We start from the raw sequence: 71553 nt of genomic DNA on the forward strand, positions 1-71553 counted from the left end.
CCACTCCATTAAAAATTCTGGTACAAGTGAAACAGAATATATGTTGCTTGATTACTGCTGGTGGCTTTTATTGGCTTTGAAACACATTATTGATTTCAATGAATGTTTGCCATATTCTCCAGATTTGATACGAAGATGGGGTCAGATTGTGCTATATTATGGGTGAGTTTAATATGCATCTTTTCAAACCACTATGTGTTTTATAAACAGGCCAAATGACAGCTATCTTTTCACCCTCATTCATAAACATACAAGAGTTACAAGCTCTACAGTCAAAGAATGTGTTGGTTCCTGATAGCCATTGCCATTGCCATGTTATAGGCTACCAAGCTTCAAGTTAAATGCTTTAAATAAAGGAATATTCTATAACTTTTTTGAATCATAACTAAAACAATATCCAAGGGAAAGAGATGGTATATGAGATGGTTAAAAAGAGACAGAACTGATATGGTGAGAAGGAAGAGCAGAAACAGGATCTGCAAGTTTGCCTGTGGTTTTCACACATGCTAACTAGCAGCATATCTGAAGAGTCAGATATACCAGCCTACCCTGGTAAGAGAGCAGCTGTGAAGAGCTTCTCTGTGATCTTGTGTCTCAGGATGGAGCTGTTTGCCGATGATTCAGCCTATGACTACTACTATGAGAATTTTACTGCCAATGAAACATATTACTTGGACGGCTTGGATTGTCCCAGCTCCTATCTTCAAGGCGCTGACATCTATCTGCCCATACTGTATTTCCTCATATTTTTCACCGGCTTTTTGGGCAACCTCTTTGTAATTGCAGTCGTGGGCAGCCAAGGTAAGAGGGGAGGCCGTCTGGTAGACACATTTGTGGTCAACCTAGCGCTGGCTGATCTCGTGTTTGTCCTCACTCTGCCGCTGTGGGCTGTCTCTGCCAGTCAGAGTGGCTACTGGAACTTTGGCCTGTTTGGGGATGCGTTGTGCAAGCTGAGCAGCTACGTTATCGCCGTCAACCGATTCTCCAACATTTTCTTCCTTACCTGCATGAGTGTTGATCGCTACCTGGCCGTGGTGAAACTGATGGACTCCAGATTCCTCCGGAGTACTCAGTGCATCCGTGTCACCTGTGCAGTGGTCTGGTTGGCCTCCCTGGTGCTGGGCATCCCGTCCCTGGTGTACCGCAGCGTGAAGAAGTCCAACAACGGGCTCTCCTGTCTGGAGGACGAACAGTCACCTTTCTTCCTTGGCCTGAGCTTGACCACAGTGTTGCTAACTTTTGTTCTTCCAGTGTTAATCATCGTCCTCTGCTATGGCACCATTCTTATGCACCTACACAAGCACTGTGTCACTGCAGCTAATCCCCGTGCCGAGGCCCGGCGCCGACACTCCCTGAAGATGGTGCTTTTCATCATTGTGGCCTTTGTGGTGTCCTGGCTCCCCTTCAACATATTCAAGACCATTATAATTGGCTCGCAGCTCTCAAATGCTGATCTGAGTTGTTCTACTCTGTCCTGGCAGAGGGATGGCCTCCTCATCTCATGCTGCCTGGCTTTCCTCAACAGTTGCGTGAATCCAGCCATTTACTTTTTCCTGGACCATCACTTCAGACGACAGGCTGAGAATCTGTGTTTGGCCTGCTTGGGAAAGCCAAAGCTGCTTCACAGCCACAACTCTTCAGCTTCATTCACCAATATCGGCACTTCAGAGAGCTTTGGGACAACTAGTGTGAGAAGCCGCCTTCAGTCGTTTGATTACAAAATCTGATGGGGTACAGACTCCACACTTATCTTTAGCTGTGAAGGCATTCATCTGACTGTTCTATCATTTTTTGAGCTCTGTGATCTGTGACAAATTGTTAAGCTTATCTTGGTAATGACAGACTTTTGTGATTGTGAGGTGATTGTGCATCTTGCCCTTTTTGAGTATTTTTCTCTCTGCATAGAGAGGGGAAAAACAGAGATAGATGCAGGTACATATGTATGGTAATGTGTATGGAAAGATCACAAAACACAATGCTATAACTTTGAATTGATTCTTTGTTTATGTGGAAAATTGTATTATCTAAGGAATTTTTAGAGTCAGTACAGTAATGCTGATATATGATTGAGTATCCATTGATATCTTTCAAGCATTAATTATTTAACCTAGATATATGTGAAAAGGTTTATGCGGCTACTGTATGAAAATCTCAAATTTTGATGAGCTTTATAGAATTGGTAAGATTGAGTAAGATTGCATTAATTTAGTAATAGTTTTGCGGTTACCTAATGAGTAGAATTTTGACATTTATAACTGATTAGTTGAATATTTTTGCTGTTGTTTTCTTTTTGATAGATTGAGGAAAAGCATTACTGTTAAGTTTTATGTTATTAATGTTATATGAATAAAAATCTTTACTTATGAAATATATTCATTGGTATGATATATTCATTTCTAAAATAAACACATTTTTTTTACTGTATACATAACCTATCTTAACTTGTTGTTTTCCACACTTATCAATAGCTGACAGCTGTCAGCTGGCACACATAACAGAATACACTGTTATGAATACACACTGTTACACATAACAGAATAAAGTTTCCACAGGCCAGTCCCAGATTTTGGGGAGCCCCAACAAGATTTTGAAAAGAGCCACAACTCTCACTGTACAGATGGTCGTTGAAGCAGTACATCTGGGGAACCAGGAATTCAATTTGGAATCTAACATCATGATTACATTATATTATAATTTAAAAGTTAAATCCACCCACACAAGAGAATTATTATATGTTATTCCATTTTTTTTTGGGACTGTTCAATGATCATACGCTACTCCCCTTTTAAAGTTGGAATCCAGCAACCTGAGACTCAAGTGACAGTTACTTTATTGCACTTATAGAATGTGAGCTTTTGAGCTTTTGGATCTAAATGGGCTTTCATGGCTGTGCTAACACTCCTGAACTACTAAATGTACCCATATCCCGAGAAAATCCTGCTAAGTACTGAAGTACTGCCACAATGCCCACAGTCGGTCTGGTGTCCTAAAATGGTGGCCACTTTAAATGGTGGCCATTTTAGGACATCCTCTGCCGCCTTTGTCATTCCTAGATGTACTTTGTCAGATTTAGGTGGAATTGTATCAGGTTTAAATGTCTTTTGTCAGACTTAGATGGACTTGTGTCAGGTTTAGTTGTACTTTGTCAAACCTGATACAACTCCAAAAGACAGCTAAACCTGACTCAAGTCCACCTAAATCTGACAAAACACAGCTAAGACTGATGAAAGTCCATCTAAATCTGACAAAGTATAACCACGAATGACAAAGGCGGCTGAGGAGCTGAGGATGTCCTAAAATGGCCACCATGCTCCCATTCATCGTCAGTGGAGCAGCTCCAAATCGTGTCACCACAGAGTCTTGTTTTCAGCTTTGGGAGAGACTTGTACTCACACCTAGAATAAATTGTCCACAGTCATAAGAATAAGAAGAATAAGAAGAATATTTATGAAATTTGTGTTTTGCTGGGATGTAGCGTTAAGAACTTGATCCGATATGATGTGATCTGCAATAACCAAAATTGACATTTGAATCTTCAAACAATACTCAAGACCTCCAAAAGATCAATGAAGTTTATATACGCTGGTGGAGAAATATTATTACCTCCACCAATGGAGTTGGATCGTTATCACCCCGTTTGTCTGTCTGTCAGTTAGCAGGATAACTCTATAAGTTATGGATTTGCATGAAATTTAACGGAATGTTTGGACACGGGGCAAGGAAGAACTGATTAACATTTCACACCGACTGGCCAAAGGGGGTCGGGGCAGTGGGCATGGCTTCTTATAAAAACGCATATACCTTCCAAACGGATTCACGTAACACCATCAAACTTTGTGGCCTATCAGAGATAGAGCTGAACACAGCTTTTCTTACACAGATCCATTTTGGTGAATTAGCAGGAAGCAAAAATACCCATGTTTATGCAATAATGGCCAGTGTTGATGCAATGATGCCCTGTATTGATGCAATAATGACCAAGTTGATGCAATAATGACCAGAGCAATAATGGTCAATATTTTGCTGAATTAGCTTCCTGGAAATCAGTGGGATCATGAGCGTCATAGCGGAAATTAGTTATTCGAAAGTTCAAATGTTCATTCATGCCCACATGTTTTTCTGTAACATTTGCATTATGAATCACCCAGTTTCTAAAGCCCTGAAACAGCTAGTCTGTGGTAAACTAATACAACACAGGGCACAGGTTCAGGAAGATCCCTTTTCATACCTGGCAAATAGTTTTACAGAAACACTGACCATCTTTTCTACACAGCACAGTTTGAAGTCACAAGTAATCCAGCAGTGTTTGATATTTTCAGCCAAAAAGGAAATTTCAGTGAAATAAACATTTCACCAATTGATTATAAAAATTAACAATAGCAGTGTGAAAGAACTACGTTTCATTGTTTTTAACGTGATTGGCAGTATCATATTTAAGGCATGCAAGACAGTAGAAAGAACAGTATCGCAGCTGAACTAACTCAGCAGGAAAGTAAGCATTACTTTTAGTTACTGTGACCAAATACCTGCAGTAAACTTAAAAGACCAATATTTGTCTTTTTAATATTTGTTTATTGTGAGCTTTTCCATCAGTTGTATTTTATTAAGTATTAAGTAAGAATGTCTTCCTAACCATGTTTCATATTTATGAGTAAAGCACATTGTAATCTCACTGATTAAGTATTTACATTTTTTATAGAGGTCTAACTGACTGGCAAGCCCAATTATGTTAGTAAAGATAGGAAAGGATCTATGTAGCTATCAAATATATCAACAGTTATGACATTTTTTTTTGTCTTACAATTAGCAAATGGAATGAAACGACGCATCCAAAGGTCATTAGAAGAAAACGTCTATCATTTGCATTAATTGAATAGATAGAGAAATGCTATGTAGAGATTAAGTAAATATGCAGATAAGATACATTTACTCATTGTACTTCAATTATTTATGCAAATTTTACAGGGGTTGACTTGGTCTATGATTTAAAGATTGAAGTAAGCTGTTGTGGTTTGAGTGTGTTATGGTTATGTCAGCTAATTTCTTCGATGTTAATGTAATGATTTTCAAAGTCATGTTAAAATAATTGGAAAAAAATTTAGTTAGTAACTCAAACAACCTTTATACAGTAAGTGATTTAATACTAAAATAAAGTTATTTCAAATTGATCAGTCACTTATAATTCACTGAACACTCTTACTTGAAATAAAGCAATAAATCAAAAATAGGGATTGTAATTTCAACAACAAAAAAATAATTGACAGGACTATTTTACATTATTGGTTTTGATGTATATTATCTGTGTACTTTAAAATACCTACTGTGACACATATTTTTGCATTGCTTACTGTAATAGCATATAATATTATAGTTTACATATAGCTTTTGTCTTCGATTATCCTCATCTTGTGCCATTTCTGTAGAGTGGAAATGGCAGAACACAGAGAAATTACTGTAATGACTCATATCAATAGAATTAACTGGATATTTATTTCAGAAATGCATTTATTCAGGAAGAATTTAGGATGGGGTGCAAGTATTTTGAGATGGTAAACTATTTCCTAATTTTTATGGCAAAATTTTGTGGCTTCCTATTGAATGTGAAGTTGGAATTTACTAATAAGTTGCCTCATTAATGAGGAAAATCTACGATTAAACTTCAAACTTCATGAATATTTATATCAGAATTTGTAAAAGTACATTTTCAATAAAAACTAAAAAACCTATGACAGTTGTTAAGAATTGATCAAAAATCCTTCACATCTTGATGACTTGAAACTTCTCTGTCAAAGAACACACAAAGTGAACGGTGTGACCTCCGCCTTTGATCTGTCAGGCATCGCTCTGGGTGAGAGATATCAGTCATTTTCCGTTGGTGCCAACGGTGAGAAGACAGCCTTGTAATGTTCTCACGGCCCTGTAGGAGCTCTGCTGTGGTTGGGAGCCTGTCTCATTACAAAACATTGAATTTTAGAACCAGATTAGTAAAACATGCTGACAAGTGACCCTTTAACCTGTAAGATGAGCAAATTCTAAACTGCATGGTGACGAACAATGATAAACGCAAATAACACTAAAATAACATAAATGCAAATAACACTAAAGTAACATAAGAAATGTTACAATAACAAGCTACAGTGAACTGAAAAGTTAATTAGCATTGCATGATGGTGGAAATATTAACTATGGAAAGGGACTGACAAAACTGTGTAAACAAACACACAGAGCGTTCCAGGAGCGCTCATACCAGGCCTGTGGCCCTGAAGAGATCAGATGATTGGCTGTGGTTTCCTTGCTTCTTATAAACCTCCACCACAACTGCACAAAAAGTTTCTTACTGTATGTTTGTCTGATAACTCAGATACTAGGAGATGATGAATGGATCCATCAATTTATATGTAAAACACTTCTGGGTCCTGAGCTTCTGGGTCCTGCTTTGATTTAGGCAAAATTGACACACTGAAAAAAGGCAAGATCATATTTTGACAATGAAGTTACAATTCTGTCTTTCCTGTCAGCAAATCTGGCATCAGGTCCCTTCAAAGCTTAATCTTAATGGCACTTTGATGCGTACGGTGGACTTTGTTTCAGAATATGTGAGCAAAGTGTTGCAGTACAGTTTCAAAGTAAAAATAAATCATTACCCTCTTGATACGTAATATGAAAACAGAAAGCTCTATGCAGTATTTTTTTCCATATACTGACAAGAAAAGGTGATGACCTGACTTTTGAAACCTCAGAAACTGGTAGACTGGTTGAAAGATGTGTTAAGAGGGCTTGGTTTCAGCTTGGTTTCAACTATTATGAAAGGTAGTTATTGTTCAAAAAGGATGTGATATGATGATGTTGATTTCATAGAAGGCATTTCAGCCCAAATGAAACAAGGGAGTGAATAGACTTTTTACATTGTTTAATTGGTAAACTTTCAAAAAAATGTTTACAAACTACACTTTAGTTCAGTACCTGATCCTCTATCAATCAGAAATTAAAAGCATGTTTCAAATGAGATATCTGGTGCATATTTATAAATGGAGGTCAATGTGACACCTCCACTGTAACAGAGAGGAATAAAAGGCAACGGTCTTCAGACTATTTTGACAGCACATCAAATAGAAGAACAGTAGAAAAACTACTTGTGATGACTGAAACTATTTTGCATGTTATGCACACAATGCAGAGTGGAAAGAGGTTGGATTATATAATTCCAATATCGCCAAACTATAGGGTAAGGGTTAATGTGCTGTCAAATGTTTGAAAAACCACTTCAGCTGATGAAATGCATCACATGAAGTAAAACACATTTCACCACCATTTGTCACTGTTAACTATATAGGCTAGAGTCAAGAATATATGTTCTCTACTGTGGATGCATTGTGATTAAAAAAAATTATGACAAACTATAAAAACTTAGTTTTAGTTACACAAATGACATGTTGGCAGACTAATGAGCCTGTGTGTCACATGAAGAAAACACACTGGACCTGATCGAATCCATCACTTCACACATAAAGTCAGACACTTTTAACCACCATATGTCATCAAATCATCAAATGTTGACTCACTTGGTGACACTGTACAATGGCTGAATGGCTACAGGTTGCTGGCTTGTCATGCACAGAAGGTGTGAATAATTAATAAGTTATTAAGTTTTTATTGTCATATCAAGTCTATTTAACTAATATCTGGTGCATTTTATACTGTCATATTGGATACACCCATCCACCTGAACTCATCCATTAAGAAATGCTGATTCACATATAGTACAATTCATTATGACTGAACAGCTAAAGGTTGTTGGCTTGTGCTATGAATAATGAATTGGTTATTGGATTTTAGTGTCATATCAGGTCTGTATATATATCAAAGTGACCCAGATTTGTGCATACTTTAAATTGGCAAGCTAAATGGCTCATTGAATGGGGAGTTTTCCATCAACCTCGCGATGATTTATGGCACAGTGAGTAGGTGATGTGTTTTATTTTAGCATTCTGAATTGGTTTTGTTGTGTTGGGCCATACAATCTCAGCAATATGCATTGTTAACTTGGCCAACCCAGACCAAAGCATTGGGCATCTTTTAGGGGAGAACGGGGATGGTTGTAACACGGGATAGTTGTAACACTTTCAATTTCTCCAATCAGGAACAAGCTACGAATCACCTGATTCACTCTGCACATGCTCAGTTTAGTCTTTATTCCTCATGTGAGGAAGTAGCACCCTGTGGCAGACACAGCCAAGTTTATAAGGAAAAAAACAATTTTGAGGTAAGAAAGTATTTTTTTACACACACACACACACACACACACACACACACACACAAGAGTGCAGAACAGACAAGCACAAACACACATAGACGGATAAGCAAGCAAACATACACACACAAGAGTGCAAAACAAACAAGCACAAACACACATAAACAGACAAACACAGACACACACACGTATTAATATTCAGTTGTTGAAGATGGTGCACATTTGCACATTTTGTTCAATTTTATTATTATGTTCAAATGTCTGTCATTACTATGACTGACAGTAACTAACATACTTGGCTCACACACACACACACACACACCAATTATGTTAAAAAGTCATTTAAGTGTTGAATAAAAAGCTTTCAATATCTTAAGTTTTTGTCATAATCCTTATTTCATAATGTTACATTTCACCCCAGGCTATGTTACAACTAACCCGGACTATGGGGTGAATTGTAACATTTCACTCCTTGTGTTTGAGACTAAACCATGCATTTTCTGTTTGTGTTACAGAGATAACAGCTACACCATTTAATAGCAGACACATGTAACTAGTTTGTATCACATTTTGAACGCACTGGCTTAAAAGAGCTCCAAGATACAGACAGAAATGTCAAAAATGTTACAACCATCCCAGGTCTCCCCTACACAGTTTTTACCATATAATGAGACACACCCAGATAGATGAGGTGAAGCAGCAGAATCACTAGAATCTCTACTTCTATTATCTAGCTTGATTTGTTACTCCAGCAGAGAAATCTACCTAAAATCCTTTATAACCTTTATAATTATACTATATCTGATCATTTTGTAAATGATGTTACTTCTCTAAATCATGAGAAATATAACTTTGTCAGAGACTTGGCTGACTGATAACTGTAACTGGCATTGTGAATTGCCTAAATACAATTCCTTCACTCCATAAGAAACAGGTTAGTGGTGTCTTCTTATCTTTCGTGATGATTATGATTACAAAATCATATTTCTCATTTTGAATTCAGATATGATTGAAATGCAGGGCAATGCCCCGAACAGGTTGCCAGTCCTTCACAGTTCATTAATACCTGCAGGCTACTCCAGTTATTTTCTTCCATCGTCATTTACAATCATACACGAGTTACCAGTTAGCTGGTTCACTGTGAACCAGAGCAGAAGATCGCGGTGGCTCCTGATAGCCATGATGCAGCCCATCCTACTAGTATGATGTTACATCCACATGGCACAGGTCGGTGGTTCCTAAAGTGGGGTCCGGGAACCACCAGGGGTCCTTGATAGGGTTCCCAGCAATATTCCCAGCTTAATGTAACTTTTATTTCGCTCTTAGACGTTAGCCTAATAAGAAAATATATAAGGAGGATGGCTATTTTGATTATATGTTTCACTGTCATCATTCCACCGACAGTGTAGATAGTTATGCAATGCTATACTAAATCATAACTAACTACAAACATCTTCTTTGCTGTGGTTCCTTCAGTTAAAATCTCGTCAAGTTGAAGATGAGTCTGCCACATTATGGTGGCAGGTTTTCAGGCGTCCTGCATACTACGCAAAGCACTGCTGACCTCTAGCGACTGAGATTAAAAAGGACCCAAAACATTCCCAACACATGCTGTCCTCGGTCAATACCATCAGAAAAGGCAACTGTTCTCGTCTATGCAATAAATAAAACGAGTTGTGACGAACGAGTTAAACTTACTTACAAGAGACCCAGTAAGAAAAGACACGCCATACCTGCAGCCCCTCCACACCTCAAAGCCCACAGAGCAGCAGAGATGAAGCGGACCACTCGACCTATCCGTGGATGGCAAAAAGCGACCTTCAAGTGCCCTCCGTAAACTCCTACTTTCAACATCTACTGTAGTAAAGACGACTTGTCTCACTTTACAGTGCCACTTGATGAAAATAGCTAAGTGACAAAATGGACCCTGTATCAAAAGTAGATTTTTGGTGGCTGTTGATTTATTTAGAAATCATTTATAGAAATCAAGTGGCATATCGCCACTTTGTCTTGCATTGGCAGAATGAAGAGGAGAAAATATGCATCAGACATGTAACAGATATGATAATTAATTGTTTTATTGGCCAATATGTGTTGTATAGATCACATTTACCATCACCTGAGGGTAAAACTGTCCTATACAACACGGCTTCCATGCTCCCTGCCCCTTCAACGTCGGATGTCGCCAACTCGGTTACCGTAGAAGAAATATAAATTGTTAGGTCGTTTATATTTTCGACAGCACATGAAGGTAGCATAGTATTACTTTTACTGATTTCACTCAACAGACGTGAACTAGCCTCTAAAAGTTGGGCTTGGGGGTGTAGCAGACCTTTAATGTTGACTCATTAACGTTTCCACGAATTTACACCATTGAAGTACAACGGAGGGACAGGTTATTGTTTTCTTCAGCCTATTTTCTTCATGTAAAGAAAAGAAACTCCAGCTCCAATCTGGGATAATGCAAGCCAGTGAAGCAGAGGGTGCATGGATACAGATGGAGCACGATGCTAGCTAACTAACTAGCTAACGTTACTTAGGTAAGAGTAAAACACTTAAACGATGTTTTGCACATTATTACATTTTTAAATCTCTTGGTGTACGTTTGCACATCGTCTTATTTAACTAATGCTATTGAACTGTTATACATTTGGAAATAAGTAATTATTAGCAGGCAAGAGTTTGAAATAAGCTGCTAACCGTTAGCAAGCTAGTGAGTTTCTAAAGTTTGTTAAACACTTTACAGCTGAGGCCAGTTAGCTTTATTATGAAGCAGAGCTGAGTGACTGTATGGATGAAATGGATGAATACAAGAAATAAAAGAATCTTCCTTTTTTCCCCCCAAAGAGACTTGAAACTCGACACAAGTTTGCATGTTAACCCAGAGCAGTGTCCTGTCTTAACTTTTGGACCACTGGAAAAATAGAGGGGCGTGCATGCACAGATTAGTGAACTTTACATTAAATGATTATTTAATTGTTCCTTCTGGACTATTTTACTTGTATGGTTGTTGTGGAATCATAAAGGGTGCATATTCATTGTTTCATTATTGATTATTTTACATTCATTCTACATTTAAATTTAACACTATGTTAAACTACTCAAACAGAAGAATTTTTCAGTCTACATCGGATAACTAAAATGAAATTATTAGGCACTTAGACACAATTTGTGCATAGTGTGCACCAATCATACAAATGTATCAGTGGAACAAATCAAATATCAAGAGTAGCTAAAATAGCCTATTATTTTTGTGCCTTTTTTATTGCCTTGTGATAAAAGCCTACTGCCAGTGGTGTGTTAGTGTGTGGGCAACATGATGCTCTATCCACTGAGCACGTAGGACACTCAGAGTATCTGGTTATTGTTATGCCTCCTTTTTTTTTTTGGTAAGCCTGGGTTTATACTCAGAGGCACTCGCTGGCTCTTTTTTGCAGATGCTTTAGTCCTTTTAAAAGTGAACCAAACTTTAAAGGTGTACCGAAAACTATAATACTGTAAGAGATCTTCTGGGTGTACTGACCAGCAGGGAAGTAATGAGCTGGCAACATCCTCTTTCAACAGAAAAACAAAGCGTTTAAAAAAGATCTTATGGGAGAGGAACAATGAAATCGATTTACAGGGGCTTTTGACACTGTCTTGCATGCACTCCCATTCAATAAATCATGCCAGTATAACACTATGTCTACTTTAAAGATGCAGTTTACACATAATCTCCAAAATGTTGTCTTGAATAGAGAGGGATCACACACCTCCTGTGTGAAAAGCCTGACACCATACAGCAGTGATTTATTCAGCTACAGTGGTTTCAAAATCTAGTGTCGAGGTTGGACACCTTCTAAAGAATGCAACTTGAAGCTCATAAATCTCTTTCCCACAGGGACATTGGTTGCTAGCAATGATATTGGATACATGCCTGAATCCTCACCAGAGGCGGGGCTTACCAAGTTGCCATAAGCATTTAAAAAAAAGTGCAGACTTTGGCTTTAATCTCTGAATAGGCCTGCTTTAATGCTACAGTAGTCCCATTAGTTGGTTAGTTGATTTCCTGCGCTGGGATGGAAATGTTTCCCCGATCTATACATTCCTAAGTATAGAGCAGGGGGCAAGAGGCCACGAGTGGTTTTAAGGTCTCTGTGAAATGGTGTTGGTGGGTTTTCACTCTCAGCGTTAAACTAGGGATTGGTCACAGCTCAGAGGCGTCTACGGTTCACATGGTGGTGCACAAGCTCTAATTTAGTAGTCCACATCAGACATATCCCTTCTGTGCACTTGCTCATTTGAGATGCATATCCATTTCCCATCGACATTATGCGCAATTAGTACCTCTAGTTTAGGCAATTGAATGCTTAAAGTTGGCTGCAGGCAACAGGGATACCAGTCAGAGGGATGAGAGAGCCCAGTAGCTTGGAGAGTTGCTTTTCAGTCCTTTTTAAGCCTTAAGAATTTGATGTTTTTTCAAGCATCAATTATAGTCAAATTATCAAGTGTAAATTATTAGATGCTGAAGTAAGAAGCAGTAAAGTTGTAAAGTGTTGGGTTCTGGCCACATGAGGAAATAGCTTGATTGTTGACAAACCTGCCTCCTGGCAGCTGACTGCACTACACAGTGGCTGCAGTAGGTTAGCAGTTCACTTATGTTATAAAAGGACTCAAGAATATTTAAAGAATTTTGTTTTGCCAGCTGCTGTGTTGCCTACACAAAGCCCCTTCTCTGTCTCTCTGGGGTTTCTGGTTTATATAAACCACCCATGACATCCACCAACTGGCTACTTTTATACTGGACCGGTGCCTGTTTTGTACAGCGGTGTAGTGGAACTGTGTTTATCCAAACTGACTAGTCTTACTAATGGGCATAATGGACTTGGAAACTGCAACTGCACAGTTGTTGGAAGTTCATTATTGATAGAGCAAATCAACTTCACATCATGACAAAATATATCTCCTGTGTGGTCGCCGTTCTGTCTCTTCCAACTCTTCAGCTTCCCCCCTGCCTTTCCAGTGTCACAATTCAACCGCAGCTGCTTGCTCAGTGTGTCTAAGCTTCTTCCTTTCATATGCATGTGCACAGCATCGTCAGAACTATACAAAGTATACAGCCTCCTGAATATTGGACCACAATATCAGGGGAGGTTTTAGGCCAGCGCTGGGTCTAGCTGGATTTTAAAATGTTGGCCTGTTTCTTCTAGCATTTCCCACTCCCTAACGTCCCTCTAGTAGGAAAGGCAGCCTGCCTCAATATTGTTGTCATATTCTTCATTTGCTTGGCTTCACTTCCATTTTGATATTAGGTTATCACTCTGCCTGGCTTGCAGCCTTTTTCTACAAGGCGCTGCTGTAGTCATGCTTATTTTATTATCCATATGGATGCTAATAGGCAGGATGCAAATCCCTCTCTGCAGCCTTTACCCACCCACAACTCAATCTGATGTCTGAATGGTTACGTCCATCATCATAGTGAATGCTAAAGGCGAGATTGCTCACCTGGCCATGAAACCAATCTCCAGGCACTGCAGTGTTGTAGTAAATTCTAGAGTTGTTGAGCATATTTGTTTGTCTTGGATATAGGCTTTGACCAGATAATGTTTGTTGCGCTAAGAAATCAAATGCTATGCATGAATGGCTTTTAGCCAATACACTTATTAAAATATCAATTACAAAACCGATGCAAATATTCTCCTCTTCATTCTGCCATTGCAGCACAGTTGGTTTCTAAAATAGTCACCAAAACAGCTACTTTTGTTTCAGGGTCCATTTTGTTATTTCTGACTAAAATATACTTGAATATATGACAAGTTGTACAACTTGGTGTTGGGCCAAATATGGCATAGCGCCACAGTTCACTCATGTAATTTTTTAAATTCTTGGTAAGGGCACATAGTAAGCACATACTCCTCACTCTTGTGTCTGTCACAAAAGGAAGTTAATGTAGTCAAATTCAACATGATTTTAGTCTCTTATGTTGTCACTCACTGCTAACCTAGTGAAGGGTTATCCAAGAAGTTAGATATCTCTAAGTTTTACTATATTGCTAGAGCCAAACATATTTTAAGATATTTATCTGCCATGGATGGTATTTGTGAAATGGGCCCAATTGTGCTTACACTGTGAAGCCTAAATGTAGAAAGGACTGAATCAAATATCCGCCTATTTCGTGCTGTTGCTGCTGCTATGTTGGTGCCATGTCATTTGAGATCTGATACTCAAGTGTCTGGGAATTGCTGGACTTTGTTCAGAGTGTCTAAGCACAGACATTCTTGGAAAGTCTAAATGAATATTGGGATTCTGAGTGAATGTGAGCCATGCAGTCGCAGAGCAGGTGCTGCCTCTGGGTCTCTGTAAATCACGCAGACTATCCCACCGCCATGTGGTTCCCGCTTTTCAGGGGAAACAAAAGTGGCGAGCCTCAGATCAGAAGGCCTTAGAATTGTCAATCTGCATGGAGGTGGATAAATGGTGAAGAGGGTTGCACAGGCTACACATGAATGATACAGGATTTATTTGCAAGTCTCGGCTAGTAACTTCCAAAGTTTTTGGTTAATCCAAGAACAGACAGTTTTGATGGCCTCTTAAACAACCAGGAGATGGCAGTAGATATGCACTGACCAGATTTCTGACCTTCGATGTGCGGAGCAGCTCTCACAAGAGTTAACAATCATTTCAAGCCGTCATTGTTACGAGAACAGAACAGTCCAAGGCTGTTCACACTCGCTCTGGTTTGCTCTGTATTGTATGGATCTATAAAAGACTTCATGAAAGAGCTATCATAGCGTGTGGTTTTTTTTTGTTTCTGCCACAAGATTGTCTTTGAATGTTTTAAAGATAGACACCTTGCAAATTGTCCCTTATATTTGGGCCCAAAAAATGAATGTCTGATTTCAACAATGAACATCCTTTGACTGCTAAAATTTGATGTTTAATACCAACATAATTCTGGTATTGGTGCCCAAATATTTCTAATATTTCTTTAATTGTTTGTACTGCTGTGTTTTTGACTGCAATGGTGCTGTGGTAATGGTACACAAGTTTCAGCCTATTCATGGGTTACCTCCCAGTTTTCAAGACACTGATAAGAGAGAAATGTATTTTGTCTTTATCTTTGTTATTGTCGACACTGCTTCAAACTCAAATACAAGAGTTGAGTCATATGATACTGACTCCAATGTTCAGCCCTCTGTTTGTGGCCACTCCTTTTCAGTAGGCGAGCCTTCCTGAGTGGGTGAGATTCTCATTCCTGTCCAGACTCTACTCCCTAAGCAGTTTAGCTTTTGCTAGTTTCCATTCAAGTCAGGAATTCTGGGTTTCCAGTTTTTTGGAGTTTGACATTTTTTCTGTCTTACGTTTCTCATAAAGTAAGTACATTTTGTTTTATATGTTGTGCTAGTGAAAATGTTTTCCTGTGTCTTTTTTTTAATTGATCCATGTGTCCATTTCTACAATAGCTTCACCGGCTACTGGCTCACTGTGTAGTGTCTCATTCATTGTATTAATTGTGAAATAGTATATAATATTAGTTTTATGTTTCATAACAAGACATTCACATGTTTTGATTTCACTCTTCAAAGACAGACTATAAGTCAGAAGTTTTGTTTCTATCTGTAAAAATGACATTTTTGCTGCTGTTGCGGCAACAAGGTATTTTATTTGATATATTCTGTGTAGAGATAAACCTGATTTGATCACAAATTAAGTCAGGGTTGATTTCACTGTTTCATCTGCAGTTCTTACAGAAATGACTGACACTTGACTAAAAGTTATGAAGAGTGGTACAACATGCAACAGTGTTGAGTGGTGTACTACTCTTCATAACTAACGGTACAGTATCTCAGTACCTTAGTACCTTTAGGAACTGGTCCATAATTCTTCTTTTTTAACCCTAACCCAGAATTGAAAAATACCCCTACCGCAGTCTTTCATGTCTTTATATACTGTATCTTCGTGTCATTCAAAAATGAACAATTGTATAAAAATGTGTTATAGTAGAGACATACTGTATTTATTCACACATAGATCAATTTTGCCGAACATTTTGCACGAAAATGATTTTACAGACGATTTAATATAACATCAGTCCATGCGGTGCGTTTTGACAACAAAATACATTCTACAGTGTGACACCTCTTGTAGTATCAGTTTCCCTTTAAAACTTTAAACGAGTCCAATCATGTGCCATGGAGGTTCAAGAGTATGCAGGTTCATGCAGGGGATTTCACTGATTAGAACACCTTCGACCAGAGAGGAGGAACCTGCACACTCTCGGGCCTCCGTGGCACATGATTGGAGACCCCTGCTTTAAAAGTTCAGTGTGTGTATATGTGTGTGTTTGTGTATACTATTGGGGGTGGGGGGGGTGGGGGTATTGTGGTGCTAGTTTATTTCATTTCTTTTTGCTGGTATCATATTGATTCAAAACTGTGATCCTTTGCCTGGTTTTGATACCAGGTAAAAATCTTCTGTACTGTGACAACACTAGCTGCTGCATATAGTTTCATAGTGTGTAGACATAATTAATCTTGTCATTGAGTAAGATTTCTGTAGACCTGTTGACCAGAATGCTAATCATTGATCATTATTCCCTGTCCGATCTACTGTGGGAAAATGCCACTTTGGCTAATTGATATTTGTATTCCAAAAGTGCCGATGGATACCCAAGATCATTGATTCTAACATTTCTGCAAAACCTAGCTTGTGGGTAATTCATGTCTCAAAAAGAAGTGGTTTATTTTGGTGAAAAGAATGCAGTATGATGTTTTTGTTGGCCGTTGTTAAATTGTGAATTAGCCAATCACATCTATGTGAGCACATGCATTCAATTGCGTGGAGGAAGGATCATTTCGGACAATCAGCTATCCTCTGTTGCAGGCCTCAACAAGCCAGTGTGATGGAATTCAACTCGATCCTCATTTCCTGTATTCACATAGTTAATAATCAAACCAGCAGTTTCACATATATGGCTCATATGTTTTGAGTCAGTCATTACCAGCGCTGAGATAATGGTGATCAGGTGACGTCAGAGACTCGCAAACAGGCAGTCACAGGAAACTCCCTAGACTTAGTATAGCAACATGTGTGTACTCATGTTTTGTGAGACTATGACTCCACTAGACCGGGATCAAGGTGTCTCAGAATAGCCTGTCACACCTGAATCATTCAAGCAACAGGTCACCATCTAAGTAACCTGCAATCTTTCTTTATGTTATTAGAGTGTGTTGCCATTTGGCTTCACATTTTGACCTTTTTGGATTTTGACCACCTAGCAACTATTAGTCCTCATTTTATTTTTAGCCTAATTACTAGTCGCTTATACTCACAGAAGTATTATTGTACTAGTTTACATTCAGGCATTTTTTAACATCTTCCTGAAAATGGCAGGCTAAACACTTACTCTGTGCTTTCTGGGCTAGATGGTCACAGTTTAAATCTGTTCTGGTTTGGTGTTTTGGAGCTTTGCTAACAGGACATAATGATAGTTTCATGAAACAACAATAAAATAATGTGGAAGGGAGGCCATGTTAAACATCATTGAGTCTTGGGCAAATTGGTTTGGTATTTTCCTTGGATATCTCATTGCACTGTATTTAGGATTCACTACTACAGACCCACTCAGCTCATTGTTCAGTGTTTGTGGCTTGCCGTGACATCTAATTCTAATTCAAATTCACATTGCCTTCAGCTGCAAATATGATCTGATTCAGTTTGAAACCCTGTTAAATATTCAATGACAGATATTCCATGCACTTAGCAGGAACAATATTTGGCATTGGATGCAGTAAAGGTTTGTTTTCCATGTAATAATAATATCAGAGAGACAACTCTTACCACAAATGCACATGGCCTTTCAAAAATATGTGAATTTAAGAGATCTTGCCTCAACTCATCAGTTTTAACAAAGACATTCTATATAGGTGCAATGAATGAAATAAGCCAATGAGTGAACAGTATTACCCCTTGTGTTTGTGAAACTCTGGTTACTGTAGATTTGGAAAAGGTTGAAAATAGTCATGGCTGCTATAAAGCTGTAATTGTACTCCACAGGGCATGGTGAACCTCGACATTATCCTTTGCCTCCACCACTGAAGAACAACAGCAAGAAGCTGACCTACTGACATGGAAGGCAACGGGGAGATCAGTGACACCGACAGCGGCATCATCCTTCATTCTGGTAAGACGGTTCTCTGTGTTAATTTCCAGGGAAACTAGTAGCACAACTATCTTTAAAAGTCATTTATAGACATGGTTCTGTTTAGTGGGGAAATGCACATTCACATTGCCTATTTTTTCAGGCACTGAAGTCTCTCAATTTAGTATATGCTAATGGCATTGCAACATTAGCGGACTATTATACTTCTATGTTTTAAACTGTTCCTCCATTCAGTTTGTGTCGGCACAGACACACCGTGACTCAAAGGAGCACAGATGTGCTGCGTCTTAGGAGCAATGAATTATGGTCATTGTAGTTCACTTTCGGCGCTGGCAGCATTAAATCTTGATTGTTTGAAAACTACACTGGTGAGAACCGCCAGCTTCATGCATCACGGCACCAAGACAAAAATTTACTAGGCGGGCTATTAATTTACCTCGGTGGGCCACCCAAATATTAACATTTTATGAAACACTAGCAGCTTTATTGAATTGCTATAGCTGTTGATAAAACATATGAATTTGAGTGGGATTGCTTCATTTCAGAAGATTGTGTCAAAATGTTCTGTTATTGTTCAGACTCCATATATTGGATTTAGACCTTTGCATACCTAATACATGGATTTAAATTATACAATAACTATAACTATTAATAATAATAATAATAATAATAATTATAACTACTATACTATATTACTACTAATAAAAATAACTATAACAATGCGCAAACCTTGCCTGAGGCCTAAATCAATGTTCACACCCTATTCCAACCCAACCCTTGATAATCTTATCTAAGTACCTGCTTTTCAAATGACCTTAACCAGAAGAAACCAAATAACAAACTACTGATTGAATTTGATCAAAACTTATTCTTATTGTATTTGACTGAAGAAAGTAAGTGGCTACCGGCCCTTCTTTGGACAAAATGTAGTGGTCCGAATAATCCTTCAGTTTAACACCTTCCTACATATACGGTCATAAATAATATGGCATATTGACTTCATTAGGTTCACTTCTCTGCTAGTTGAAAGAGCTGTTAATCCTTCCTCTAATTAATCAACATTACTATTTCAACCTTGAGTTTACAATTATGGCTTTTGAAGCCTGGAATTATGAAACGGTAGGTAGAGCAGTTATTCCTGGACATGTGTTCATGTCCAGAAGTTTTAATGCTTTTTGAGCACAAATGAGTAAACCTTTATTTTCAGTGGGTTTGTTAAAAGAAATCCTGACGTTATACATCTATTCATATCATACTCAAATAAAATGTAGCTGCGCTTTACTGATGCTGGTTCTTTGCTTTAGTTGTGAATCAGAATCACTGTATTCCACTGGTACAATAAAGGCACAGTGAGACTGGTACAGGGACTTATCAACAACTAATGTAACATATGTAAATACTGGCACACATGGTACAGACAAAGCAGCATATTGGTTGGAAAAGCATGTGACATGATGGGAGTACTATGAATAGGTTGACTGTACAAATCATTCTACATATGTACATTCATCACTGTGTACATTCAAGCAGCATTGTATACCATGTGGTTACAGGGATTGTAAATGGTGGTAGTGGATGAGAGAACATCCAGATTAGTTAAGAACAGCAGAGAAACAAGAGGAAAAGTTTGCAGAAGTTTAGACTCGACCGCTTTGTGTAGAGCCAACGTAGCAGGCAGCCAATCAGAAGCCTGATTGATACAGATTAATTGTTTTGCTTTTGATTGATTCACGGTCAGAGAGAGTGTACAGTGGTCAGCAAGGAGAATAAGCAAAGACCAAATACTGTATATGACTGAGCCATTCAAATGTTATCATCAAATAGTTATCAGCCAGTGTGGTGGGTGAACCTTACTGATTTACCCGATAAAGACAGCTTTTACTGGCATTTAGCGCTTGACAGGTGTTCATTTCAGATCCTGTTCCTAACATAGAGCCACCTCTGCCAAAATTCACCTCTTTTATTGCAAAATACAAAATGAGAGTGGGTATTTCACTAGCTAGGCCTAAGTGCTGGTATATTTTGGCTTTGGCTGGTAAGTTTGTTTAGCATCTCTTGTCTGGAGGTCCTACTCTACTCTAAAAATCATGTGGCTGCTAAAATAGATATAGTGGCTGGTGAATTCTGGGAGTTAAAGGCCTGCAGACAAAAAGTGAGTTTCCTGCCCTGCACACAGTTGTAATACTTAACCACTCCATTTCAAATAGCCTGTGCTACTCTGTCTATGCATTAAATTTGGTAATGGTGGTAGAGGAATTGTAACTATATACAAAGTACTGTGACTTAATATGTAACCTCTGTAATAAACAGGTTCTGAGGGAATTTAGAGACAAAGTACTGATCATTTATATTGAGTAGCTCTCTGTCCATTTTAGTTTTGCATGGAGAAATATCTCGTCATTTATAGTGCACTAGTTTGTCAAATGTAAAAGAGAGGAATCCAAGTTTTCTAATGACCCCAAAATCATTGCTCTTCTGCACCCTGTATTTAGCAAAATGACACCCTGTCAGAGCACAACACAATCACAGAAGATTATATATCGTTAGCTATTATTGCTATAATCCTCTTGGCAGCACAGTACATATATATTTCGTTCTCAATAAAATAATCTACATTCTCTAACCCAACTCTCCATTCCGGCCTATACCGTGTTTGATCTATATTAAGGTAGTAATTCTAGGCATTGGAAAACAAGGGATCATCTGCTTGGTGGAAGAAAACAAGTTATCATGTGAAAGCTTAGATTAGACAAAGTAAAGATGCATGCGGTCCATTGTGACCTATTGCCAAATCGCAGTCACTATATCCTGCACAACATGCAAGATATATCCAAAAGTGTATAACTGATAATTATGTTGGTGACATAATTCCCACATGTGTTTCATTGCAAATGACCAAGCACATGCTAACAGGACCATGAATGATCTAGATTAAAGATGGAGCAACAACTCATTGTATTTCATGGTGTTTCACTGGGGGGAAATCAGTCATGATTGATTTCACTAGTTTGTGGTTAGGGTTTGAAAGCATTTTCTCAAATCTGAATCCAGTATCGAATCTGCTTATCGAATCTGAATCCTTTCAACTCTCTTTTTATGTTATTTGTTGGGGAAAAGGAGACAAAGAATATTTAAAAAACACAGCACTCGTTAACTTTTACGTGATGCTGCGTTGAGTGCTTATTCATCGTGCTTCAATATTGTGCTTTGGAAGTATTTTGAAATGTATTTGTATTCATAAGCCAGACGATATTTTGTGTGTGTCTAGACTCAACTTTGTGAATGGCAGTCACAACATTAGGTTGTCCTGGTTTTCCTCCCAATCCCGTAGGCCTACATTAACCTGGAATTAAGTGAAAGGTCAGGAAATATTTTTTTGCTGCACCCAGTAACGCCTACTGATATGCTCTTTCCATGCTTACATTCCTTGCACCATATGTAATTGAGCCACATGATGTTTTTGCTCTCTACAATGAGAAATTGTCAATCTGGAAAGAATAGGGGGGTTGTCACTACTGACACTACGGTTTTTGGCTGCCATTCTCGGAAGAGGTTTTCTTTGCCCCTTTTGTATTCCTGTCGCACCTCCTTCCTGTCACACCTCTGTTTGTCAGTACCTGCAGGGACTCTGTTAATGATCTCTGAAGGCATGTGACAGTCAGTGCATTTTACCCGAAGCCATTCCCACAGCCCTAAGAATGATCCTAAAGTCATTAGTCACCTTGACAGCTCTAGCTGAACAACCACATGTTGTTTATAGTTAAGAAATTCCTACCACGCATTTACGGCAGTTTCAGTATCACTCTGTATCAGTGAAAACAAGGACTGCCAAAAAAGATACATTTTTCTGGGGAAATTAATTGGGATGGGACGATCATTTGAATCCACTTTACCTATTGTGTCACATATTGGGTATCTGTTAGTTAGCTAACCATACTAAGTAAGTAAGTAGAAATTGCAACGACTTATAGTGAAAAATATTGAGTTATAACAGTCTAAGTCTATTAACATAATTGGCTATCCTATATTATATTGATCTCTAGGGAAAATGGTTGGAAAATGTGCATGTTCAGCTTTTAATTAGCTCACCAGTCTTTTTTGCGATCGGAATGGAATTGTAGAAATGTAGTGTGAAAAATGATTTACAAATTAAGTGGAAGTTTAGACATGATACTAATTAGTTAGAAATAAAAACATTGTAATAACTAAGTAAGAGTTTGTAATGTCAAATTAGAAAACACTCCCATAGATGAGTCTTAAAAAGCGGTTTATAATTCAAAAAGTAAAAGTAGGATCAAACAGTGAAGAAGACTGATAGCGTAACAGCATTCATGTAACATTACCCGTCAAGGATGACGGGTTAATAGCCGTGCAATTTTATACTGTCATATTTCAGTCATATAGTCTCAGGTGGGAACATTTGCTTCTTTGCACACAGGTTCTGACAGTCCCACAACCCATACGAAGGATGTGACCACTCACACGCGGGCCATGAAGCTCAAACACCAGGCGCTCCAAGACCGACTGGAGCTCTGCATGCTGGAGCTGAAGAAACTCTGCATCCGAGAAGCTGTGAGTAACAGTGATCTACAGATTAACAGGCCAACAGACTGAAAATGAATGAAGCATTACATAGTATAGGTTCAGAGACTGCATTACATGTCACAGAACAAAAGATTTACATACATTTTCGTGATAATCTAAGGTAAGTTTATAAAGGTGTAAAAAAAATACTTCAAAAACAAAAAGTTGGACAAGTCTTACGTCATCAGGCATGTTGTTACAAAGTCTACTCGCTGTGTTTCAAAGGCTCACGTACCGTTTGTTGTGGACTAAGTAGGTTGGGCAGTTCAGTGGAGGTGGTTTGATGACACATTTAACCATCGGACAACTGTGTTGCTGCAAACTAAGCTGGATCGGAAGACATTTATGAGACATGTTAATCTCAGAAGGGTTCTGCTTGGACAGGCACTCTACTGAGGGGAAGCGAAAGGACTTTAATCTGTCCTCTGTAACTCCAGTTTACTTTGGTTCTAAACACTGAGAAGAACACAATAACAACACGTTTCTTTCAGATACATTGTATAGTGAAATTGGACCGCACAATATGGCTTCAGTGGAATTTTGGAATTTGAAAGTATCTGTCAAAAGTCATTTTTAAGGGGCGTCCTGGTTGCTCAGTTGGCTATAAAGTTATCACGCTGTACTTCAAATTCAAATCTGGCCTGGGACCTTTGTTGCATGTCACCCCCCCTCTCTCTCTCTCTCCCAATTTTTCCTGTATCTCTCCACTGTGAATTATCTAATAAAGGCTACAAAATGCCACAATAAATAAATAAGTCATTTCCAAAACTAGACATACATACTCAGCCTTGGGACGGTCTATCATGTGTTGTAGCTGCTGCTGCAGGGTAAAATCTCAGGCCTGATCATTCTTTCCTGTTGACACTCGGGCTGGGCATTCCTGTTGGGACTTGCTCAGGTGTACTAATAGGAGGCTTTTAGGACACCTCTCCCTTCTTTCAGTGACAAAAGAACAAGTAAGATTGTGGGCAACACTTATGTCGTCGTCTGTCTGTGAAGTTGGCTGACTCAAAGTTAACAGGGTGTGTTATGACTGTTCTCAAATGAAATTAGTAATAGTGCGTTCTCAGGCCATTGAGACGGGATTCAGTAAGTGAGATCCAAAGAATGTGTCGTGAAAGGGAATCTATGCAAAAGCAGAATTGTGCAACAGACTCCCTGAACTTATATGCCTCAACATGCAAGGAGGACAGATATTTGTACATTATTTCAAAACGAGGACAATATTATCTCACGATTTTGGTTTCGGCAGGTAGAATAAAATGATTCATTACTACTCAGAGAGATATGTCCTTATTTGAAGCATAGGGTAGAATTTCACCAAGGCTATAACTGTGTACAGAAATGTAAACTTTTACTCTTGTTCAAATGTTGCTTTGGTGACAGTTGCATTTGTGCTATTTTCTGTGCCATTCAGGAGCTGACAGGCCGGCTGTCAGAAGATTACCCGCTTTTCCCAGGAGAGAAGCCTCCTCACGTTCGAAGACGTATTGGAGCTGCATTCAGACTGGATGAACAAAGTATCCCTCAAGGAGCAGAGGTAGAAGCAGCAGGGCATATTTTACAGAATGCAAGAATGAAGCATGTCACTGCATAGACCTCTGTGACACTAGATATATAAACTTCTCTAAGAGACAGGAAGAGATGCTTCATTTGCAGTCACACATGTTGTCTTCCTCTCTCCCCCGACGTAACCTTACAGGAGTCAGAGCTGAATTTGGTGGATGCCGAGTTAGCGCTTCAGACGAAGATATTTGAGGCGGCACGCAAACTCTGCCGAGAGGATCACCTGAATAAGGCTATTAAGAGGAGCCGGTTACAGCAATGCAAGCGCGAGGAGAAGAAACTCAAAGAGCTGCAAGAGACGGCCTTTCAGCTTCGACTGGAGCACGGCCGATCCTCGCCACGCCCTGCTTATAATATTACACAGCAAGGTGAGAGGCGTCCTGCCAGGCAACAAGAACATTGTTGAGATCAAATCCCTTTCAAGATGGACTGATAAATCTTTTCACAATGTTGTAATGATTAAACTGACCAGGATCTCATACTAATGTATGATGTAATACTGTATATGATGTAATACTTTACATATGAATTAATATACATATGAATTTTTATTTTTCAGATCTGGGTACTTCTGATGACAGTTCTCTGTCCGATTCAGCTGTTCACGACGAAGGTATGATTTCAGAGATATACTTTGGCCTGATTTATACTACTGGAAGAACTGTGGTTTTTAGTCTAGCATTGATGAGAGGAAGATCAAGACCAATTAATTTTTTGGTGTAAATAGGTGGATAATGTTTGCATATTAGATGGTCAACTGGTTATGTGGCAGAGTCCAGTATACATACAAAAAGATAGTTTTCCAGCAGTAATGCTGCCCAGCCCCCTAATGACAAGTATTTATCTGACAGTAGGCTGATACCACACTCCATGTTTTTTCTGTTGTTAAAAGATACTTCCTCATTAATTATAGAAATAATCTATAGAGAAGGTGAAGCAGTCATTTGTAAACATGTATTTGACGCTTGTCAAAATAACTTTAAGCATGTACCATACACTGAATCATTTTGATTTTTCTCTAGAAGTGGCCAGCCAGTCATCACAACCATCCTCTGGACTTCCTTATCCAGCAGAGACAGATTCTCCCCAGCCGTTCCCCATGTCCTCACAGTCCTCCATAGACGGCTCCTACATGTCTCCATCTGTGACCTCACAGGCCCTGGCACTGACCCCGAGCCAGTCTCCCCATCCGAGTCTTGAGCCCATGCTGAGTCTTGACTCTAGCCTTGTATATGACGCCCCTCCCATTGAGCACTCCCCCTGGACAGAGTCTAGTCTCGACCAACCTTATCAGAAGACCAAGAAGTCACGCTCCTCCAGTAAGAGCAAGTCAAGGTAAATGAGAACATCAACTTCCTATGAATCATGTTTTTGGTGTAGGAAAAGAAAAGAATTGTCAGTTAAATCCTATTATGTTTATTAAACTTTCTTAGTCCTTCAGTTATTACAGACTGTAGTAATTGTCTCTGTGAAATCCAAATTTTCTGGGCACTGGTAGCCTCAAAGTGAGAAAGCCAAACTCTGTGGCTGTCTGAAGCTGATGCTTCACTGCACTCTAAGTCTTACAGTGAAGTGCTCCTTTGTGCTTTATCATGTAGCATGAGAGAGGGTTTGTGATGTTTGATCCTTTGGAAAGGCTGGGAAAACCTGGGCAACGAAAGTAACTGAGTAACACCTTCCCTTAAAAACAATATTGTGCAACTCCAAACTGTGAATGTGAGTGACTGGTTTAAGTAGCATCAAGCAGTGAGTATTTGAAAAAAGATGAAGTGTGCTCAGTGTGGGTCAGTGTTATGCACATATACAATCACTGCTGATACACCAATGCAAATTGATACCCACATTTCTGTGAGCTAGCTTCATATTTTTTTATATCATTTGAAACCTTGGAATTTCTACTTTTATTTAAAATTACATGACAGTTTCCTTTTATATTTGTCAAATGTAAAGGATTACACATTTCTTAAGCTACCATGTTGTTTATTCAGCAGTCCAGCCACTACTGAAGTGTTGCCACCGTTGGAGGCTTGCTTAGGACACTCTCCCCTGCCACTGCAACTTTCCCATCTCAGGCTGTGCCACTCCCAGTCGAACAGCACCCCCTCTACACCAGAGATGCGTCTGCACCGACAACTCTCCCTCAGGTAGCCTTCCCCCCCAAGCACACTTATGTCAGCACACCTATGTTGAGCACGCAATTAACTGCAAAGCACACTGATATTCTATTAAAGTGATTCATATTGAATGTGTAAAGGCAAATGTTACAGGTTTACAGATTAAAATACTTAACAAACAAAACACAGATACTGCATAAATAAAATGTATCCATTTTAAAAGGTGAATTTGTGCACTGCCTTTGCTGAGTAACATTCTTGTCATACTTGCCATGTAACATTCTCTCATGATTTACGCAGGTTATCCAACACTGAATCTCCATTTGGCCCAGAAAAGGATCGTGGTCGCACCAGATGTCCGAGGAGACGACTGACGGATTACACAGTGACTTTACCAGAGGCTCCTGCCCCTAGGGTGAACTACAGAAGCCATGCTAGCTCTGACGATAGTAACTCTGAACAGTCATCTACTTCTTACACCAGCTCCCCATGTCAAGAAATGCCCTGTGATCTGCCGAAACAAAGTCCGTCTGCATTCCAGCACCAGCACTATGGCCCAGTTGGCAGCCCTGGACCACTAGCCTTCCCAAGCACTGGCTTTTACCAGAATACCAGGCACCAATCCAGCCCCAGCATTCACAAAGGCTACTACAGCGAGGAAGTGGGTTACCCATTGGATGTGGATATGGCACGGAGCTATTATGTCCAGCAGGCTCCCCGTCCTTCCAACAGATACGACTACTGGTATAAAGAGGCTGCTGTGCACCCTCAGAGAGCGCAGAGGCCCTTGCCTCCTGATGTCAGACTCACCCACTCACCCTCCCTATGGGAACATCCACACTCCCGCTCTAGTGGTCTTCCACGACAAGTGGTCAACGAAGAGCTGAAGTCATGGCACTGGCGTAACCAGTTCAAAGGACCCAGGCCCCGCTCCCTTGACAGACAGGGAGCAGTCAGAGTTAAGAACACACCAGACCGGGGGTCACCCCTCTCCCAAAATCAGAAGTACCATGAACAGGTAAACAGACTATAAGATCTGTCAGTCAGAATTACTGCAGTAAGTGGGCTTAATGGTTAGGACAGGAAATTCATTTTTACTTCTCCACTAGCCACAGTAGCTGATGGATCCCAAAATTCACTAGTCACTTTCTCAATTTCCCCAAATGATTTTTAGAATGGAATAGGACCTTGAAATCAATGGCTTGTTACCTGCCAAAGTAAGTGCCCAGCCACACTCAGGATTTACTGGCATTCAGCAGTTGGCCTGCTTGACAGGAAAGTTCATGCTAACCTGGTTTCCTTACCTGATTGTGATTGATGTTTTTTTTTTAATTTCCTGTAATTTCAAAGGGCAAAGGCTCCAGACTGTATTACTTTTTTGAGTTCTCCCCACACCATTGTTATAGTCTGAAATGAGCTAGCTTATGGTTGATGCTGCCTGCAATCTTCATAGCCTCTAAGTAGTTTGGTCAAGTGGGGCCTTCTGACTACTTTACCATATAAAGTAGAAATTATGAAATGATTGCATCATTGATGCCGACAGGAGCAGAGCCCTGGATGAAAGTAAGAAAATGGCACCTGCCCTTGGTGTAATATCAGTATGATGTGCAGAATTGATTCAGTTCTGAATCAAGAACAATAAAATGCCAATATCCTGAATATGTTGTATCTTTTTTTACCCAGGCCTAATCAGCAAACTGACTTGCAAAAAGAACAAAAGAGCTACAGACAGAGGTGTGTTTGACTAGTAAAATGGATGATATAGATTATATAGAGAGAGAGATAAGTAAACTAATATACTCTAATTTGTTATTTGAAAGCAGTTATTTGTATTTAGAATACAGAGGTTACATTTACATGCACACTGATAATCTGATCTTGAACTGATCAAGGCAATACAGCTTTTGCAAATGTCATGTAAAAATCATTAACCCAGTTAACACACCTAGATTTCTGCTCAGTGTTTTGATTTATTCAGACATGAATAAACACCTCAGCCCGATTTCATTTAATTTTTTTATTGTGAGCATGTATAAAAAAGGTCGTAGAGGAAAATGAACTGGATGCAGTGACAATGTTTGTTTATGCAAATGACAGCAAAATGCTGAATTTACCAGTGAACCTGAATAGATGGATAGATTATATTAAGTCATGTAGAAAGTATACAAACAACAAACAAACAAAGTGGCCATGAGTTGCCACAGAACATGAAGGACAGGCGCAGGCTGCTACAGCAAACAGGAGTTATAAAACTGGCCACCAATACTCCAGTTTAATGTGACAATGAGATCATTAGCAATAAATTAAGAACTTAATCTGATGTTACTTGGCTCAAAGTAACGTAATTGCAGTATTCATGTACGGGCCTTAGCCACATTATTGGAGCGTTTTCAGACTTGCCCAACATACTTTCAATTTATTGAATCGTTAATGTTACTACCAACCTTCATGCCCCTCATACCAGAATATTAAATGGGTTCATGGAATGCTATGCATCTGCAATGTGGTAAGCAGCTGCAGTGTGACTGTAGTTTATGACAGGAGAGAAATAATTGACGTTGGGTGTAGCCCATATGAGAGGGGGCGATTCAACAATCGGCATGCAAAATTGTGTAAAAAAAATTAGAATAGTGAAGGATTTTTACTCTACGTTTGTTAACATCTCATCAAATTATTATTTTGGTTAATGTGTGCCTGTAAACATAATCAGTGACTCAACAAAAAAAAAAATACTAGTACTATTTGGCAACTTGCATAATAATGGTTTAGGTATGTGTAGTTGTACATCATCATATCTATTCTGTACTGCACAGTAAATTTTGTAATTTTTTTTTACTTGAGGTTTGAACCATGGTTCTGAATGCACTGTTCTTGTTTCTGCCTGCAGATTATCCAAAGACGGGGTCTCCAGAGGGCTGCTGATGACGCTCCGGTTCATTGGGTTGTGGAAGACAACTCTAAGATTGTAAGTCAAGTCTGAGGAGACTAAACATGGCCCACTTACTGAAAAATGTTTACGTAGAGGCTGCAACTGGATTATTTCTTCACAACCCAGCTGAAGTAGTCAGAAAATCGTTACACGTTTGATTAACTGTCCATATCCATATGGGATTACCCTCTTCTTGACAGTGTACATCAGATGTTTACATGCCTGCTTGTATTTGGACATATGTTGTCTTGTATTATGCATTACAAATTAAAGCTGTAATATGCCATGTTTTAAGCACTGAAATGAGGCTTCTAGGTCCTAGACCAAAAATCAGCTACCAGCTTGATGCTAGTTGCTAAATTTCCCAGGGGAACAGATCTTATTATGATCACTCAGCTTAAATGTAGCTTGTACATTGTTTAGAACATATACTGTATATTGTTGTGCCATTGTAAAACTATGTTTAACATTGAATACAGATATGAATTTTCATATGTGAAGCAATCAAAAATTATATGGTAATTAGCAGCAAAGTCGTAGACAATATGCTCAAACAAACACAGCAATTTCCAGAAATGTTACTTACTGTAGCTCAAATAATGAGAAATGTGGATGTTTGAAAAATTGCTTTTCTCATGTAACTAAAATTGAGGCCACTGTTAAAGTTTATTTTATTTGAATGACTTAGTTCTCTTTCAAACAAATCAGTTATAAAATCTTCAAGTAAATTGTTTGAATTGCTAATCTTGTTCATACAACTTAGCAGTGCCATGACTCTTTCTGTAGCCTAAAACACACGTCCAAAGAGTCCAGAGTTTGTGGGGCGATGTTTCTAGCTGCTGGCACAAGGAGGTGTGACAGGGAAGTTGCCTGTCCACAGTTTGGTAGTAGGGAAAAAGTGCAAGATGGATGCTGTTACTACTGCTCAACTAACTATTTTGAAGGAAATAAATACATAGTAAAAGAATGTAAAATAGATGGCATATTCCCTTTAATGCTTTTTAGAATAAAGTACATTTGTGTTTTAATGTTGCGCTCATTGAGACGCCATGTTATTGCACTTTTTGAGCTGCTCTACTTAAATTTAAGATCCCAGTTTTATCTCCTGTTTACTGAGTATAATGGATACTGAATCCACAGCAGTACAGATTAGTTTGAATGACTTGAGGACTTAATCAACACATAGAAACTAGATACTAAGTTATTCAAATGAGATACAACTGAAATGATGGCATTCCATATTACATTGATATTATATTATCATTAGCAAATTAATGTGGGAGCTAGAATGTTATTGTTTGGCAGTTAATAGAAGTGTTGTTGCCAATTTACATGTTACATTTAAATTTAAATGGCATAAGGCACTTATGGCACTTGTGTGTTTGCACACAAAAGGGCGTTGAGACAGCAGATCATCCTGATCTAACGTCCCTTTTGAAGCCAATACAATTTAATTCCTTGAGGTGCCAGCTCCTCCATGCAGGTTGGCCAACGCTGTTCTGAGTTCTTTCAACCAAATTTAAATTTAAATTGAGTTTTGGCCAGTTGACTTACTACTTCCTACATACTAGATCATTTCATTCAGATGAGAGTAAAGAATTCTATTGGCATTATGTGACTGCCTACAAATCTAGTCACTGCTACACACTGACCCGTCTCTCAGTCCTATTTATTCAATAATTTATTATGATTTGCACCACTGGACCCATGGCAAATTTGGAGAAAGCATTAAATGTACAATCAAAGAAGAGATGGAGCTGAGTATGCTAATTCCAGCAACAGAGAAGATTGTAAATAGTTGTACAAAATAACAGACCAGTTTTATATGAATTTGTGTGCCTCTCTTTTCACTGTCTTTTTATTTATCATTTTGTGATAGTTACAGTAGTTTTATAAGTGGACTAATGTGTAATGTTGCTATAAAAAAAGAAAGATCTGTGAAAATATTTTCCCTGTGGAGGTAAATAAAGAATAATTGCCCATTGTTGACTTTTATTTACACTCACTGAATTCATGCTGTAGGAGCAAGCATTCCAAAGTAAAAAGCCTTGTCACTCTATTGTTCAGTTTAGGTTCATGTTAATCTCATCCTAGTTATGCAATGCATGTGAGCTGTTGACAGTGGAAAAACAAATCAGAAGTATTGGGTGCAACCTGCAAACCTGAATTGTATTTACTTAAAGGAGGAAGTAATTGGATGAATGAAAAGAATGAAAAGAATCTATGGCATCAAGAGCTAGAAACTGAGGCAAGAATGAAGTCATTTTATGGATTGTTTTGAGTAGGCTTTCTCCACAGAGATTGAGGAAAGACTGACATGTTGATGCTGTTAAGTGACATGGACACTTCAGATGTACTGAAATTAAAACATTTTTTTTATTTCAAATGGTATATTTCTCTTATTGATCAGTAATGAATGGTTAGGTACTCTTTAAAACATAAAAAAAAATTGCTTTTGCGAGCACAGTTCATTAAAGAGGAATACCACTAAATTAGAGCTTTGAAGTGCTGTATATGTCACTCCTTTCCCTTGAGACAGGACATCAAAACATGTATGTGATATCAAATGAAACGTTACACCTCTCTATCCAGGGGGCCCGAAATAATTGCAGGCCCAATTAAAGCAATTAAAGTGCAATGGCATAAAACAGTAGGTTCTTTGCACACCTGAGCAGTGTTGGTGACAGGCACACGGAATACTTGGTAGCCTAAAAAATGTGCAAAGATTATTCTTTACACACAGGAAGGTCAAGAATGAAGCATGTTTTCTTTTTCTCAAAATGTTTTAAGTGCAAGTGAAATAGTGTGCTGGAGGTTCTTCGCATGATCAGAAGCACGTTCTAGTGTTTTCCAGGACAAAGATTTTAAAATATATTTAGAACCACTAAAATACTAAGCCCCCTCACCTATTAAGTACATTAAAAATATACGAATGTATGCTTTTATTTTGAAAATAGGGAACTTGAAGTGGCTGCTTGGTTGGTGGTAGCTTCACGGACGGGAACTTCCGGAAGGGATTGTATTTCACGTATCGATAATTCATCTACCTGGTTAGTGAGCTACCTTGTCAGGTAACTTGTGTCCATTTAATTAAATTACCGCCGCAAATGTTAACAACATATCTAGCTAGAAGTTGGTGCCGCCGTAAAGACTGTTGGACTTACAACTAGCGAGCTACTTTGCAAAACAGTCGCCTACTCGATTCGTCAGCGACGGATACAGCGCTAGCTAGTGTAGGTAACGCTAGCAAGCTGGCATAAGCTAACCGCTATCAGTTAGCAATGCTACATACAGTTTTAATCAAATAACAAGTTATGTAGTGTACGTAACCATATAGTCACATTGATTTTATATTTCCTTGTTGTCAACGTCTTGCGCCTGTTTACATTTTGTAATTCATGTTCCTCCTCTCGCCGTGCTAATCAACATTCACCCGACCAGCTTTGCTAAGCGGTAAGTTGGCTAAACGTTTGTTTGTGTTGTCAGCTTCAGCTCGGTATCATATGTCAGTATCCCTGCTTGTTTAGGACATATTGTCCAGATAACGTTAGGTAATGTTAACCAGTTATTTTAGCCATTGACAGTAACCATTTTAGCCGCTCTATTGTTCTCTTGTAGTGAATGTCAGATCAATCAAAACATATGGGATGTTTAGATAACGTAAGCGATGTAGATCAAAGCGAGTCAACGCATCACCAGCCATTGTGTAGCAGGAGTTAAATGTTTAAACATAAATTAGCTGGCAAATCTGTTTCCAATTTATAAATCCGTCGTAACCACTGATCTCTGCTTGCCAAGGCAGAAATTACAGTATACCAGGCTCCAGCAGCACACAGAGACAGTGAGTAGGTCATCAGGCAGTCTCCCTATGTCAGGCCGAAACGGGTCTGCAAGTGATGCAGACTGCCGGATCTCTGAGGACTGCCATGTCCCAGATGTGGAGCTGATGGAGCTGGGACCACTGCTAGAGGAGGGGGGGCGACAGCCGGTTCCTATAGGCCTCCATCCAGAGGTAGGACTGTTTCTGCAAATACCCAGACAAAAGCGTTTCCACTCAGTAGTTTCAATAGTGTCTCGTTATCTGTTCAAAGGGAGCCTCAATGCTGGCTGATGATGAGGAGGATGATGATGAGGTGGGAGAGGTGCTGACCTTACCACTTCAGGCTCACCATGCTATGGAGAAGATGGAGGAGTTTGTACACAAAGTAATGACTTCTCAGACTTAATAAATACCAATAAATACCATTTTGTTATCAATATTTAAGTATCCATTGGGTTTACAGCACCAATCCATATTTTGTTTAGCCATATAAATTGTAAGTGTATTTTTAAAGATTCTTGACTGCTATGACTGGAACATGGAGAATACGTGTTTTGCAGCTTTTATAATTAAGTAAAATACAGGTCTGTCTTACTTAATGTCCACAAATATTACCAATGTTAACAAACATTTTTCAAGCTTCAACATACATTTAAAGTCCTATCTGACTGTCACAAAATGTTAGTCCTTGAATCAACGCCTCAGTCTTTCAGTTTGTGAGTGAAAAATGACCTCATTACAATGTATCAAAACATAAACAAAGCCAGCGGGGGGGATGTCACACAGCTATTGTGTATTTGGACCTATGGGGATAAAAGCTACTCTTACTTTTCAGGTTTGGGAGGGGCGCTGGAGGGTCATCCCTTTCCATGTCCTGCCAGAGTGGCTGAAGGACAATGACTACCTCCTGCATGGACATCGACCCCCCATGCCCTCCTTCCGGGCCTGCTTCGGAAGCATCTTTAGAATTCATACTGAGACAGGAAACATTTGGACTCACCTTTTAGGTGAGAAAGAAATGGTTCACAAAAAAACTGTACATTTTTAGCTGCAAATTCTAACTTTGTTCACGTTCTATTCGGGCTGAATGATATTGACAAAAAATCGAGTTGCGATTATTTGACAGAATAATACTCTTGCGATTTAAACTGTGATTCATATCACAATTTTTTCTTGTCATACATTTTTTAGAACATAAAAATTGTTTAAAGAAAAGTTATTTTGTTTAAAAAAAAATGTCAGTGTGCAGGATTTACTGAGTTTGAGTATGATGAAAGGTTCTGATTCATGTAGCACTAAAACACCTTTTTTAGAAATCCATTTTAGGCCCCCCTCTCTCTTAAGCAATTATTAATTGCAGTAGTTCATATTGCGATTTCAATTTTTTTCAATTAATTGTTCAGCTCTACATTCTATCATGTCAATGTAATGTTTTTCTAAACTTTGGGTAATGCCTTTATTCAAAACTCTATGTGGTGAGCTATTAATAAAGCTAGCCTGGTTCATTCAAAGTGGTGAAAGTGTTGTGTCTTCCCCAGGGCTGATCTTATTCCTGTGTCTGGGCACGCTAACCATGCTGCGGCCCAACATGTACTTCATGGCCCCGCTGCAAGAGAAAGTGGTGTTTGGAATGTTCTTCCTGGGAGCCGTGCTCTGCCTCAGCTTCTCCTGGCTTTTTCACACCGTCTACTGCCACTCTGAGAAAGTGTCTCGCACCTTCTCCAAGTAAGACCACATATCATAAAACCAGTTTGTGCAGTACTGGTCTGGCGGGTCTTATGTCAGCTTACCTGTGAAAATGTCATTAACAGAGATGTCACAATAGAGACTTTTCACTGTTGTTGGAAGTGTGTGTTTGTTTTGAAACCTGAAGTTCATTTCTGTGCATCCAGCAGATCCCCACAACCAAACACCCACTGTCTCTGTCACTTCTTGTCCTCAGGCTTGACTACTCGGGCATTGCCCTACTGATCATGGGCTCCTTTGTGCCCTGGCTGTACTACTCCTTCTACTGTTCCCCTCAGCCTCGACTTATCTACCTCACCATTGTATGTGTGCTGGGGATTGCCGCCATTATAGTGGCCCAGTGGGACCGGTTCTCTACGCCTCGTCACAGGCCTACAAGAGCAGGTGCTCCGCAATTAATCACACTTGGCAATTGATGATGCACAATATGATGGGCACATTACATAGAGCATATGCTGGGGTTATATGGATAATTGTTATGCTTTGTTTGTTTGTCTAAAATTATTTAATATTAAGTGTTATTTTGCTTTTTGCTATAATGAAATGTACATGAGACTGTTTCAAAATTATGCCAAGAAAATTAAGTCCATGTTTCTTGTAGGCGTGTTTATGGGTCTGGGACTAAGCGGCATTGTTCCCACAATGCACTTCACCATTGAAGAGGGCTTTGTCAAGGCCACCACCGTTGGCCAGATGGGTTGGTTCTACCTGATGGGTGCCATGTACATCACTGGTGCTGGGCTGTATGCTGCCAGGATCCCTGAGCGCTATTTCCCTGGCAAGTGCGACATCTGGGTGAGTATTAAATGTGTAATGCAACACTGCCTTTTAGAGTTCCGTGTTTAATTGCACAAACATCTTAAGTTTTTGTGATATGGATTTCACTTAAGGTTTTATGTTTTTGCCAAGTTAAGAAAATTGGCCAAGAGAGTTGCCACAAACATATCTGATCATGACTGATTCTTTTGGCATGAAAATATAAAAAGCCAATTGCCACAGTCCAGTTCAAATACGGTATGAATATTCCACAGTTGCCTCTGTAGCTCAAAACAGATCTTTTTGAGGCTAAAACTAACCTCATTAACTAGATAACCAACTTACTAACATGACAGTTAGCAAGTCACAGCAATAATGTCTGAAAATCAAAGGAACAATGGGCCAAACTGGACAGAGGAAGAAAAGCTCATCCTACTTGATGAGCGTGTGAGAGGGAAACATGGTTGGTTGCGCAAAACATCATATGTGGGGTTTTTTTTGACAAGGTTTATTATTATAGGATTATTATAGATTAACTTGACTCGACTTCATTCTCCTCAATGGGGAGGAATAAATTAGCCATGTCAAGACTTTAATATGTTAAATGGCTGTTTATGGTTTCATAAGTTTGTTTTAACTGTTTTGTTGCTATGATTGTGCAATGCCTTACTGTAAGTAATTATTTAGGATTAAAAAAAACGACAATAATTATTTGTTAATGTAGAAGTGAAGATGGACAAAGGATAGTTAAAAATGAAAGAGAAATGCAAAAGATTAAATGTCAAATTGAAAATGCACATTTTAATTGGAAAAAGCCAAATACAGTGTACTGGGAAAAAGAAAATGGCCACCAGCTAGTGTAGGTCGGTCTGTTAGTTTGTTGGTCCATCCGTTCCTTATTGGCTGTATTGATCCTAAAGTTGGATTGAGATGTATGATCGTCTATATGTAATGGATTCACATGCTAGGGAGGCATTTTGGGGTCCTTGAAACCTATTGGGAAATTTTTATTTATTGACTCAACTTATTTACTGAAGCGGACCTTGAGGTTTACAGACAGTCACATTGGTTATTGTTACATTCCCAGATGTTTATTTTGCTTGAACAAACACATGCAAATAGTAGTGAATGTTACTGAAAACAAATATGTCTCTTTCTTTGTCTTTCCAGTTCCATTCTCATCAGATTTTTCATGTGCTGGTGGTGGCAGCGGCCTTCATCCATTTCTACGGGGTTTCCAACCTGCAGGAGTTCCGCTACGGCCTGGAGGGCGGATGCACAGACGACACTCTGCTCTGAGAGGCCTGACTGTGACTTGATCATCGTTTTCTTTATAGCCCCCAACCCCACACACACACACACACACACACACACACTTTAAAAAAGGCTGCTGGAATTTAATATGTTCACTTACTGCTCCCTCTGTACTTCTGATTTGCTCACATCCTATTTGGGTTTCTGGTGGTCTTTCTGCTTTGGCTCCTTTTTGCTCCAATTAAGTAGCATTAAATAGCCAATGAACTATGGAGGGAAATCTCAATGGGGCAGTACTTTTTTTTAATCATTATGGAGCTTGAAATTTCCATTTTCGCTTAAGAACAACATAGGGGTTTAACCAAGAAGAAATGTTCCTATAATTGATGGTCACTTCTTAGAAGCTTACTATACTTGTACCCAACTTCTCTATAGGCTGTTATTATTGCACATGGGTACAAAGAGTATGATTTGTGCTGGAACAGAGTGCACATACTGTAAATCATTCCTTTTTTTTTCTCCTCATAATTTCCATGTGGGATAGAGGATGGATATGCTGTCCAGGCTGTAGACAATTGCAAGGACCATTCAGGCCAAAAGGATCAGGATCACAGACATTTGTTTTAGGAGGATGGAAGCATACACATGTATTGTACAGACATACCAGATTTGATTAACTCTGCTGACACTGATTGTGCAGCTCTCCATTAAAACCCAGAGGAGCCCCACCAACCATCCACACACTCTGCCACACAGTATGAGCTAGACTCTGATGAGTGCCGGCCTGCACCCTAAAATCCCATTGAGATTTGTTGAAAGACCTAGTTTTGTCTTTGCTCACAAGAGAGACAGAGTTAAAACAATTGTGAAAGGAAAATATTGTTCAAGCCCCATAAATACAATTTAAATATGTCGTCTGAGTAACATGAGATGTTAAACATTTTTGCCTGTGTGGCATTTTAACCAAAATGAATCAAGGGGTTGAATACTTTTACAAACCATATTTCTCAGTTATTCGAATTTTATACTTAAATTTCTAGAATTTCCTTCCATTTTGATATAATGGAGTATTTTAATTGACAAAAGCCCAAATCAATGATTTTGAAATTACTTTACGGCACAACAAACTGCAAAAAGTTTATAGCAACTGTGTAAAAATACATTGGGTCAATTCAAGTTTGACAAGATAGGATGAGCCCCGTGTTGTGACACTAAGGTGCATAAACTGTTGAAGTGATTAGACCTTTTTTGCCATCATCAGACACTATCATTGATTCATTTCTGGAATAAAAGTTACTACGCACAATGTACAAATCTGGATAGGTCAACTTGTGTTTTTTCAGCTAGAGATCCTTTTTTCATGCTAGATTTCAGATGCAATGAGAGGTGTAAATATCAAATGCACCTTTAATATATATTATTAAAATAAAAAACTTTAAATCACTGTATGGGATTCACCATGTGGTATGTATGATATAATCTTTTAGTATTCCTGTGCCTTAGGCCAATGGAAATGTTTTTAAATAAAATGGCCTATCTTAACAGTCAAGGGAGCTTCAAGGATTTCCAGATGTTGACTTTACTTGTTTTCCTTGCCATATATACAATCAAATCATTATTGAACTTAGAACTCCATTGATAGGTTGTATCAACTGCTGTTTAAGACTCCTTTTTTTTAGGTCAACTTATTCAAGCTTTATTACAAAGACTAAAACAATGTGTATTCTTGACTTTGTGTAATGTCCTGTGTAGAAAGTGATACATCATACATTTCACTGAAATGTAAACAAGTATTTATTAATGGTAAACTTGGAAAATTATTGTAATAAATTTCTTTTTTCCACATGTACAAACATGACTTTCAATTGCCTTTGGGTCCCAAATGCATAAATTCAACAAATAGTAAGAGTGTTAAGCAAATGTAAGACCATGACATTTGCAAATGTCACATGTTTGTCTCTAATGTTTGTCGGTAGTATGAAACCCTGAGGTCCACAGAGTATATATGGTCAAGGGGCATCACCCCTTTGCAGACCTGCCAACACATACGCATTTACCGTAGCAGCGCTGCATTTTGACATCAAATTACGCTGCTACGAGTTATTACTCAAAACTACGCCAAAGCATTTTTTTTAACTGCTGTAGACCTACCAACACGCACGCATTTTGTGTACCATTATGAAAATGTGACATGCAGCTACGCAAAAATGATCCTTTGATCCGTCCCGCTGTGTCAAACTCGCAGCAGACTAGTCTTGATTCCATGCAGGCAGTTGTCTTGTGCCTTAGCAGCCTGTGGGGATTCACCAAGGAGCGACAGGTAACTGGCTAGGTGAGCTAGTGTGTTCTGTGTTGGTTTTTTTATTGCTAGGTTCATCTGGCCTGTATGTAAAACAGAGAGGTTGAGGGAATGACTTATGCACACTCTAATATGATATGTGAACTCAAATAAAATAGACAACAGCAATATCTGCTTGAAAATTGAAAATACATGGATAAGTACTTAGTACACAATGAGGAGTACAAACCACTGTATGGCATTGGATTGGGCAAGGCCCAGGTCAGAGGTCAGCTGATGTTGGTCTCCACAAGTATAACGTCTTTATACTGTAGGTATATGCATAGCTCACTCTATTGCTTTTCTTGATAACACATTTTATTCAGTCTGGCTGGAGTCATGATGTAAGTTGTGACAATGTGCTACTCAAAAATATTTTCCAGTGTTGGCAAGTCTGATAGATAGTACATGACTGCACCCAATTGCAGAGAAAGTGGCAGCAATCAGAGAGGCACCTATCCCCAAGAATGTCAGTGAGCTGAAAGCTTACCTGGGGTTGTTGAATTATTATCCAATTCAGGGAAGATCAGCTGTATTACAGCAACTACATCAGTCACACCCAGGTATCACCAGGATGAAAGGACTTGCCAGGAGCGTATGGTGGCCCAACGTGGATGCTGAAGTGGAGGGGCTAGTCAACACCTGCTTGAAATGCCAGGAAAATGGGAAGCTACAAGCTGCTGCTCCTTTGCATCCATGACAGTGGCCTGCCAAGCCTTGGAGACGGTTGCATGTGGACTATGCTGGTCCCTTCATGGGCCGTATGTTCTTGGTTATTGTGGATGCCCATTCTAAATTGATGCCAATCCTCTCACCAATTCCACATCTGCGGTCACCATAGACTGTTTGAGGAAGAGCTTCAGTCAGTTTGGATTACCAGAAATGGTGGTCTCAGACAATATAACCAATTTCACCAGTGGTGCATTTAAGAACTTCATGACTAGAAATGGTATCATCCATGTTACCACCGCACCATGGCACCCAGCTTCCAATGGACTCGCTGAGCATTGGGTCCAGACCTTGAAGACCTTACTCAAGAAGAGCTCAGGGGATTCTGTGGAGACTAAACTTTCCCGAGCTCTTTTCAGTTACAGGATTACCCCCCAGTCAACAACCGAGAAATCTCCAGCTGAGCTGTTAATGGGCCGCAAGCTGAGATCAACATGCCAAGGAAAGAAGCTTCCAAGAGGGGGACTCCATCCTCACTAAAAACTTCATCCACAGGCCTACCTGGATCCCTGGAACAGTAGACAAAATAACTGGACCAGTCTCATGCACTGTTCTGTTTGGAAATGGCCAAAAAGTAAGGCGGCACATCGATCATGTTCATCGCAGACAGACTCCACTTTCTCCTGTAAAGGAGAACTGTGAAGATGCAGTCGTCAATCCTCCTGTTGAGCCTTTCAACTCGGGAAGCTCTGTGAGAACTCCAACATGTCCAGAGCCTGCTGAGTCCATAGACTCACCAGAATCTAATGTTATCACTCCTTCTCCCGAAAAATAACTTTTGGGCTGTTATTATCAGAGGGAGGGAAGTGTATTATGGTCATGTATTTCCTTGTTAGACCAGCAGGGCCCGCCGACCATACCTCCTACCATAAAGGTAGTCTACTGTTCTCAGTCAGCAGCCATGCCATGCCAGCCAGGCCATGATTGTTTGTAATCTGTCTAGACTCTTCTGAGTAAATGGTCAACTGTGGCTACTGTCTGTTGCCTGATTATTTCTGATATACCAAGACACCACAGCCTACTTCACTTACTATCAATGATTTGGATAGTCCAGTATTAATACTCAACTTCCTATCAATTGATTATAAAGTGTCACTAAGGAGTCTTCTGAGTTTCAAGTGATACTCATAATTGTGTGACAAGTAGTCTATGGATTTTTAATGTCTGGGCAAGGGTTCATTTTAGGGTTAGAGTTAGGCTAACGTCAGGGTTACATCGTCTGTGGAGACGCATCAAAAAGGCAAGTGACACCCTGTTGAACATCTACTTGGTGTCACCTGATAGTTGAGTAACATTAGAGCATTCGATCCATCCATTTTTACACACAATACAAGGCATGTCAAAGCAGACTTAATATGTACAATTGAGAATAAACTCTAAATAAAACTGTCTACATGTATACATTCAGTAGGTATATAAAATTTAGTACTTACAAAGTTAATTTAAACAAATTAAAATAACTCAAAAAATAGTACAGGAAATTACAAGTGTATAGTAAACAAGGATACGTTTACACAAGGGAAGTCAGGTCATGTAATATGATACAAGAGAGTGCAGTTGTCTTGTATATTACAGGCTCTACATCATGTTTTGTACTGCGACAGTAAGAAAGAGTGTTTAACCTCCGTCCTGTCAGCGGCCCGCGGCGCCCGGCAGCGCCTCGCTCTGGACAGCTTGCTGTCGCTCCTTCAGTAGCAGTGGTGCAGCACGTGGCGGCTGCTGCTCTTCTGTAACAACACCACATACAGACATTTCATAACGAGTCCAGTCATTAGTGAAATAACCAACAGGAATTTTGACACAGCTTCGTGACACTTCATGGAGCAATTTGAAAACAAACAGCCTACATTAATTTTTTAACCCCCCCAAAATTGGCCTAAAATTTCTCTCTGCCTCACTTGGTCAATGAGAAAAGGTGAAAATTTAAGACAACTGAAGAAAGACAAACGTCAAACAAAACGTTGAAAATCGTCGAAAAAAGTCAAAAAAAAAAATAATAAGAAGAAAACTGAAGAAAGTTGAAATAACCGTTGAAAAAATGTAGGTTTCCTTCTCAGTCTCAGAACCAAATGACTGATGTTTTGGATGCGGTTGCCAGGGATTCAGAACTTTGATGATGTCTGACAGTTAGGCTACTTGGAAAACATTCTATGATGTAATAATTGAGGATTCCATTAACATATCAACTTCAAATGAATGTGTAGTATCTTCGCATATTCGCTAATATATGCCACAGACACAACCTTCCTTATGTCAACTTTATTAGCAACGTAACATGAGGGACATTTTCATCATGGCCTACTGGCTTCGAACCAAGCTCTATCTGACTGTCTAAAGGCATGGTTATCTATTAGTACTGGAGTCCCCCTATAGGTCAAGGCATGTAGTAGCACTTCATAACAGAATGAATGAAAAAAGTAGCCTATTTATTACCAGATAATACCAAATCTCTATCATGGAATAAACGTGAAGATGCGTTGAAAAGCAACGAGTTACTAAGGTTTGTGAATATGATCTGTAGACTCAGTAAATTGTATATTTTATATCCTAACTGTAAGAAATACAACAAAACAATTCAGTGGTGGTTATGCTTCTTCTAGGACTGCTTAAAAGATTGTCATTAGGCCATAGGAAGTTCAGTAAACGATGCCACAAAGTGCCACAAACCCATGCTACAAAAGTCAAATCTCTCTGCCTTAGTGTGTGTTGAGGCAGAATCACTCACAACACGTGGTTAGGCTACAATCTAGTAAAGACATCCAGTTGTTTTCCTATTTTACTTTGCATTTGTGCGCAATTACGCACGGGTGTGTGTGCCCGCGAAGGACTGATTAATTATGGCTAATAAGAATTTTATAAGCAAGTGTCGATCTATTAACACATATTCCATCATAATTAATATGATTTTAGACATATTTACCGTCTATTGACATGTAGTCACATTTTCTTGTGCTCTCTGGTTGTGCGTCCCTCTCATACAGCCTGTCTACTTCTCCGACTCATACTAGGTGTTATCTTGCTCCAACTCCAAACTATGGCTAGCAGGGGAACAGTATAAATATCTAGAACTTTAAAAGACTCGACCTTAATTGATCTCCTCTGAATCTAGTGCTTTTTGCGTCTCTAAAGTGTCCGGACAGTCAAGGTTGGTGTCTGCTCACTAGGTGTAAAGAAGCTTCAAAACCGACTGTCATTACCGGAGGACATTAGCAGGACAATTTTCAATACAGTTTACATTTCAGTCTGGTAAGAATATAATTTTATCAAAACTCGTCCAATTGACTGTAATAACAGCTGATGACAAATAAAAAGATGGATAAAATAGTCTGTGATCTTCAAGCATTCATTTGTGTTTTATCCCTTAAAGGACCTTATCCTCATAATTTGCATCAGTTTGATTCTATTTCTTCCTATTATGTATCATATCAGTTTAGGTCACGGATATTTATATCACCCTAAACATTTGGGTAAAGTCTCTAAAAGGTGCAACCTGGATTACCCTCCAGTACATCCCTGTTGGTATTAGCATGTGTTGTGCTGAAAAGTAACATCTGTGGTCTAGTAACTAGTAATAAGGATATGGAGTTAAATGCAATGTACATCTCATAAAATGATCATCTATGTACCCAGAAGTGGGTACACAGAAGTGCAGTGATCCTGTGATGAATTTTATAAAGGATACAATAGGAATATCAAAACAAAACTGTAAGGAATATTATAGTGATACCATATGAGATAAAAAAAACAAAAAAACAAAAAAACAAAAAAAACACCATTAAGTATTATAAGGTCACTATAGACTCACTGTAGACACTATACTGTAAGTCCTTGTAGGACTTTCTGGTTGGGGTGGCCATGAAATAACCAATGCAATATTAACTGCAGGCAATCCCAAATCCTTTGCCTTTTGATACATATTCAGATGCTGAGGGTTTAGTGTTTTGACACATGTGCAATTAACAGACCAGACCAATTTATCCGGAACCAAAACTTACTCAGAGGAACACACAGAACTGTGACTCTAAAGGGTATTTATTGACAATTAAGGCACAATGGTACATCAGCTGATCTTTTACTCACAACAAACAGTAAACAAGAGTTATTCATGGCTTCTCAGGGAGGGCAGTAGTGTGGTGGAGGACGAACTCTGGTATATGGAGTACACCTTTCTCTTTTTGTCAGGCATAGAGAGTACAGCTGCTGGGAACTCTAGCGCATATCCTTGTTAAGGTCATATTCAGTGTAAGTTTTCTTTGTATGGATCATCATATCCGGATCACAAATCCATGCATACATGAATTATAAAGTATTCCAAATGTTACTATGAAAACTGAACTTTCACAGGCCATAAAAACAGAAAAAGGTGTTTACTATCCTGGCTACTATCCTCATTAGGGGTCCAAGCACCGCAGGTGCATTTCTGCTTGTTGACGTTGTAGCGAGATCCCCCACTGGTATCTCCAGGACCCTTGGAAAGGACCATAGTAAGGGTTCTTGAACATTTTAGACAAAGTTTGAAACATATAGTCTCACCCTGGGTCCAAATCTGATGATTAAATCATGAAAAATTCAAATAAAAACTGTTAGCTATATGCTTGCGTGTTGATGAGACATAACAGGACTTCTTACCCCTGGCCCCCAGTGTGGCCCTCTGGACACCCAGCAGATCTCAGTGTGACAGACAGTGCAGCGCAGCCAGTCGCATCCCTCCTTCTGCACAATGATGCCACATTAGGGACAGTGCATTGCCTCCCTGACTGCACCAGAGTCTATTTGTGTGTGTGTGTGTGTGTGTGTGTGTGTGTGTGTGTGTGTGTGTGTGTGTGTGTGTGAAAGAGAGAGACAAAGAAAGTGAGTGTGGGATAGACAAAGAACAAGACAAAGAAAGAAAGGGTTGGATATTCTTGTTCTTGATTTTGGTGACACCTTTGCTGATAAGCAGTCACTGCTTTGGTGTAGACTGCTGCTTCTTATATTTCTTCTACCATCTTATATTTATTCCATACAAACTGCTGTTGTTGCTTCCATAAATGTAAAACAAATCACTTCCTGTGTAGCAGAGGATTTTTCCCAGGAAACTTGATATGAGCAATGCCTACCTTCAGATTGTCCTGGATGATCCCTCAAAGCCCCATGTCACTGTGAACACACATAGAGGACTGTATACCTACACACAATTGCCTTTTGGTGTATCTTCTAGTCCTGCTATCTTTCAGAGAACCATGGAAGGGATTCTTCCTGGTATACCCCATGTGATGATTTACCTGGATGACCAAGTGAGGTTGAGCATCAAGACCCAAGAGATGATATGGTGTTGCAGCATCTGGAGGACCATGGACTGAGACTCAGGAGGAGTAAGTGCACTTTTCTTGAAAAAGAAGTGGTCTACCTAGGACATAAGATAGTCAGGTGACCTACTGTAAATGCATTAACTAATAAAGAACATATCATTTCCTATCTGCACTAAGTTTCATCCACAGTTGGACTGAATATAGACATTTTTTATCCTCTGGAAAGAATCCTCTATTCAACTATTCCAAGTTACATCCTGGTTGGAAATGAGTGGTAGTGAGAAAAGGGAGCAAAGGAACAGAAAGTTAGTTGTTTAGAATGAGCCCACAGCTGTAATGGTGGTCACTAGAAAATACTCCCTCTTGTGTTCTTTTGCTGCAATAAACATTAACAAATAATGTACACTTTATTTGACAATGAACACAGACGGTAAAGCAATAAATAAAAGCCAAAAAAAACAGAACAAGGTTACAGGAAAAAAAAAGACAAAATGGGAATAAAATAGGTCAACAAATATGTTGTAAAGCCTAAGCTCATCAGACAGGGTGTATTTTACCTGGCAGTTGAATACATTCACCTCGTCAATTAATTAATTAGCAGGACTCTGGTTCATTATATGCATAACGTGGTTACTTTCCTAATCACCAAATGGTAGAATTACCAGAAATATGAATGTTGACTACTGGTGACATTTCCCTGTCTTGCCTAGGACCCTTTTGTATTAGGAACCTATTCATAGTTTTATGTTTCCGAACGAGACCATTTACTGGCTGCTAAACCTGGCAAGCTAGCCTTGCCTACGATTTCTAGTCTTATTCAGCTTTGTTTACACTAAGTTCAAGATTGAGGTACATTCTATTCGATTTTATTCATATGTGCTTACCTTTTAACGGCTTTTGTTGTATGTGTGTTGAATGTTTTGTTCGTTTTTCTAACCAGTTGACTTAAGTATTAACGAGGGGCAACACTTACAACTTGATGGCAATGTTGCAGTATTATTTATAACGTTCCTTATCCATATATATGTATTACCGTAAATATTAAAGCCAGGGGTCGGTGTACGGGTTTGCGTTGTCATAATATGCATAAAGCTTATGATGAAAATGATAAACATTCATAATAAGTTTGCTTGGCATTGGCCCTGACGTGTAGCCGCACTTCCGCACTACAAACGCCCCCAAGGCTCTCAATTCTTGTCGACTCTCTACTCCTTGTTCTCCGTATCCTGGCCGTATTTTGTCGAGAAGACAGCAGGCTAGCCGGCTAATTGAGCTAATTTAACGTTAGCTAGTTGGACGTTAGGTTTGACACCTCATTTCTGGCCTATGTGGTTCAGTGCAGTTCGGTTGATGAAGGATATCATCATCAGCTAGCCGCCGTTGTGCATGTGTATCGAAGTTAATTTGCCGTTTGTCAGGGTTCGAGATGGACAGCGATCAACAGTCCAAAGAAAGCACTGACCGGTCCAACCTGGTGTCCGAGGATGGAAGAACGTGAAGTCCGTCTTGTGCCAACGCTGCGGATCCAAGGTGCTTTGCCCAGGGATGGCGGTATTTGCAGAAAAAGAGGTATGATGCATGGCATCAGGCCGCTTTCTTTAGGATCATATCGGTAAGGTGGGCTGGCGGTCAGACAGTGCCATGAGTCGAACGTCACAGGTTCGATCCCCGCGACAGCTCGTGCCTGTGCGACTGACTGGTTCATGGGCATTTAATGCCAATACATAAATCCTAATTGCACTGTATGTGTGACAGTCGTTTCCTCAAGCCCCTCCATCAGCCCAGTGTAGCCTAAGTACAAAACCCCAATGCATTGTATTACTGATTTGTGTTCAGCAGGAATAAGTGTTGCTGGCAAGATATCTTATGGTCTGTTTTTCCTCAACAGCTGTTCCTGCCATCGATGCGGAAAAAGACTAGTCTAAGCACATCAGAGGGCTCTGTGGATGGGGACACTCTGACCGCCCACTGGTTAGTGGACGACATGTACACATTTGAGAATGTGGGCTTCACCAATGATGTGGGGCGAATCAAGTATCTCATCTGTGCAGATTGTGAGATTGGACCCATTGGTTGGCACTGTTTGGATGACAAAAAAAGTTACTATGTTGCTGTGGAAAGGGTGGATCATGCATAGTGTAAATGCATAATTAAGCCCAACGGAACTTCAAATATTGTGTAGGCAGGCTATGCATCTTTTCATGGATTTGATATCTCCCAGAGTTGCCCCCCCCCCCCCCCCCCCCCCCCCTTACACTCACAGACACACAGAGAGAGAGAGATCTGGGTGTTATGTGTACAATGATTTGTCCATGATGACGGGACTGTGGTTCTACACTTCTCCTTTATCACACTGACAACAACAGTACGATCTTTGTGTTCTAATAAAAATGTTTTTTTGAAAGCTGATGTTGAATGCCATTGTGCTAATATGTTTTGAATTCCTTAATCTCAATGTGTTTTAGGCATATCAGACTATTGTATTCACATTGTATTAAGAAAAAAAGCACTGTTTAAGTCAGATTAACAAGATGAAGATGGTAGTATTTTAGGTTATGATGTGTGGAGTAGATGTAGATGAGCTAGTGCTTAATCAGTTTGACTTAACTATTCAGTTTGCTGTAAGAAATATCAGATTTCCCTTTGTACAGACTTGATCTAAAGAAACATGAGGGTATCATGTCACGTTACAGTCAGCATGTTATGCCTCTGACACTATGTGCTACATTGCTATTTGCTGATTTATTTAGCTACAAGAGGTATGTAGCTAAACTAGTTTGTTACCCAAAACTGCCTGTTGACCTGTAACTTAGTAGTTTTGACATATAATATGGACATGGTCCTGCACTGCCAGGACCTGGTGCATCTAACCTGGTCAAGTACCCAGTGCATACCCCATCAGATAGGATAGGCAAACAATACTAAAGATTGCTCCGTGTACAACTGTTGAAGATGGCCAAGAGAGTCTGCTAAATTGTATGAGAAGGCAAATTTACAATTAAATTACAAATATATGTACATGTGAACCCAGGGCTTCTGGGCCCTTGGTGGCCTGCATGCCTAGTTGGTAATCCAACTATAGGAGCTAGTAGTAGTAGCAGTGGACTAAACTACATTTGCCAAATGTGTACTTCTCAACTTTGATCATTAACCGTTTGTCATCCATCTTGCCATGTGTAATTTATTTTCAGGTCAACAATATGAACACAAGGCTTGACAGCTGTCAACTTCTAGAAAGTAGAATCCAATATCAGTGCATAGTCGGCCCAAATAAGTCCATTGCCTTTCATCTTATTTTTTAGTATCACTGGAAATATATAGGGGTATGCTTTTGTATTTGTTATTTTTTGTAAGTCAAATCCATAGACAATATTTTTTTATGTTATTACTGCTTAAAAAAATGAGATTTGGATTGAACCCCAATTCACACACTGGCATCAATGTATCCTACAGGCTACTTTGCTTGCAATTGACTGATTGAAAGAAAATGCACCACTGCAAGGTTATTTAAAATAAACAATATCCACATTTTAGGCTATCCATATAAAATAACACAGACATGATACATCTAGTAGACTGTTTAAGGCAGCGGTGCATTTGACATCAGATCCACTTCTCTGCATATCATGTTGTATTGCAGGAACAGACAGTTTGTCCACATTCTCTGATAGGAGGAAGATTTGTTTGGAGTAACAATGTTCCTGCAGTGTAGAAAATTCTCAATTGATAAGAAAAAGTTGCAGCTACAGATGTAGCATCTTTCCAGCCTGGCAACATAAGGAACTTGCACTCCTTGCTCCTCCACCATGTCATTTGATTCAAATCCACATAAATGTAGACTTCTGCCTTATATGAGGTCATTTCTTCTTCTGTGACCATTGCTCCTAAGTAAGAAAAAACAAAACAACCTCCTAAATGAGTCTGTCATGGCCACCTGCTGGGGAGAAAATACCACTGATTCTGCTGTGGACGAGTTCTGTGGCTTCACTGGGTTGACCTGTAATACTAAATGACAAAGACTTTGAATACATTTGAAAACACACACAAACAAAAAAAAGAAACAAAAATGCAACATTGTATAAAAAGCAGTAAAACCATGCCCTGTTTGGTATAAAAACCTGTTGTCCCGAATGGTGACGTCACTGTAGGTTCTCAGATGAGTGTCTTCATCCTAAGACTTTTGGGTGTGGGACTGAACTGAAGTTTAACGCTTGAGCTGCCTTGATACGCCTAATGGTGGCGCTGTCCTGATTCATTGTTGCCATGTTGTTAGCATTTTCTGAGGGAAATCAGTGGCAAGATGGGGCTCAAGTGAGGAGCTGATGACGAGGACCGTCACTGTCCTCTGGTGTTTGATCTGAAAAGTCTCCTGCCAGCGTCACTGTCAGTCAAGGGGACAGACTGTCTCTGACACTCGTCACGCCCGTCCATCAGGGCGGAGCGGATGACAGCTCAATACAATAAGATGAAACATTAATGATCCCCGTGGGGAAACTGGGTCATTGCAGCAGCAGGGAAAAATAAATGTATAATATAAATGGAAAAGATAAATAAATGAATAGAATATAAAGTATTGTGGGATTTATGCAGCCGGCAGTTCAGCACACTAAGTAAATACACTGTGTGGAAAGTATGGGAAAGAGTATGGATCTCTTACATGCATGGATTTATTCACCGTTGTTACAGCATCGATTAAATTGCATTGTTTACATAAGGATGACTAAATATGAAATATGTCCTATATATGTAAATATAAGTATGTATAAACATAACATAAAAATATAAAAAGGAGATATCAATATGTTAACATTAGGTAGGCTATATACAAAAAAAATAAAATATCAATATTCCATAATGAAAGATACCTATGATATAATACTGTCCTAAATGGACCAACAGGAAGCCCAAACAAAACAGAAAACAAGGACATTAAAATAAAATTAAAGACTTGTCTGAACAAACTAATAGAGTGAAACAACTGGAGTGAGATGAGGTGCCCCAGGCCTTAAGATTTTGCACCAGTTTCTAATAGAATCCAATTTCAAGTCACTTTGCATGTTTATTCTGCTGGTATGATGGACGTATAAAGCTTTGTGAGACATTTTCAATCAATAATTTGGCATGCCTTTTAAATTTGTACGTTTGGCTCAAGTGTGCCACCCAAAAAGGCTGAGAGGCACTGTGGTCGAACACTGTTAACTAATCCTATAAACTGACAATTTAACTCACAGATATTGCTTTAAAGTTAGATCAAAGAGACTAGGTAATGTGCTTATCTTGTTTGTGTGTTTATTTCTACCAGCTGATCATTAAGTCAATGTAATGTACATTCATTAAACACGGCAAATAAATGCACGAGTAAGCAATGTGGTAGATTTAATCAAAATGCAGCATTTTAAAATAATATATAACAAAACACTGATCCTTATAGTCGGCGTATTTAGGAATAAAAGTATACAAATGACGGAGGTAAACTGTTTGTTATTAAACCCTTAAATCGACAAACTCTGTCAATGCATGGCTCTGTGTCTGCCACTGCCCAATCAACGAGCTCATCTGGGCCATTTAAAAAGCAAGTCCCGGCCAGCGCGCAGAGATTTAGCGGGTGAGTTCGATTAGAAAACCCGACGTGCTGCCTCACGTTTTACTACCTCGGCACGCCCGGGCGGGGCAAGGAAGAGCCAATCAGACTCGTCCCTTTGTGTAAACGGATTAAATTCGGTACACCCTCGTGCCGGCGGGCGCACGAATCGAACTCACCCAGTAGGAAAGCTCTGATCTGTGAGGAAACCAGGGAACCACTATAATCCTTTACTGGACCTTTACTACAGTGTTGCGCTCGCACCGTGTTAACTGTGTGAGCGTCCCCTTCTCTAAACTAATTCATAAGAGTACCAGAGGGATTGATAGCGAATTAAATGGCGATGTATTCTAACACACGGTCCTACGGGCATTTAACGCCTCCTGACATTTTCATAAACCAGACATAAACACGTACAGTTTGAGCTGTATTGGTGTCATAAAAAAGCACAAAGACAGATTGTACATATAACTAGTACGAATAATTACCAAATGTATTTCTTCGCGTGAGATGTTACATTAATATCATAATTTGTGGGTATCTACTTTTTTAAGCGGAGGTACACGCTCTCTGTCGCCCCCCCTCCCGTCCCCAACTAGATAATTCGTTATTGAGTTCAATGAGTGGAGAGTGGCCATGATCTGAAGCCAGAAATTGAAAGCGAGTATCTCCTCGTCAAATTCATCGCGAGGAACTTTAAATTATTTGTCCGACAGTCACAACAAAGATGCAACGATGACCCAGCCACAGCTGAATGAGTTCATTCCTCCTCCGGAGTGCCCTGTTTTTGAGCCTAGTTGGGAAGAATTTGCCGACCCTTTTGCGTATATCAACAAAATACGACCCATTGCAGAGAAAACTGGCATCTGCAAGGTCCGACCGCCACCAGTGAGTATTTCTTAATTTGGGCCACTATTCAGTCTTTTGCATCATGTAGTTTCTTTACAGCTGATGTTAATAATTTAGCAGACAAAGTTGTGTTTTTAGACAGGTTTTCAACATGGCGGATTGCGGCTCCGAGTTGAATTGTCAGCTAGCCTGAGCTCGGGAGTGCGTTGTTTGCAACAACGATAGTGAAGCTGACTGTCCCCCTGACTGTTCACTCAGATACATGCCATTCAAATAAAATTAAAGTCCCGAGTAAGTTTTCACCCTCGAATTAGCCGGACATGTATGTATTCATTGGGACAGTTATAGGAATATGTCCCCCAAAATTAAGCCAAATGCTAAAGTTTGGCAGTATGCAAACAAATGGAAATTGTTTACGTTAGCGTTAGACGCTTCCTGGACTTGGGCACGGAAATGGCTAACATTTGACCAAGATCAAATTTGGTAATTTCAGTGCATTTAAAAAAAAAAAAATAGATACATGGAAAAGCTGAAGTTTTTCAAACAGGATTTAACGGATTTGCGTTGAGTTAACCTAGGTAACGCAATCAGGCCCATTTATGATGCCGTTGTCTGACACCTTGCTGTAATGTTACGTACGTGCTTGGTGACCAACTCTTTATGGAGAGACTGATCGCGGATGGTATTTAATATTGCGTTGGTTACTGGACAGTTGGTTTGTTAGCCTGAAACTTGCCTGGACGCGATTTTACCTGGATGTTTATAGCGGTATGTTGTAGACCTGTAGTAAATTTAATTAAAGCATGAAAGCAGCTCACTCACAATTTGCTATATTTATAACATTTTATGTTTCTGATTGGAGGATTGTTCTGTCTCTCTTGCCTCCACCCACCTAAATGAGAGTCAGATATTTAGTCTTTAAAAAGATGAGAAGAAGCTCAAATAGCAGAATTTTGTTTCCCAAAGTTAAATGACTGAATTCCAACGCATCTTAAATCGATCTGATTGCTGATGCATTATCATGTTTTTGCTTGTCTTGGGTGCCTTGTCAGATTATGTCAGTGTTATTCAACGTCCTTAAACCTCACGTTCTCTTGACCCTCCCTTTGGGGTTATTAGTGAGGAGAGGGCAGATACGTGATGCAAGGGTGTGTCCACAGAGTCATGCAAATAAGATAAAGGGCTTCTGCTAGTGAAATAAAGGATTATAACTTGAGTAGAGACTAATCCAGCCACCTATAGCGGATATCAGTTTGAAAATATTAACGTACAGGGTGAACATTGTTGTTTTGGATCTGTATGTCACTAAATATCCGGGTCGTTCTTCAATGCAAATTAGGAAACTGTGACGGCCCATTTTGCACGACTAAACAGGATGGCAAGGGGTGGAATTAAATGTAAAAAAAAAAAAGAAAACTTGCCCTAGTGGTTACCCATCCAAAAAGAAACAAGTCATGGCTGAATGTACAGAGCACATATAAATAAAAGGAAGGTAGTAGAAGGTTAGAGCAAAGGTTGTTCGCTCTTGCAGCCTCAAGTTAAAAGCCTATGCTTATTCTGGGATGGTTGAAGGAATTGTTGGCCATCACATTTACTGCAATAGAATTATTTTGACTAATTTACAGTTGTCTACAATAGATATCTTCAAAGAGAGAATTATTTTTTTTTTTCTGATGCAGAGCTTATCATTTAGAAGTGCCCAAGCAGACAAAAAGTCATACTTAGTACCTCGCCCGAACAGCATCTTGAGTAAAAAGCCTTACTACATAGTGTGGAAAGAAGTGGCTGGTCAAAAACGGGTTATGTTATGATGCCCTTCTCCTTGTGTTGCTATATATAAAATGGATATATATAAAAATTAGACTGTCAAAAGTTTGAGTTTGTTAAAATAATCTGAATCTCAAAGTCCACCATTTGCCCTATTCTGCATAAGCAACATTATGCCAGCGCTGTCTAGCAGGTGTAGACCAAATTTTGAAATTTAAAAAAATTTCAAACAAACCCAGTAAATAGTCTGGACTTGTATATTAAAATGTGTATGATTGATCCAAGTATGACTCTTATTTTAAAAGTTGATCTGCGCTAGCACATGCCACATAGTCAGAGAATGGAGCTTACACAGTAGGGCAAATAATAAAAAAGGTTGACATTGAATGGGCAGTTTCAAAGTGGATTTTAGCTAAGTCAAACTTTTGAGTGCCACATATTTGTTTTGTATATGCTCAAGGAGGAAGGCAATGGGCGTCCTGGAGTCCTGTAACATCCTGGGTTTGAATCCAGCCTAGGACCTTTCTCCCTCTCTCATATCATCCCCCTTCCTGTCTCTCTCCACTGTAAGCAGTCCAATAAAGCAAAAAACACCAAAAAAAAATACAAACATTTCTAAAAGAGGGACGATATTTGCAACCTGTTTTTGATCAGACCACGATATGTGGTCAAGATTTCCTCCAAGGTTTTACGTTGGTCACATTTGAACTTGAGGTGCGCGTAAATGCAAATTAATTCCAGCAACATGTTGAGGATGTCTGGGCAAACTCGGCACCAGACCTATTTGTCATTACTTATTTGAGGAGGGCCAGTCAGACCGAAATCACACTCGTATTGTTTATCAGAGTGGTCGCACTTGTGTTTGAACAGTCATCAGAAAAGCCAGGGCTGTCCCCGATGTTTCAAAACAGTTGTGGTCACCTTGTATCAGGACATTTGTGCTTCTAATCCAGCTTCAAAATTTGTCTAAAGATGACACGGCAGTATTAAAGCAAGTTTTGTTGTCCCTGCGCTGGTCAGCCTTTTCAAGAAAAAGTCTGTGCAGACCTGGTAATTTTACATTGCTAATGCCATTGTAAATATTACATGCAATGTCAGTGTTCCATCAGCTGTGCGCTAGGTGGTTATTTAAAGGGAAATGCTGCCCATTTTCAGTAGTAAAATATGTATTTCTCTACCCTTCAGGGAGTACTGTGATCATAGACAAAAAGTGCAAACCGGTTCCAGAGCCGAATTTACCAGAGTCAGGACACATGAGCAGTTTACGTACCTCTGATGCTAGTTTGGTACGCGCCATTTTCAGTACAATGCAGTGTCAATGGAAGTTTGGATTTGAGAACCGAACCGCACAATTTGGAAGCAAACAGAGTTTGCGTGTCCCCATCCAAATGAGCCAGATCATTCTGAAGTGTTGACTGTTTTGTAAAAGATAAGATAATTATGTTTCACGAGGTGCATCCATTTTATTATGCTACAAAATAATGTAAAAAAAAAAACAACACTTTTTTTTGAGTAAATTGTATAGATTTCTATCTTCAAAGTGAAAAGAAAATTTTAGAAATGTTTAAAGATATATAAAAATCAAATAAACTTTGTGCAAAAGTAAGCTCTCCCTCATGTTTCCTTTATGCATCACTAGCAAGTTTCATATCATAATTTACTCAGACATTATTATTGGTTTTGGTAATTCTGTTAAATTTAAGTAAAATTTTTCTGTTGTCCAAAGCTGATATCAGGCCCACTCAATAAATCTCAGTGAGATCGGTGGTTTTAATGTGGATTGTGAATTCTGAAAGCAGGAGCATAGCGTCAAACCCAGTTCCTAAGCCATTGAAGAAAAAGTACCATCCTCCCATTTCAGTGTGGGGAAAAAACATGGGGCATGTTTTAAGTTGATAGAACTCAGTATTTTGAAAAGTATTAGGACCATCTGCTTACAAACATATCAAAAATCTGTGCAGCCAAGTGCTGATACTTTGTCAGTCTGAGAGTGCTTGTTCCATATGAAGGTCAAATGTGAAACGTATCTCAACTAAGGATAAGCGTTTCTGTCTGCTCTTCACTGGCAGAAATGACATCAGGGGTGTTGGGAGTCTTGGAAGAAATAGCTTGAGTGACTGTAAATTATTTCAACTTAACATGTGAATGTTAATATATACTGGTAGCAGCTCTCTTGACAGTTGTAGCAGCCAAATTAACAATATAATAATGTTAGTTTATGGCAGCATAGAGCCTCTTTTATGTGTTACAGTCATTAACAATTTGAAATGGGCTCTAGATGTTGAACTGAATCAGACTGCAAAACTGTGTGCGTGATGATTTCCAGATACCATAAAGCCAAATGGTAGTTGCATTGGGCTATCGACATTGAAATGGGGCGCCCCGGTGACTCACCGAGTAGAGCGCGTACCATATAAGGCTCAGTCCTTCCCGCAGTGACCCGAGTTCGAATCCGGCCCACGGTCATTTGCTGCATGTCCTCCCCTCTCTCTCTCCCATGCCTTCCTGTCTCTTTCTCACACTATCTCTGTCAATGAAGCATAAAATGCCTAAAATAAATCTTTAAAAAAAAAAATCGCATTGAAATGATGAGCATAGCCATAGGCGAAGGGTCAGTTCTGTCTCATCAGCACTTCTCCAACTTTGCCCAGAATCATTTTCGTCTCTACTGTGGTGTTTGTCGCCATCTCTAAAGCAGACTATGTACCAAACTTTAATCTTACGGTCTGAAATTGACATAAAGGCCTAGTAATAGTTTAGGAGTCTGTATGAAAGTAGTTACATAGCCTTTTAAGTAGAATAGCCTTGCTCATTTGATTTTAATATTTATAAAATATTTTATTAATATTATATATTTTTATTTATAAAACCATCTCACAATTAGGCTATATTACAAAACCTGTAAGACAATGCTGGCATTCAGAATGGTTTAAAAATGTATTAAGCTAAGGCCAGCTAATCCTTAAAAGTTAAGGAGGTTGTTTTGACTTTATCTGCATAATCACTCACATGGGGTCCTTGTCTTCTCTATAGTTTGCCATATTTGTGAACAAAAATTGGTGGAAAAGGCTTCTGTTCGAGGTGCAACTATCAAAAAGCTTGTCTTCTTTTGATTAACAAAATGGTATTGTTTCCTCTTGCAGGAATGGCAGCCACCATTTGCCTGCGATGTAGACAGACTGCAATTCACACCACGGATACAAAGGCTTAATGAGTTGGAGGTACATTCACTTATTACGTTACCTGTCTGACTTTCTCTGAATTTCTGACACCTGTCGTCAAGTTAGAGAATAAGTAATTGGATGTTATTGATATAAAACATTAACTTTTGTTTACCCCGCTTTTAGGCTCAGACCAGAGTTAAGCTCAACTTCCTGGATCAAATAGCAAAGTTCTGGGAGCTTCAAGGGTGCACTCTGAAAATCCCTCATGTGGAAAGGAAGATTTTGGATCTGTACCAACTGAACAAGGTATCTACAAAATCTTGCACAATTTGGATGCATGAATCTAAAATGACCAGCAGACTGTTAGTGATCATTTAAACCATTCATAATGCAATTATTTGCACATATTGAGTTCATGTGCACATGAATATAACACAGCATTTTATACACATGGACACACACCCACTAAAAGACTGCATGGTCCCTTCCTTTCCAAGCTGGTGAATGAAGAGGGAGGATTTGATGCAGTCTGCAGAGAGAGGCGCTGGACTAAGATATCTGTCAAGATGGGCTTTGCTCCAGGCAAGGCTATTGGCTCTCATCTGCGGGCACACTATGAGAGGATCCTCTACCCCTATAACCTGTTCCAGACCGGAGTCAATCTGCTGGTATGTCATTGCTCTGAGCTTTTTTTTTTTTTCCAATAGAACAGCGATTATTGTTCACAATTGAGTGGCTGAGCTTGGGAAGAATTCCTAGTCGATTGCAATGCCTTATCAAGTTACACGGTTCAGTATATAACCAGGGAAAATCTTTGGGTGGTTTGAGTGAATGTGTTCCTTCGATCCAGTCCCCCTGTTCAGTGCTGGGAGAGTGATGGAAACAACAGTGCAAAACAGTGACCAAATAAGTGCCAAGTATTAGATGGTTTGGCCACAATCTTTTGGCCCAGGCATTTCAGCCAAGCCGCAATTGTTGTGCGTGACAATGATTAAGGAGCAAGACACTGTTGTCACAGGCAGCATGTGTGTTTATTTTGAGCTCATACTGTCATGATCCACATTCCAAGTTGTGGGGGTGAGATCTCACAAATTCAACAGTATCGTATTCCCAGTCTTGAAGTAGCCGTATGGTACTTGTTAAGATATCGTAATAAAATAAGATATATTGTCTCAGGAAAAGTTTAAGTTTGAGTCAGATGGTCTGCATCACGCTGCTGAATTAGCTTTGCTTTGAATGCAGTGTGTGCCTCAGCCAGATGAACAGTAGCAGACCACTAACTTTAACTTTGTGTCACTGGTGTCCTCAACCTAAAAAAACTAGAATCGACAGCAAAAATTCTCAGGCACACACCAAATTTAAGGAACACCAAATTTCTTCTGAAACTATTGAATTTGTTGACAGTCCCACCATGGCATTCCTTGTGTTTTTGGCTGTGTCTGTGCTTCAGTAGACTTTCATTAGAAGTGCTGTGACTAGAGATCGGTTGCAGTAGGATTGGTTTGATACTTATGCTATTCCAATTCTGTTAAATATTTCTCTTATAGATCTATTCCAAGATTTTCAAATATGCTAATACAACTATGGTCAGATATATTTAAGATAGAAATTCTGGAAAAATAATGGATAAAGTACAAAATAACACATTTATACATTACTCATGGAATATAATTTCCCTTTTTGCCTGCACAAAAACTATGCAATTATAAGGTAGGCTAAGTGCCATTGCTATGCTCTGGAATACTTTCCATGTTTTTGTCTCTCACTTGTTGCAAGGAGCAGAGACAGAATACATGCTGACAGTGAAGCGCACAACTGGTTAAATCTCTCGTGTCTCAAATCAATACGAATGGGCTGTGCATCAAAAAGGTTAAACAAAGCAATGGGTAGTGAAACTATGACATGCAACTAAAATGGTCACACTTGACTGGTCCGGTCTCAGTTTCCGATGTGTTGTCAGTCCAGATCATCAGCAAAGTGGATTTATGCTTTATGTAGCCAACACAACTGTTGACATAGATGATCATATTTAAAAATCCTCAACTAAAAAAACTTTAGTTTTGTCCCGTCCTATATCATTAAAAAGAGAGATGCACGTGTTGGCTTTGTTGATTCAACATACATTTAGAAAACAATTGACAGTACAGTAAGCTGCTTTGGCATTGTTATTTCACTGAGAGCCTAAAATGTTGACTACAGCAGTTATTTATTTATTCATCTGTCTGTCTTACTTGTTGTTACTTAATTCTTAGTCAGTTAGTTCAAATGCTTGTGACCAAAGTCCCAGAGTGTATTTCTCATTACATTTATCAACTTCTCCCTGCAGAAGGCCACCTTGACCAATGACACCAAGGACAAGGAGTACACTCCTCACGACCTGCCGCAGCGCCAGTCTGTCCAGCCCCAGGAGACCTGCAGCATCGCCCGCCGTGCAAAACGGATGAGAGCAGAAGTGAGTCTGCTCTGTCTCTCACCCTGGTTTCTGACTTGACACTGCTGCCTTAATCATTTAAAATTTTCCTTGAGTATATCTGGGCAGTCGAGATGTTATTTTTGTGTTTAAATCGTAAGTAAATGTCGACTAAACGTTCCTATTCATACTGCTTTCGCGCGCACACAACCTGGGAATGATACGGGTTCATTGTGTGTAAGGCAATTCATATTGAGGCTCGTACACACTTATTGACAAACCAATCCAACTTAACTATATTACAAATTTTGGGCAGGTTGTGGAACGATTCACTGAAGGCCATAGCTGGCAACAGGAAGTTGTAATGCACCAGTTTCTCAACACAGAAGCATTGAGAAACAGAATGTGAAAAGGGCCTATTGGGTCACCTTATAACATCCTCGAAAGATGTGTTTACATTCTGTGTCCAACATGGCGGACAACATGACACTCCAGAAACAGACCGGGCTCTCAACCCTAATCATGACACCGGCCATTTTACCTTTCACAATAAGGGTCAGCCCACATATTTTCCAGGTCACATGTCCGGTGTGAAAGGGGTGTCCATAATATCTTACTGAGGACCCAATGAAGCGTAGATCTCTCTCTCACACTCTCTCTCTCTCCCTCTCTCTCTCTCTCTCTCTCTCTCCCTCCTTTTCACTCACTCACTATGGCACTCTGGCAGAGAGGCTGTGTTAAAACTGAGCCAGAGGAAGACTGTGAGAATCGTCCCAATCTTAGGAGGAGGATGGGGATGTATGTGGCCAAGCCAGAGCCTGGTAAGCACAGAGACAACTCATGCCGCATGGTTTATAAGTAGTGTATCTTAACTCTTCCATTGAGCATTCATCTGTGTCTTTCAGTGAGAATGGCAGCGGTTGAGGTGAAACAGGAACCCATGGAGTACGAGGATCCAATAGATGACAAAGACACTGTATTGAGTAGGATAAACAAACCTACAGTGAGTAAAGCTTTATGTTTGTATTGAAATTATGACACACATGCTATGTCCTTTCAGTATGACTACAATTCTGATTTTCTGATTCACGTTTGTTCTTTGTGTTGTGCAGTGCAGTGAATTGTATATTACAGAACAAATTGCACCTTACGGAACAAAGACAACGCCCACTAATCCCCTGTTTTGTCTGCTCAGGTGGACCAGTACATGTGTCTGGTATGTGGCAGTGGGAGTGCTGAGGACCGCCTGCTGTTGTGTGATGGCTGTGATGACAGCTATCACACCTTCTGCCTGATCCCTCCGCTCCACGATGTTCCCAAAGGAGACTGGAGATGCCCCAAGTGCCTGGCTCAGGTGAACTATTGCCACTTTCCCACATCCCTAATTAGACACATCATGGATCCCCTTCTACGTACTTTCTCCTAAATTGAAGTTGTTTAAAATGGAGCGCAAGGATAGTCTTGAAATTTAAATAAAACAGTGGTGGTCTGAACCAAACAAAGGGGAGTCAAAGGGGGGGGAAAAGAAGAAGAAAGGAGTGAGTGGGGAGGTAACAAAGCGCAAACAAGGGGCATCCTAGTGGCTCAATTGGCTAAGGCGCATACCATGTACCTGTAATGTCTTGGGTTTGAATCCGGCCTGGAAGCTATTGTCACATGTAACTCCCCCCCCCTCTCCAGTATGGTTACATTTGCCATGACGTTATATTCCATCCATTTTTCTACAGGAATGCGGCAAACCTCCTGTTGCCTTTGGCTTTGAGCAGGCCAGCAGGAACTACACCCTCCAAACTTTTGGAGACATGGCTGATTCCTTCAAATCGATTATTTCAACATGCCAGTCATGTGAGTATGGCATCAGTTGTTAGTTGATGTCAGCTGTTGTTAATTTAGCCAGTCTTTGTGCTCCTGTTCTCAATCTCCATTTGTTTTTTTGGATGAAACTAGGATATGTCTAGGATATTTTTTTGTATTTTTTTTTTTTAGAGAGCATAAATACACTACATAATTGGACCTAATATGCACAATATATTTTTTTGTGTGTGTAGATGGTTCCTACTGAGCTGGTGGAGAAGGAGTTCTGGCGTCTAGTCAGTACCATCGAGGAGGACGTCACTGTAGAGTACGGGGCAGACATCGCCTCCAAGGAGTTTGGGAGCGGTTTCCCTGTTCAGAACGGTCAGGTTGAAATCCCTCCTGAGGATGAGGTACAGTGTGGCTGTGTAGTGCATAGAGTGTTATACTTGTCTACATGACAACTGCACATTGTTCTTATAAATTAGATTTAAATTGGCTTTAGGTACATTACTTCAACTTTGATATTACTTGATTACCCTCTAAAACCCATTCCAGACAGAATTAAAGGTCTTCAAGAATGCATGTAATAGTTACCTTCATTACCTCCACAACATTCAAAGATTGGATTTGTCATGAAAGTAGTATCTAATATCATGCACACCTTAACAGTTCATTATAAAAAACACTTATCATCAAAGCTAATATACAACCATCACAGCACTACATAAAGAACCTCAAGAATGTTTTCAAAAAGCAGAGTAGGTATTTTGGCCAGTAGCTGGGGAAATCGCCGACATTCCCATCATATTCATGTTTTTGGACACGCTCACTTTCTCCGGTGATGCTAATGCCAGCTGGACAGGGCTACAGTGAGCCGGTGAGTGACAGTTGACTGGAGTGTTGACACCTGTCTCTGACCTGCAGGATTACCTGAGCTGTGGCTGGAACCTGAACAACATGCCAGTGTTGGATGCCTCGGTGCTGACTCATGTTACGGCAGACATCTGTGGGATGAAGTTACCCTGGCTTTACGTGGGCATGTGCTTCTCCTCCTTCTGTTGGCATATTGAGGACCACTGGAGCTACTCCATAAACTACCTTCACTGGTAGAGTGCACTCTTGGACCAAACTGTATTGTGTACATGTTACAGTGATTGTAATTTTGGTGTGCAACTGGCTGGATCAGTCTGGTATATTGCCAACCATGGTCAGAAAGTAATGCAATGTTGTAGTACTACCCAGGTAAACATAGTCAATCAATTACACCCCCCACCACCCCCTCCTCTGGATGAAATGGGTCTCATGTTCCCTCCTCCAATAAAGTGGGACTGGCGGTGTGCAACAACATTAGTGTTATGGTGTTGTGAGTGTTTATAACCAAGTTGTTTCCCCATGTGTACAGGGGGGAGCCAAAGACGTGGTACGGGGCCCCGGGTTATGCTGCAGAGCACCTCGAGGCGGTCATGAGGAAACTGGCCCCTGAGCTGTTTGAGTCCCAGCCAGACCTGCTGCACCAGCTGGTCACCATCATGAACCCCAACACACTGATGAACAACGGTGTCCCGGTAACGCACTCCCTCACACACTCACTTTTTGTCATCACACTTGAATGTCTAAAATAAGGTTAGGTGTGAACAAAACATCAGAGACTGTTTAACAAGTCCAGCTTATAATTTTTTTTTTGCCAACTCTTGTCTAGATCTATCGCACCAACCAGTGTGCTGGCGAGTTTGTCATCACCTTCCCCAGGGCCTACCACAGTGGATTCAACCAGGGCTTCAACTTTGCTGAAGCTGTCAACTTCTGTACCATGGACTGGGTGAGAAAATAGTGTGCACTAATCTGTCTGCACAGTACCCAGGCTTCTTTACACTTCTTATTGACTCCACTAATCACAACAAAGGAAAACAGAATCCAGGACACAGAAAATGTACAATGAAACATTGAAATACAATTGACAGATGGTATGCAGGAAAATCCTGATGTTTTGGAAGAACAGAAGCCTGTTTTTCCTACAGCATTTGTGACTTCTGCCCCATCGTTCTTGAACTCAACCCCCTCCCTGTATTTTCTGGCAGATGCCCATCGGCCGTAAGTGTGTGGAACACTACCGCCAGCTGAGCAGATACTGTGTCTTCTCCCATGATGAGATGGTCTGTAACATGGCCTCTAAAGCGGACATGGATGTGGACCTGGCCTCAGCAGTGCAGAAGGAAATGACCATTATGATCCAGGAAGAAGAGCAGCTTAGGGAGAGGGTTAACAAGATGGTGAGCAATTCTTGTGTTCAGGACACTTTGAAACACTTTTTTTTTCCTTTTTTATATTTTAATTTTGTCTGTCAGATTAGCCAAGTCTAATGCAGGCAAGCAGTGCCAGCTGTAGTTTCAGTGTTTATTTTGTTTATTATACAAGTGATTGCTCTCAGCCTTTCTTTCCATATTTTGAAGATAATGGTCATAACAGAAGACTGAAAAAAACCATATAGACGGAGAAAATACTTATTCTTCCTGTACTGTCTTTGTATCCAGCTCCTCTTTCTTCTCCTCAGCTCTAATGACTATGTATTTGTATCCCCAGGGTGTGGTGCAATCTCAGCAAGTACATTATGACCTGCTGCCAGATGAGGAGCGGCAGTGCTGCAAGTGTCGGACCACCTGCTACCTGTCTGGCATTACCTGTCCCTGCAGTCCTGGCAAGCTGGTGTGTCTGCACCACGCCCAGGACCTCTGCTCCTGTCCTCCGAGCAGCCGCACACTCCAGTGAGTCCGTCTCTAAGAACCACCACAACTGGACATACTCACTTTTGAATGTTACTGTTGATTCCTCACTCCTATCATGACCATGTGTAGTCCAGCAGATACTGATCTACGTAAGCTAGGCTATCAGTTGGGCTTCCTGACGGCATATTAGCTAGTTACAAATAGAGCCACAAGACCTTGCATCAGGTTTGCATAACCTGCTCTTTTTGAAACTAACCAGTATGCAGTTAAAACCCCTTCAAACCTTAAAGCTGCACTATGTAGGTTTGCTAAAAAAAAAAAAATACTCAAAATAATCATTCATAGTCACAAAATTTTACTAAATTAAAAAAAAAATCCTTGTGAAGCAATGTGAAAATGATAAAAAAAACAAAAACCTAGAAGATGCATTTTTCTGTTTGGAAGGATCACTAGTTAGTTTTATAGTTAGTTGTTTTGTTTTTTTATTCATTGCTAAACCAAAATACTTTTTTTAAAAAAAACAATTCTGCAGTCTCAAGTTTCCGTCCTTAAGATAGAGAAAACAGTTTAAAAAAGTATTCACCACTTTGCTGTGGGCTGAATTACCTTACAATTAAGACAAAAAAATGTATTGCAAAGCCCCAAACACAAATTGTACTATGGTGCACGATATTGAAACACAGTCATGGCATTGTTCATGTTTTGATAAATTGTATTGGACTAATTGACGGTATAAGTTACTGTGGGTCATACAACGTGCTTACTTTCCAATAATTGTAGTGGCACAATATGAAGGCAACAGTTGTAGTTCTTTGCGAGTCAATGAACAGCAGCTGGTATTGTGAAAAAGAAAAGAGAACAATAACAAGAAAGATAAAAAGCTCCCTCTGCAATTTTAGTATCCTCTGTCCAATTTCCCGTCCGCAGCAAATTTGGACAAAAGTTTATTTTTACAAGTGGCATTGGGGAGGCTGATTATTTTTCATTTAAACTTAAGGAACTGGCCAAAAATGTGCTCCGTAAACCAAATGCGTATTCCAGCCTGCGCTTCCCATTAAGATGTAGAAACAGGACCTGATATTGGACTTGGCAGCGGAGGCAGATTCAGAACAATTCTGACTAGAAAGGGTCTGGACACCTAACTTTAACTACAACCTTAAGAAATCCCTAACATAAGAAATGTTGAGCAAAATAGTATGAATGAGGTGAAAGGCGACAGTGACAACCGCATTCTACAACCGAACTCACTCCCTGAAAATTCAGACCACCGAATTTGAGAGCGGTTTCGGTTAGTGCGAGTAGTGTGAACCAGAACCCGACTGGGCAACTGCTTGTTACGTGACATAAGGCGCAACACTCGTTAAGTTACGTAACATTATGACCGTTAATTTGAAAGATACGGAGGTAAGTATTGTGAGACATTCTAAAATTATCTGTCTAGCCTGTTTCCTCAACATTGCGGTTCTTCCTACCGCTTCTGCGGTCTTGGCCCTGCCCAAATGTTGCCGTTAAAAGTATCAAGTACATGCGGTGGAAAAAGAGAATATGACGCCGCTGTCAGTGGCGGTTTGTTGAGATCTTATGGATAAATTGACGCCACTGGTTACTGCTGTTACCGGTGTCAAGTAAACTGAAAATACCAAGGAAAATACAGGCAACGGTAGCCGCCATATTGGTCTGAAGTAAACGTTACTATGGTTAAGACATTCTTAACAACCATCGCGAGATCGGAGGAGTGGAGTGACTCCTGTTACCCGTACATGCACAGTCCACTAATTTTACTCCGCTCTGCTCCAGTGTGTACCAGACATACGAATTCACTCATTTATAAATTCGGTTGTCATTACCGAATTCTGGCAGTGTGTACCTATCCCAGATTAAACAAATGGATTAATATATTAAATATAAGTGGATCTTTTCTGTTATTTGAATTTGCCTACATTTCTAGAATTTGATCTTGACTTTGAGTTTGCATGGATCTCTGGCAAAAATATACCAAATTAATGCATTTCCAAATATTTTTTTGCACAACAAAATCATCATATCATGTATTCATTACCTCATACAAGACCATATCATATTCTAATGAAATTTCTATGTCTTTTCCTGCAGTTACAAGTTTACACTGGCTGAATTGTACCCCATGTTGGCAGCGGTGAAGCTACGTGCCGAGTCCTACAAAGACTGGGTCTGCAATGTCCAGGACATACTGGAGCCTACACAAAATAAGAAAAGAGGTGAGTGGGCAATGCAAACATTGTCTTACTACAAAATATCCTAATATCACAAGCACTCTCTCTTAATAAAGTGCTATCTTATCGTATCTTATCTGCCACACTGTCAGTTTGCCTTGCCTTGCTTTACCTTATGTTTTTTTTTTTTCTGAGCCCCTTTGTGATGTTTTAGCTCACCTGCACAATTTGCAATTCTTTCTTCTTTCTGTGTTTTTTATTGTTTAAATGGGCATATAAAGTAAACTACTTGAATTAAATTTGCGTGTTATAGTTTTATGTAATGTATTAATTTATTATAAAGCTCAAATCATATAATCTTCACAAACTTCTATGTATTTAAATGCGAAAAAATAACTTTCGCCACTCTTTTGTTATCACTTAAATTATGTATTTGAACATTGTGCTATATGGATACATTCACTAAGAAATTGGGCTGCTTTCATTATGGACAGGCTTGGATGAGCTTCACAGCTTGGTGGAGCAGGCAGAAGTAAAGGTGTTTCCACAAACCCACTTCCTGGATCGGCTACGCACCATCACCTTAGATGCTGAAAAGTGTGCAGTGATTGCACAGCAACTTCTCAATGGGAAGCGACAGACGAGGTACTACCAACATGGATATGGACACATTAAATATGGAGTTGAGTCTGTTGTTTTCAGTCACATTTTGGAAGGAGTAGAGTGCCAGCTTTCTAATAATACTTACATTTCTCTACTCCTAGTATCAAGACAGATATGCTGTGTTCATTATCAAGTGTTTGCCATGTTGGCATATTTGTGAGAAAATTTCCTGTAAAGTTTGTATTCATGTTTTGAATCCAAGTTTAAATTGTGATACATCACTGATTGTTTATAATTGACTTGTATCTCTATGAATCAAGATTGTATCATAATACAATTTCTTTTCAAGGTGCCAGCACCACAATTTGGATACTATTTTTTGGCAAAATTCTCTGTCATTTTGCTGCCTGTTCTTGCAGATCTCTCCAGCAGTTTTCATTTGTGTTGTAGGTATCGTTCTGGAGGAGGGAAGTCTCAAAGCCAGAACGTGTTGACTGTGGAGGAGCTGCGGTCTTTTGTCAGGCAGTTGGACAACCTGCCTTGCAACATCCGACAGGCTCCCTTACTGAAGGTTAGTGAGCTTGGATTGGCCTTAATAATGGCTATACTTGATCATAACATTTTCTAGGGTCTAATCATCATAATAATAGTCATTGTACAATGTTTCTGATAAACTGCATCTTAAATATCAAATACGGAGCACTAATTTGTGTTTTTTTGTAAGTAACTACTTCAAATTGAAATGCTTTCCTCTGTCATTCAAAATTAACTCTTCTGTCACAACATAGAAACTGATGTGTGGTTTGTGTGTCATTGCTGCATTGTGAATGTAGAGTTGCAGTTCTGTCCCAGTATTCAGATGTCAGGCCCTAATGCCTGTTCAATTTGACCTCTAGGACCTCTTGACTCGGGTGGATGACTTCCAGCAATGCAGTGAGCGGCTCCTCTCTGACGAGTCACCCAGCCCCTCAGAGCTGCAGGACTTGCTTGATGTGAGCCTGGGCCTGGATGTGGAGCTGCCCCAGCTGCCCCTGCTGAGGGAGAGACTGGAGCAGGCTCGCTGGCTGGAGGCGGTGCAGCAGGCCAGCAGCAGGCCTGACAGCCTCTGTCTGGACACCATGAGAAGGCTGATAGACCAGGGTGTGGGCCTGGCCCCTCACAGCTGTGTGGAGAGGGCCATGGCACGCCTGCAGGAGCTGCTGACTGTGTCGGAGCAGTGGGAGGAGCGGGTGCTCAGCCTTATGGAAGCCAGGTGAGGGCGCAGAGCCACACCCGTGTTTTAGTGCACTGTGCCTTATCTCATGTTTGGATCTGCACAGAGTTTCCTCAGTTTCCATGTCTGTCCCCATTATAGTCCCAGTTCTGGTTCTAGAGCAAGAGAAGGGGGGGGAAAGCAGAATAGACTACCAAAAGCATCATCCATCTTTATTTACAATCAAAGACCACATTGGAAATAAGTCTATGACTTTGATGCGTCATCCTTGACAATGGCTGCACTGTATGTTGGTGCTCTGCATTTTATATTTGTCGAAATAAACTAATCCAAATCTACCAGCTCCCAAATTAAGTCAGATACACTGGCTTTTTTCTCAGTGCGAACAATTCTCTGTGAATAAATTTCATTCATAAATGAAATGATCAACATATGGGATAGAAGAAAACGTTGTACAGGAGCGTCATTTCAACAAAACATAAAGTCGACAAGTTCCAGCATAAATTCTATGCAAAATGGACTGGACTATATACAGCAATGATGGGTAATATGCTGATTTGTCAATGGGAGAGGGGGAGATGAAAGAAGAAATTCTCTTCAGTTCTACATTCAGCAGCCAAGCTACTGGCATCTGCTGGAATTGAGATGGATGGTAGACGGATTGATCAAGTAAAGATGCAAATTTATTCAAGACAAGAACAGAATAATGTAGCCCTAAGTCATAGAGTTTCTGTTAAGCAGTGAAAGAAATTACAGGTCTGGGGTAAGTGAATTTGTTAAACTAATGAACAGGATCAATAATTTGTCAGCATTCCTTCCCGCAAGCATGTAATCATAAATGTTGTGGCAAGTTGTGCTTTGAGAATGACCTAATTTCACAGCTTTTTACAGTTACAGACCTTACAAGCAATTTATTTATTATCATATATAACCTCCATTTATTAAGATAAAAGATTGTCACATCACATATAAAAATTTAAAAGAAAAGGATACAATATATAATTTGCAAGTGAATGTGAAGGAGAATTGCCTAAAAACCCTCCAGGGGCTTGAAAAGTGGCATTCTCCAGGCAGCATATTACAAAAAATAATTACAGCGATGTACAATACACAATTTGAATGTATCTATAAATAAGTTTAGAAAAAATTTAATTATAATATATAATAATATAATAAATTATATTTCTAAACCCTGGATTTATACTTGTGTTTTTTTGAGGGAAATATAGATAAATTGCAATGTTTTGTAAATTTACTATTTTCTCTAACAGTGGTGGCAGATGTAAAGTGAAAGAAGTAAAAGCAGCTTAAAATTCAGACAGTGCAGAGTAAAATGTGCCAGGTCTGCAAAGCTGGATCCCGGAGGATAAAGAGGATCAGGGTGTTGTGACAGCGCTTAACCGGCTAATGGCTCCATAGAGAATACACATACAAAACTAGACTCGTACGGCCACAGCCAGCAGCTTAAATGATCTGCTGATATTTGACGTATGATTTGAAGAAAATATGCATTCTTATAGTAAGCCTATAGTAAGCTGTGAAACTCTACTGTTTGTGTCAATATAAAATCTGTTTTTAGTATGTGCAATTTGTCTGTATATTTTGCTGTATTTGTCATGCACACCATTCACCATATGTTTGCTAAAGCCTGTTACATCATTTCACAGGCCATATCACTGCATAGAAACTCTTGAAGCGGCCCTGCAGGAGGTAGAAAACATCCCTGCTTATCTGCCCAACTGCCTGCAGCTTAAGGATCTGGTCACTAAGGCCAAGAAATGGCTTAATGAAGCAGAGGCGCTCCAGGTGAAATAAACTCACAGTTATGCCATGCTGAATTGTCTCATCACTCAAGACTTGGCCAAAGACGATTGTGTTTGAATCTTTTATGTCTGTGCATGCTTGCAGCTCGGGGGCCGTATCCCTGTGCTGGACAGCCTCTCTGAGTTGGTTTTGAGAGCAGAGGGCATCCCAGTAAGGCTCGACCCCCTCAGTCGACTGGAGGCCCTTGTGGCCGATGTGCAGACCTGGAAGGAGAGCGCAGCCAAGACATTCCTAGTGAAGAACTCCCCTTATTCTCTGCTCGAGGTAAACAAAGATATTTCCAGGTGTGATCATTTATTTCAAAACTGTCTTAGGGCCACTAAATAATCTGCGTTTGCATTTGCATTTCCAGGTGCTGTGCCCCCGATGTGATGTGGGGACAGGGCCTCAGAAGATGAGAACTAAAAGGGCAAAAGAAGCTCCACAGATCGGTAAACGAGGCTCAGTGAAACTGGACTCTCTAAGTGATGTGGAAAGAGCTCTTTCTGAGAGCAAGGACTCTGCCTCTGCTGTGCGTGCAGTTATTTTCTCTTAGTCTCACTACTCTTACAGACAGAATGAAATTACAGACTTTTATTTAATGTATTTACATACTGCTGTAATCTTCTCCCTTCATAGATGGCCACTCTTGCAGAGGTACGGCAGAAGGAGATGGAGATCTTGTTCGCTCTGCGGGCTTCAAATGAGTCCAAGTTTCTTCCTGCTGAAAACTGTTGTGCACTTAGTGTATGTGTTTGCCACAAGGCCCCCTCGGGTGCCATGGTGCAGTGTGAGCTTTGTCGAGAGGCTTTCCACTGTGGCTGCGTCGCAACAACCGCGGAGCTCCAGCGAGGCCAAGCCTGGCTGTGCCCACTTTGCCAGCGCTCCAGGAAACCCCCTCTAGACCGGGTTCTGCCCTTACTGGCCTCCCTGCAGAGGATCCGGGTGCGGCTGCCAGAGGGGGACGCCCTCCGCTTCCTCATTGAGCGGACGGTGCGCTGGCAGCACAGAGTCCAGCAGGCGTGCACAGAGGGAATGCTGGAGGAAGTGTCAAAGACGGCCAGTGGACAAGTATGTTGCACTTCAGTTCAACTATTGTTTTCTCAATCCTCCAAGCCTTATTCTTATCATTCACCCTCAGGGGGGATGTTTGCTTTATAACTGCATCCAGCTAATATCAGTAAAACAAATGTCATTAATAGACGCATTGAGCATTTTCTTTTTTAAAGATTTATTTTTTAGGCATTTTTTTATTGATAGCGACAGTGTGAGAGAGAGACAGGAAGGTATGGGAGAGAGAGAGAGAGGGGAGGACATGCGGCAAATGACCGCGGGCGGATTCGAACCCGGGTCGCTGCGGGAAGGACTGAGCCTTATGGTACGCGTTTTCAATCATTCATTGTTATTTTTGTTTATTATATATTGTTGCAGGGGAGACATTGGCCCAGGATATCTTCCCATCTGACTCAGGAAATAAACGGTTCATCTTTTTATATCGAGCACCTATCCGTTCCACTCCAGGGTGAGTGTCAGAGATTTAAGCACCAAGCATCGAAGCATTGCATTCACTATTATCGATTTACCTCTGAAACCACCACTGCTCATCTTATTTGTCATAGGACTAGGTCCTGAGCTGGAGGAATTGATGGTGGAGGGATTCCTGCTGCAGGTCACGCTGCCCGAGACAGAGCAGCTGTACAGATCCTTGCTCCACAAACTGGCCCCCCCGCCCGCCAACAGTGCCCCCTGTGGGAACGGCACCGAACAGGACCAAGAGCACCACCAGTCTCAGAGAGGGAGCCCCCAACACATCCAGGTAACGGTGATTTCAGCAAAGTTCACAGATCAGATTTCCCATCCATACACTTTACATAATCATCACCTTATGTCTATCAGTATTGTTGAATTTATCCAGCTTGAAAATGTGCCGTT

The 71553-nt window shown here is 39.9% G+C and overlaps 5 protein-coding genes across 7 annotated transcripts in view; all 5 read left to right on the forward strand.

Moving 5' to 3' along the window:
* The first annotated feature begins 562 nt into the window (after positions 1 to 562).
* Positions 563 to 2299, forward strand: gpr25 (G protein-coupled receptor 25). Its single transcript, XM_071543224.1, has one exon. It carries the CDS (start codon positions 600 to 602, stop codon positions 1725 to 1727), a length of 1128 nt encoding a protein of 375 aa, XP_071399325.1. The 5' UTR covers positions 563 to 599; the 3' UTR covers positions 1728 to 2299.
* A 13192-nt stretch (positions 2300 to 15491) lies between these two features.
* inavab (innate immunity activator b) lies at positions 15492 to 31559 on the forward strand. 3 transcript variants are annotated; one of them, XM_071543093.1, is made up of 11 exons: positions 15492 to 15603; positions 18287 to 18413; positions 22831 to 22964; positions 24394 to 24516; positions 24679 to 24910; positions 25102 to 25155; positions 25565 to 25877; positions 26531 to 26686; positions 26957 to 27674; positions 28340 to 28390; positions 29544 to 31559. In XM_071543093.1, exons 2-10 carry the CDS (start codon positions 18359 to 18361, stop codon positions 28343 to 28345), a joined length of 1791 nt encoding a protein of 596 aa, XP_071399194.1. In that variant the 5' UTR covers positions 15492 to 15603; positions 18287 to 18358; the 3' UTR covers positions 28346 to 28390; positions 29544 to 31559. The 3 variants fall into 3 exon arrangements, with proteins under 3 accessions (XP_071399194.1, XP_071399177.1, XP_071399186.1); XM_071543076.1 differs by lacking the exon at positions 28340 to 28390; XM_071543085.1 differs by lacking the exon at positions 28340 to 28390 and having other exon boundaries at positions 26534 to 26686.
* A 1030-nt stretch (positions 31560 to 32589) lies between these two features.
* Positions 32590 to 39000, forward strand: adipor1a (adiponectin receptor 1a). Its single transcript, XM_071543148.1, has 9 exons — positions 32590 to 32656; positions 33027 to 33038; positions 33388 to 33597; positions 33677 to 33790; positions 34241 to 34412; positions 34944 to 35130; positions 35348 to 35535; positions 35753 to 35946; positions 37078 to 39000. Exons 3-9 carry the CDS (start codon positions 33454 to 33456, stop codon positions 37204 to 37206), a joined length of 1128 nt encoding a protein of 375 aa, XP_071399249.1. The 5' UTR covers positions 32590 to 32656; positions 33027 to 33038; positions 33388 to 33453; the 3' UTR covers positions 37207 to 39000.
* Positions 39001 to 46388: 7388 nt separating this feature from the next.
* Positions 46389 to 47757, forward strand: rabif (RAB interacting factor). Its single transcript, XM_071543236.1, is given in 3 exon segments — positions 46389 to 47006; positions 47009 to 47088; positions 47408 to 47757. Coding segments are annotated over 3 exon segments (390 nt in total). The 5' UTR covers positions 46389 to 46945; the 3' UTR covers positions 47657 to 47757.
* A 3973-nt stretch (positions 47758 to 51730) lies between these two features.
* kdm5ba (lysine demethylase 5Ba) overlaps positions 51731 to 71553 on the forward strand; it is a 22176-nt gene continuing 2353 nt past the window's right edge. Inside the window, 26 exon segments of the mRNA XM_071543023.1 lie at positions 51731 to 51988; positions 56860 to 56937; positions 57064 to 57186; positions 57378 to 57548; positions 59207 to 59332; positions 60018 to 60111; positions 60196 to 60293; positions 60486 to 60644; positions 61018 to 61108; positions 61111 to 61139; positions 61339 to 61497; positions 62012 to 62193; positions 62490 to 62652; positions 62787 to 62906; positions 63166 to 63357; positions 63668 to 63849; positions 65923 to 66047; positions 66497 to 66647; positions 67056 to 67176; positions 67502 to 67857; positions 69486 to 69624; positions 69727 to 69906; positions 69995 to 70153; positions 70261 to 70692; positions 71053 to 71143; positions 71241 to 71437. Coding sequence (XP_071399124.1) covers positions 51836 to 51988; positions 56860 to 56937; positions 57064 to 57186; positions 57378 to 57548; positions 59207 to 59332; positions 60018 to 60111; positions 60196 to 60293; positions 60486 to 60644; positions 61018 to 61108; positions 61111 to 61139; positions 61339 to 61497; positions 62012 to 62193; positions 62490 to 62652; positions 62787 to 62906; positions 63166 to 63357; positions 63668 to 63849; positions 65923 to 66047; positions 66497 to 66647; positions 67056 to 67176; positions 67502 to 67857; positions 69486 to 69624; positions 69727 to 69906; positions 69995 to 70153; positions 70261 to 70692; positions 71053 to 71143; positions 71241 to 71437 — 4071 coding nt within the window. The 5' untranslated portion in view covers positions 51731 to 51835.

This window comes from Centroberyx affinis, unplaced genomic scaffold (assembly GCF_046629955.1).
Source record: "Centroberyx affinis isolate AG114_WGS23_722 - 3 ecotype Tasmania unplaced genomic scaffold, CSIRO-AGI_Caff_v1 ptg000235l_1, whole genome shotgun sequence".
NCBI classification, from domain to species: domain Eukaryota; kingdom Metazoa; phylum Chordata; class Actinopteri; order Beryciformes; family Berycidae; genus Centroberyx; species Centroberyx affinis.

Bases quoted from the DNA above. Each gene is read 5' to 3' on its own strand.
- inavab (XM_071543076.1), top strand. From the start codon at position 18,359: ATGGAAGGCAACGGGGAGATCAGTGACACCGACAGCGGCATCATCCTT. The intron at 18,414-22,830 runs GTAAGACGGTTC...CTTTGCACACAG, and splicing joins CGGCATCATCCTTCATTCTG to GTTCTGACAGTCCCACAACC. The intron at 27,675-29,543 runs GTAAACAGACTA...TTCTGCCTGCAG, and splicing joins ATCAGAAGTACCATGAACAG to ATTATCCAAAGACGGGGTCT.
- gpr25 (XM_071543224.1), top strand. From the start codon at position 600: ATGGAGCTGTTTGCCGATGATTCAGCCTATGACTACTACTATGAGAAT.
- adipor1a (XM_071543148.1), top strand. From the start codon at position 33,454: ATGTCAGGCCGAAACGGGTCTGCAAGTGATGCAGACTGCCGGATCTCT. The intron at 35,536-35,752 runs GTGCTCCGCAAT...TGTTTCTTGTAG, and splicing joins TCACAGGCCTACAAGAGCAG to GCGTGTTTATGGGTCTGGGA. The intron at 35,947-37,077 runs GTGAGTATTAAA...TTGTCTTTCCAG, and splicing joins CTGGCAAGTGCGACATCTGG to TTCCATTCTCATCAGATTTT.